At 39.7% G+C, this 72,089-nt stretch overlaps 1 long non-coding RNA gene across 1 annotated transcript; it reads right to left on the bottom strand.

The window, feature by feature from the left end:
* Positions 1 to 19,439: 19,439 nt before the first annotated feature.
* On the bottom strand, positions 19,440 to 47,987 carry LOC134477568 (uncharacterized). Its single transcript, XR_010049580.1, has 3 exons — positions 47,830 to 47,987; positions 30,436 to 30,525; positions 19,440 to 20,288 (listed from the first exon to the last, which is right to left on the bottom strand). It is a non-coding gene; the product is annotated as an uncharacterized LOC134477568 (long non-coding RNA).
* Positions 47,988 to 72,089: the final 24,102 nt, after the last annotated feature.

The following is a 72,089-nucleotide window of genomic DNA, read 5'->3' on the forward strand; positions in this document are numbered from 1 at the left end:
TTTTCTCTATTTTGTTGTCATCTGGACTTTCTCTGGATGGGCTGAAGGTCTGAGATTTCATCTTGCTTCTGCATCTTGTCATTTTCTAGTTCAAAAAATTTTTATTTTGTTTTCTGCGTTGATCCTTGTAAATTTTTGTAGTAGATAGCTTTATCACTAGTATCAAGTCCTCTCTAGGAAAATCTGTTCCTTAGGGATGACTTCTGTGTGTAGGTGGTTCTTGGCTTGTGTCTGTTCCAAGATTCTACCTTTCAAGTTAATTAAGAGTGAGATATCGGTATCTGTTTGGCTCAGTCCCCAGTTCTTCGGTGCTGGGCTATGGTGAGGTTATTTCCCCAGAGCTTCTCAGTATTGTTACAACAAGGAAAATTACCAATTACAGCAGATATAACATCCTATCTGAAGTAGCATAATAGCAATAACTATAGCCTTAAATAGTCTAGAAACTGACAATCTGTGGTAGTTATTAATTTTATATCTTAAACCATAGGAGCAAAATATGCAATTGTATAATAGATAATTTGGAACTTGTATTCAGAGTGTTTCCCCTTGGAGAGTGGTTTTGCACTGTGGTGGGGAGATTTAAGAAGTGGATAAAAGAAAGATAACTGAAAATAAAGTAAAAGCAAGGCTGAAGGATAAAGGATGAGCATGCAAATTGTGGGAAACTAGAGGAGAGGACAGAAGAGAAAGAATGAAAGTGTAAGTTAGGGATTATCTGAACTTGGTTTCTGGGTTTCGGGGTTGGGGCAATATTCTGTGGCTGGAGTTCTCCACAGCTGTTTATAAAAGAGGAAAAAAGATACGAAAGAAAAGAGAAAAGAAAAAGATGAAAAGGAGAGTTTATTGATATGACTACAAAGGGTCATTTGAACAATATGTATTTATCTTTTAGTTCAGTTGCTGTGAATATAGAATCCAGACGTTGATAAATGGATCCTCTGCTCAAGGTCTTACAAGTTTGTAATCAAGGTGTCAGATGGGCTACATAAGAAATGCAGGGTGCTCTTTCAAGCTCATTTGGCAGTTCCTTACCATGTGGTCCTCATGGGCTATAGACTGTCTCCAGGTTTACAGGAGCCTGTTTCAATCCAGTCTGCTAATATCATCTTATATAATATAATGATGTCATCATCAAAGTAACATCTGTCACTTGGCATACATTGCATAGAAGCAAGCCACAAGTCTTTCTTGCACTCTAGGGGACATTACACAAATGCGTGACTTACTGTGAATCATCTTAGAGTGTGTCTGTCATAGTGAGCTTTATTTCTTTTCATGAATTTTATGCTTGTATCTGCTAACTGCCCTATTTGTACAGTGTACAAATGCCAAAATTGCTTGATGAAACAAAACAAATGAAACAGCCAATCTGCACTTCAGAAGAGAAAATAAGTACAAATTAATGCCATGTACTCTAAAACTTGGGAGTAAGTGTCCTCTGTCTTATGGTATCTTCTCTTATGTGATGGAATGGATCCTGGGCTAGAAATCAGAGGTCCTGATATTAACTTCTGTTCAATAATCTGCAATTTCTGTAACACTAGGTAAGTCATTCAGTCCTTGAGATGCTCTCTTCCTCCTCCTCCTCCTCCTCCTCCTCCTTTTTCTTCTTTTGCTTCTTCATTTATTAAATGTGGTTGGATAGCACAATGTATACAAAAGGTATTATAAACAATAAAATTTACAATTTTCTGTAAGTTCAAACACTAAGCAAACTTAAAGACAAAATTAGCCCTTTTCTCTCTTTCCTTCCTTCCTTTTTTTCTTAGCACAAAACAATTAATGGCAGTCCTGTCATAGGGTGGTATAGGAAGGCAGAAAGAGGTGAAACACAAAAAGCTTGGGCAAATTCCCCTCCAGAAATCCAGGATGTGCAGTGGGTACAGGGAGTATACAGAGAGAAGTTCAGCAGGCTTAGGAGGTTGTCTGCATTAGGCTAATGAGTAAATAGAAGACCTGTACCTATACTACAATCATGAGAAGCAACTTTCTCACTTTTGGAGATGGTACTGTGTTAGTTACTTTTCTCTCATTGCTGAGACAAAATAATTAATATCCAGAGTTAAAGGGGGAGATGTTTTTTTAGCTCACAGTTTTTCGAGGTTTTAGTTCATAGTTGGCTGCATGTTGGCACATGACAGAAAGGCAACAATTCATGGAGGTTAAAGACAGAAAAAGCCACAAAGGAGCATTACAGTGTCTTTCAACTCCTATATCTCATCCATACTGCTGGTATTAGGGTGGTGCCAAACCAATCAGTGGAATAATCACATACCCTTAATCCCAGTACCACACAGTCTAGATGCAACCATTTTGAAAAAACCCTATGACTGCATGAGGTTTTGAGGGGGCATCAAGACACAAATCATAACAGGGACTAACACTGGAAAACAGAAAGGCTAGAAAGAATTCTAAAAGGATGTATTAGAATTTGAGGAATCCATATGAACTCATGGTTTCTACATGCAAATATACAAATAGTGCATTGTGTAGTTGTATATACATACATATGTGCATACATGCAGTGTTTCCCCCCAAAAAGACCTGGCAAAAAAAACCAATCAGCCTTCAGAACTAGAGATCAAAGCAAGATAATGGTGGTGGCAGGTAAGGCAAGGATAGGCTGATTGGGGCCCTTTTGATCTCTAGTTTTCAAGGCTGATTATATTTTTTGGCTAGGTCTTCTTTTTCGAGAAAGGGGGTGTGTTTCTTACCTATGTTTACAGAACAGGCCTAAAAGCAGTCGTATCATAGTATGAGTGAACATACCTAGGCTCAGATTTTGGTGTTTAAATATAATCACCGATTAAAAAGAACCAGTGCTTTTAGAGAAAACATTGATCCGAGGCTGACACATGGAAAATGCACTATAGTCATGGAGCCATTAAGTAAAGAGATGCTTCAATATGATGGGTCTGCATCAAAAAAGCACAGGAGCCCTTGAAGGGGATCTCACTGACTAAACCTGGGATACTTTGAGCATCAAAACATATAATGGCAGTAACAGATACCACTCAGTGAATAAAAGAGAAATCCGTACTCTACAGTGTTAGAAATCAATAAATATGATGTCCAATAAATGAAGAGGGGATCATAGAAATAGAAAATCACTATTTAGCATCCATTATAATGGTTTCTGATTCAGAAAGGAGCGTCTTGAAGGATGTAAGGCTTGTATCCTTTAAAATTGTAATGTTATGGTTTAGATGTAAAATGTTGCCCAAAGCATTTTGGAAGGTGACTGGATTGTGGGAGTAGTGTAATTAATATATTACATGGATTATATATTGGATTAATCCAATATATAATATATATTGGATATATTATATATAATATATATATTGGATTAATATATCAACATATGGATTAATATATTGATGAGTTCATAGCTGGAAGTGATGTTAGGAAGTGGGGCTTTATCTGTGGGAATGTGACCTGGAAGGCTGTATTCTTTTCTTCAGCTCCTCCCTTCTCTCTCTGATTCCTGGTCATCACACGTTGAACACTTTTCCTAGCCATGTTCTTCTTCCATGCGGATTCTGCCTTGAAGTCAGATAATCATGGACTGAACCCTCTGAAACTATGGACCAAAATAAACCTCTCCTCCTTTAAGTTTTGGGTGTCAGGTGTTGTACCCCACAACAGAAAAGTGAAATGAAACATGAAGATATGAAAGATGAAAACAATGGGAACTCTTCCAAATAGAGGCATCTAAAGAAGTCAACAGCCAAACATAATGCATCCTTGAGGAAGTATATGTATTGGGTGATGGTTGTTATGGTTTGAATGTGCTTTGAGTATAACCTTCAAGGATTCATATGTTGACATTTAGTCTGTATTGTATTAAAAGAATGGAAACTTCATCTGACCATGGAACATGATGGGTAGAGGTGGGACCTCTGAGAGAAGATTAGGATTAAGGTCAGCATAATAAAGCTCTCATGATTGATTATTGCTACCTGTGGAAGAGAAATATTGGAGGATATATACACACACAAGGCTCCTTACCTCTACAATATGATTCACTATGTGAACTTTGAACTCTGCCAGTAAGGGCACCACCAGATGCTTCCTCTAGAATTTCAACGAGAACAGAGGGCCAACTCTGTATTATGCTATAGCTAATGTAATAATGGACTAATACAGTGGTATTGTGTGATTCTTGACTTTCTTTTTAAAATTGGGGCATATTAATTATACAGAATAATGGGTTTCATTTTTACATATTTGTACATGTATGTAACATATTTTTATCATTTCTGCCACAATTACCTCTCAGACTCTATCTTCCCTCTCCTCCTGATTCTCTTCTTTAATAGTCTCCCTTGTATTTTTATGTTAACCCCAAGATTTCACATATGAGAGAAAATATGTGATATGTGACTCTCTGATTTGGAGGTATAGCTCAGTGATAGAGTGCTTCTTTTCCCCACATGGTAAGGACTTAGATTTGATTCTCAGCACTAGAAAAGCAAAACAAAGTCCAGTGTGGACTTCCTGACTGGTAGAGTTGTCAGGTGGTTGTATGGAGGTGGCCCCTGCTCCAGGGAAACACACGGGGATATCAGGAGTGACAGAACCTCATATATACAGCTCATAAGGCTGTCATCGTGGGTACAGACAAACATAGGTGAGTAAATCAGCACATATGCAAATACATAACAAAACCACACACAATGCAGCAAACTACACACAATGAGCCCTCTTAGGTGGAGGGGTATGGAATTCTTATGAATTTTCAGTATTTTGAAATTCTTTTCAAAGCAAATTATTTTTTAAATGCATGGAAAAACATTAATCTAATCAGGAGGTTTCAGCTGTTTGAGAATAAGGCTTTGCTTTATACTCTGATTATTTTCCTGACACAGCACAAGCCACATGGAGAGTCCTTGACAAACATACCAGCAGGCAGACTGTGGCATACATGTATAGTGTTCACCCCTGAAGAATTTAGGGTCTTCATGCTGCAAATGTGCATGGACTTAATTGGATGTCAACACAATTGGTCAATTAGGGATTAAAATTTCCACAGACCACTATTGGTTTTACTTCACTGCTACTGAGAGCAATCATCTTGGGTGAGGGAAGGAATTGGTGGTGAGCAGTGCGGAATTGCATAGCTGTCCTATCTCACCAGCTGGCTTCTCAGGCCTTGCAAATATTTGCTGACCATCTGTGGCTGGGAACCAAACTGCCATTTACTTTCATGGTCTAGATAAAATCTTGTTGATCTGGATCTGGTCATATATGTTGTTCAGTATTCAGTGACATTTCAGTTTGGTGTTGTCAGTTTTGATCAATCAGTGTGTTATTTTTGGCTTTGAGTAACAAAACACACTCTTTGAACTATAAAATCACTTACTCTTGAAATTTCTGCATAAATAATTCCATTCTACAAGTTTGAAGTTCTCTGATTTATCCTTTTGTTCCTCAGAAATAATTGTTTATGCATACAATTGTTTGATCTTTCCTTTCTAAAAGGTATAGTGCTAGAATATTCTGGAATCTCAGACTCTTGGATTTGGCAGGGGACCTAAGGGTTGTCTAGTGCACAGTGTCTTATCTAGGCTGTGGACTGACCCTGTACTATGGTTGAGGGGTGGAGTTATGAGGAAGATTGGGCAGAAGGAGGACTCAAGCCATAGGCACCTCTTCCCTGAAAGGAAGGAGACATGAAGCAGAAATATTTATTTATTCTCATCAGTAACTTGACCTAGAAAATTCTGGTCCACCCAAAACTTCCAGTCCATGAAAAAATTCTCGGCTTCCACAACAGCCCTTCCAATGATGGGGATTTCCGTGTTCCCCAAAAACTCTTAATGAAGCTCTCTAATCTAAGCCTGAAGAACTGCTGTTTGTTCCTCCTCTCCCTTGTACCTTGATCTATTTTCTGTTTCTCTGTAGATCTACCCTAGGCATACCTGCTCTGAGACACATTTTTGAGGCAGCTCCATGGGGTGGGCAGGTCCCCAACTGAGCCCCAAAGGGTGCTGAGGCTGTCACTTTTCTGCAGACTCTTTGATGGCTTTGTGTCCTGTGCTATAAATAAATGATTTTGAATGCTTATCTACTTCCCTCTGTTTGCTTTTCAAGTTATTTTGGGTGACAGGCCTCTTCTGTATTAGGTGGGGGCCTACATTATTGAAGACCATGTGTGCCTTGTCAAAGGGAAATAAGGTCAGTGTGCGTGGTGAAGCCTAAGGTGGGTGGGTGGTGAGTTGAGATTTAGAACAGTGTTTGTGTCCTTCTGCCAATGGGGCTCAGACAAAGCATGGGACCCCAGTCAGTGCAATAACCCTTACAGATAGTCCTCATTTTACATCCATAGGGACTGCTCTCTCAAAACAAGCAATCAGGACTGTACAAAGGACACTAGACAAAGGTTGGGAGCCTTGGGCTTCTACACAAGGCTGAAACTTCTTACAAAGGTATCCTTGAGTAAGTCCATTCTCTGTGTCCCAGGTTGCTTGTTTGTTTGTAGTACTGGAGATTGAATCCAGGGTCTTTGCACAGGGCTACATCCTCAGCCATTTGCTTTTTAATTTTGAGAAGAGGAGTCTCTACATCACTGAGTTGCCCAGGCTGGACTTGAACATGCAATCCTCCTGTCTCAGCTTTCCAGAGTGCTGGGATTACAGGCACTTGCCAGCATTTTCCCCTGTGTCTCAGATACTTTTATCTGTAAAATGGGACTCTGGTTAGAGGACTAGCAGGTGAGCTTTTCTCTCACCCTACTTTGGGCAACTCTGGGTGCTGAGGGCCCATCATAAGGTCGAGGCTCAAACCATTCCTTCCTACCCTCTCCCTAGGAGGCCCTTAGTGGCCAGCATCCAGGCTGTAAGGATATTCCTAGCTTGGCAAACTAAGTTGTATTCTTTTGATCTCAAGTGTCCATGCAAGAAACTCTAAGAGGAAACCCCTGAGATACTAGGGGCTCACTTAAGATAAAAAAAAACACAGACAGCTTAAGACCACTGCTCCTCCTGAGAGGAACATCCTCTTCCAATCCCTGCCCTGCCATCTGGAAGCCCCAATACCCTGCTTCCCTACCCCTGCTTGTTAACTTTCCTCATTCTTTATGTTTGTCTCCAGAGACCCTTCCTGAGACACTCATGCCACTGTCCCCTCAACTCCCCTGCCTGAGCATCTCTGTCAAATCCCCACATCTCTTCCTTCATGTTTTTCAGGCCTCTTGTGCTTCTAGCCAGTTTTTTACCCTGGAGAAATCTGGACTGCTAGCCACTGCTCTGAGGAAACATCCGTATTTATTATGGCTTTCTGAGTCTAATGAGACAAAAGAATTGATTTACCCACTAAAACAATTTTGGAAAGCAGGCTACCAAGATGTTCTGCTGCGTTAGGGAACTGCCCCTTGGCCTTTGGAATCATCCCTCTGTATTTTGGGGAGCTTATGTCATCTTCACATCGTATTCCTCACAGAACTTAGTTTGAGCTTCAGCTCTAGACCACTGGGGTTAACTTCAGGACCCTGGACATGTCTCCCCATAGGGTCCTTTGCGCCAGTTGTCCCTGTGGAGTGGCTGCCAGACTCCCTGGCAGGATTCCACAGCTCCTTGTCAGTCTGCCGCCAGCCTTGCCCTACCTTCCCCTACCCCTCCACTCTGACTGTTCCCCACTCTTCATTATCCAGCCCTTTCCATCCCTTTCACTCTTCACTGATTTACAGCAGGCTCCAATTAATAATTTTAAACGGTCACCAATTTTCCTTGAGCCTCAGGCAATAATGGAGATTTAGGTCTAAATTAAAATTTGCTAATTTAAAAGCATTTGCCCACTAATCGCTGCTGAAGCACCATCACTTGGCAGGCTTGCATCCAGCGCTTCCTCTCAGGCTTTTTTTCCCTGCGTTTCACCTGTTCTCAACACAGGTGATTTTGCTTCTCAGAGGACATTAAACAATGTCTGGAGATGCTTTTGCTTGTTACTACCTGGGAAAGACAGTACTGCTGCTGTTAGTGGGCACAGGACAGGGATCCTGGTAATCATCCTACAATATGCAGAACAGTCTCTCACAACAGAAAGTCAGGGGCCCCAGATGTCAGTAGTGCTGTAGTAAAGAATTTTCGTATGTGCAAAATTCCAAGGAAACTTTCTTGCACAGCCTTACAGGTGTTTTCTAGAATAAGTCTTGATGATTTTGTTTCTACAAAGCTATCTCCTTAGCTATTCTAGATCTATTTTCTTTGGTCCACATAGCATTCATTTTAATTGCAATATTTATTAACTTGCTTATTTATTTATGCCATGCTGGAGACTGAACTCAGGGCCTCGGACACATCAGACAAGTGCTTTACTATTGAGCAACATCCCCAGTTCTTAGGTACAATATTTAAAGAGATTTTGCAAGAAAATCTGTGTTTGCAGCTTGTTCTAGAAGACCTGTTAACACTGGTGTCCCACTCACAGGTGGTAATATTTGTTGGGAGATGAGTAGCAGTTTCCCATACTCCTTTGTGTGTGGTGTGATTTATGCCATCCACCTCAGTCCCCACCATTCCCTACTGTTCTCTGACCTTGAGTATCAGTTGCTATTCACAGTCATGTTTGTACTGCTTCTTTCCCAGGACAGAGAAAGACTTCTGTGCCACATCTCAATCGGATGTAAGTAAAAAAGAGACTGGAATATTCCCAGAGCCTTGAGTCATTTTTACTATCCCCTTTTTGCGCTATAGGTATTTCACTGTGTAACCCCTACTCCAAATTGGCCTTCAGGGGCCAGTGGCTGCATTTTAACCCTCAGACAGTCCTTCCTAAGTCAGCCCCAGAGATTCCAGCATGCTAGAAAATGAGTGGGAAGGAACTCTTATGCTCTTTTTCCTGCTAGGAAATGGGCACCATGAGGGCCGGGGTTCTCAGGGGGTTGTCCCTCACCACCTGCCACTGCTGCCACCACCAATGACCTAAGAGAACCTTGCCCACCCCCAGTTTCTAACAGTTCTAACATAGGGTCCTAAAGCATGTCCTTGGCTAGCATAGGTTTGCTAACTGCTTTATAAATTAGATTGATTGAATACACAGATTTCCCTCCTCCCTCATTTTTTGCCAATAGTCTGTGCCTTCTTCCTTTGTATGTGTCAGAGTTAAGCATGAAAACTAAAATATTTACTGCTAGGGTTTTCACAGAGAATTTGTAGACCCCTGTTCTAAGACATTCATATATACTTTGCAATTGCTCTTCCTAACAATCCCATGATATGGAATGTGCAAGGTTTAAAAAGGTACAAAAACTTTTGGGTATCAGCTGAGTGTGCATGTTGAGCTCTAGTTTTCCACATGAAATTTCTCAAAGCAGCCTTGTGAAGTGATTATTTTAACTTACAGATGCTCAGAGAGCTTAATGATTGGCAAATGTCTGCAGTTCGTCCAGCTCCAAGGCAGGCATCGCTGTTCTCTTGCTGCCCTGAGGCAGCAGTCTTGACTCTGCTTCATGATGGTGACTCAGAATGGACTCAGCCTGGCACAACTGCGGGAGCTACCGCTCTCATGTACCCTGACTGTCACATCACCCAGTAAATGAGTGATCAAAAGACTGTTTCATCAGGGGCCAGCACACTGTGGTTCATTCTGGCCCCCTTCCCTCATATTGCCAGAGGTGTGGTTAGCCATTGGGTTCCTGGGAAAATATCCTGTACCTGATGGTCACCTACTTTGAACCAGCCCTGCCCAGTGAAAATAGAGATGCTGTAAATGCCAACCCTTGCTCCTTCCTAACCTTGACTGCTGGTAATGACAGAATGAGAAAGCCAGGGACCTGGGGGAAGAGACTAGAAAAGAGGACAAAGGGAGGGGTATGAGAGTGAGGAACACAGCCTGAATGGCCATGGTAGGGATGAGGGCCAACTCACCAAGGCAAACAAAAGCAACCATGTGTCTCATTGCAAGCTGTCCAATGGTCTGTGAAGGGTAATAGATTCAAAGCTTAGAGGAGATGTAATCCTGCCCAAAGGACAGGCCACATGGACTCTACATACTTCCATGAAGTAATATATGCTACATTAACTGTGTGCACTTTGCTCTGTATGTGCAGTCATGTGTTTCTTGGCATCTGTGTTTTGGGAGAGAGGTAGGGCTAGCCCAACCCATGAGATCAGAGAAGATTTCCTGCCTGGGAAATAATGTGAGGTACCAGGAAGAAGCATTGACCCCAAAACATCTCTCTTAAAGGCCTGACACAAAGCCTTATGTCCTTCTATTTCAGAGACATAAGTGTTCATTGTGAACTTGATACTTACTCTTTCAGTTAGGTATGAAATTTTATAGCAATTTGCATTCACATTCTATGAGATGTAAAGTCAACTATAAATGCTATCTTTTTCACTATCATTATCAACATATTCAGTAAAAATTGAATGTCTACTGTGTCAATTATTTTTCTCTTAAAATGTAGGAATAGGTGGCAGAAGAGAACAGGAAACAGGCCAAGTTGATAAGTACAATAGCCTCAACTGCAGGGTGGAGAAATATAAGTCTGGTGAGATAAGGTGGAGGCCATGGAAAGGAGGACTTGAAAGGAAAGGAGTCCAAAATCCTGGGGATTTTTGGACTTAACAAGTACTCAGAGGGAGCTGTGGCTACAAAATTGGGTGCTGGGTAGGCTGATGAGGCATTGCCACTATGAGTCTATAAATATCTTTGGGAGTCGCATTGCCAGTATTTAACCCTTCCCTATTACTAACCAAGGACTCCCTACAAAACATTTGGGAACTTTTATCTTATGGAATCCTCCCAGAAACCTTTGTGATAAATCATTCTGCCTCTATGTTTTGCATAAGGAATCCTGAACTCAGAGTTGGAGAGGTGCTATGGAGGGGTAGCAGGCTGGGAGGGGCAATGATGCTTGAGACGGCTTGGTGACAAGATACACATGAGATAAGGTAGAGGTTGGTTGCACAGGTTGCACAGGTGCAGCACTAGAGCAGGGAAAATGAAAGAAGGGTGGGGCTGGGCCCTAAGCTCTGGGCCTGGGAGTCCCTTACTGAAAGATTATCAAGGCCACTTCCCTTCTGTAGTGAAAGGGTTCAACCTCCCTGAATCCACAATGGCTTTGATGATTGAGTCAGGGCATCAGAAGGGAAACTATCTGAAGAAAGGTTATGATTTTGAGATAAGAGAATAAACTTTGCCACTGCTTTTATTTTTCCTCTCTTTTCATCCAGTTCTTTGTTTGAGATGAAAAGAACTATAACCGAACTCCAGAGGGAGAGGTGAGGAACCCAGGACCTAGTAATGGTTAACTAGTGAACCACTTTTAGAAGCAGGGTATCTGATAACAATTTCATGACAAAGCAAGTCATCTCCTGTCTTGCTGATTGGTGCACAAGGCCTTGGATTGCTCTTCAGCCAGAGAGTGTCTTTACCTGCTGAAAATCTTATAAAGGCATTTCTTTTTCCTTATTTCCTCCCTCATATTTCTTATTACAGCTTTTTATATTTTGTGATAATAATGCCCAGGTATAGTGAGAAGTCTCCTTTGTTTCCAGAGAACAGTGGTCTCTTAATTTCTGTCTCTGTCTCTCTGTGTCTTTCTGTCTCATTGTCTCTCTCTGTCTCTGTCTCTGTTTCTGTCTCTCTCTCTCTCTCCTGCCCCTTTTCTTTCTCTCTCATTCTCTGGCAAGATGCCATCCTTTTACTCATCAGGCCTTGGGAGCCTGACATGATATAAACCAAAATAAAATGAAACAGCTTCATTATCTGCCAGAGAAAAATGATTAAACTGGTCTACTTTGTGTTTTGATGAGCTGTCTCTGCACTATGTGTCCACAATCACTTTTTGTCTGAATTAGAACAACAATAGTATGAACTGTCTGTGGGTTAATTAGTTTCTTAGGAAGTTTATTCATTTCTTTTTCTCCCTATTCTGAAGGCATAGATAGAGCAATCTATAGAGTCAAATATTCAACTTCTATTCCAAATGTTCAGAGCATAACAAGCATCAGCTTGAGGTTCTAGCACAGCCACTGAGTAGTTCGGTGAGGTCCTTTCTCCTTCAGCCTTCTCACTATCACTGGTAATGGAGTCTCCACTAGGCGAAGGCCAGAGACAGCTAAGGGCACTGATCTGTGGCTGCTTCTTTGGCTTCTGGGGAAGGCTGGAGTGAGTTCTCTTTGTCCTTCTTGGACTTCTTAGACTTCAAGTGGTCCAAATCAAGCAATGTCTTTAAGGGTTTGATAGAACTTTTACTACTCCCAGGAAATCACCTGAATTAGTGCACATTGTTCAGAAAACAAAGTTGATGTAAACCCTCTGTCCTTGTCTCAATTCTAACCATAGGCTTTTTATAGTTATGAGGCTTAGGGATGGAGGGGATGATGCCTTTTTGATTTTGGAGATCAAAGATGCTTATATGTGTGTAGAATTTCTTCCTTTCAGCTTGTTTGTTTGTTATGATGATCTGTTTTCATTATTTTTGAGCCATTTTGCAGGTGTGCATCTCCTGCCCCAATTGTATCACAAATTCGTTTGAAGCAAGATCACATCTAATTATCTTCTGCTTCCAATGCCACATAGCATATTTAGTGCACAGCTGATTAGGCAGGTACTCAAAAGTGTTTGCCCCTCACTAGTTTCACAGTACTGCATGCAGGGAGGTATAGGGCAGGTCTTGGAAGGAAGATGATGGAGCAAATCCTGGCCCCGCTACTCACTTAGCAGTGGGAAGCAGTAAGTCAGTTTCACATCTGTGTGCCTCCTGGTTCATATGAGTAGAACAGGGATACTAATGCTGCTTTCATTGTCTCCTTATGCGAGTCACATGGGTTAAGACAAAAAATAAGTACATAAAAGGACCTAGAATAAAGCCTGACGTGCTGTAAAGGCTTCATGCACACTACTGACACTTTGCAATCTTGCAGCTACACGGTACCATGCCATCCTCATCTTTGACCCCTTTCTTCTTTTGGATAGCCCATATCTAACTTGGCCAAGGAAGTATCAAGGTGGAGAGGACCAAAGTAGGTCACCTTGGCTGGGCCTTTACTTCCTTCCAGGATGGAAGAAGAACTCACAGACTCAGCAATAGGCCCCAAGAGCACTTGGGTCGCTCACTTATTCCCAGACTCCTGGCAAGCCCTACCGTCTCCTGCCTATCGCTGCTGTTTCTCTTCCTCTGCTTCTCCCCAAAGTCCGACCCTGCTGGTGCCTATGAGAGCTTCATTAATGGAAAAGAAAAGAAACATGACTCAGCAACATGGCCTTGGAACCTGACTGAAATTCCTGACAGATATTTATTGCAAAAATATTTCTCTTTATGTAACAATTTAATCAGGCCAAGGGGTGATAAGCAGCAAGGTAGCCATTAAACAAGGCTGTAAATGCAACAGAATCATCTCCTACTGACGGATGCAGTGTAGGAATAACTGTTCTTTAGAAATTAAAGCGGAACCGAAATCCATTTGCTGCCTGGTGACATGGAGTGCTGTTGTTACGGCTTAACACAGCCGTTTCCTGGGCACTGTGAAGCTGACATATGTAAAGCGGCCTCCTGCCCCTGCACCAGCTGTAATTCAGAGGAAATATCACTTTAATATGCTTTCCCCACAGCCATGGACAATTGACCTTAGAAACACTTGATTTTCCTGCAGCCACAGGTTGGAGGCAGCAGGAGGAAGGGGAGAGGAAGCAGATCAGGACGATAAAGACAAGCCTTTTCTGGGGATCAAAGAAAAGACTATGTCTTTGAAAAGAATGCTAGCTCTTCTCACCCTCTGTGCTTTGAATAACTTCCCACTTAATAATGCCACAGTTGTCTTCTCTCCTTCCTCAAATTCTCTAATACTTCTTGTGTCACTGTTATCATAAAGGCTAAAGGATATCAACAAGACAGAAAGCACAGTTTGGTGAGATTTCAGGAGCAGACACTACTAGGTCAGCAGCTTAGTAATGTGCCATACCAGGCCAGAGAATGAAGTGGTCAAGCTTGCAGGCAGGGTCCTTGTCTGTGCCTGATCTACACATAGGTATCCTAGGACTCAGTCTATTGAGCCCTAAGCACATGGTCTGCCCCCAAAAATCATATCAGATGGATTATTTGTCTTTGTATTATTAGTCACCGGAATAATGCTGAGCACATAGTAGGTTTATTTTGTAATGAAGTTAACAAATGCATGAATCAAGCAGACTTTTCAGGCTTGGTTATTTTCTCCCCATAAGATTTCTCATTCTTCTTAGCATCACCCTAGGGTTCTCTAAAACACTCTGCCTCTGATACATTTAAAATCCAATTTGATTGAACTTACTCATATTTCTCCCTGAACACAATCAGATTTATATGCAACATTTTAAAGCAGCCTATTTCATAAAGTAATAGGTTCCTGTACTTAAGTTCTTGATGGAATGTCCACAGTTAGAAGCACAGACAGCAGATTGCAATCTGCACCTTTAGACTGTTACTGCAAGACAGAGGAGGGGAGTGGATTTTTCTAACATTCCTTCCAATCTAAAAGGCCCATACTTGCTGGAGGGCAGACTTTTCCAACAATTACCCAATTCCAGATTCTTAAAAACTTCCTCAGCTTTGGTACAGGGCCAAGAAGCCTCTAGGAGCAAAAGAAAAAAGGAAAGTTGTCATCGTTATCCTCCTTGTCGAAGAATCAAATGTCCATCATAAGAATCTATTAAAACCCACTTATTAAACTGGAGACAATTGTATCATTTACAAACAACAATAATTCATTAATCTAAATGAATCTGACTGTCATTTCCACCCCAGGACTCATCAGGCAATTAATTACAGCACAAAGCTGCAAGAAAAAATTATAGCTCCAAAGACCAAATAGCATTCTCATTCACGATATTCAAATGTTCTCCAGGTTTCAGAAATTTAGAATGTGGATCAATGTCAGCAGGTATAGAGTCACAAAATTCTTGCAGGGAGATTTTGTGTAACAGGATTTGCCTGCCTGCCTATCTTCCTTTCTGCTGTGAGCTCCACCAAAAGAGGGACAGTGCAAAACCTTGAATAAAGGGCTAGCTGTAGCTCTGGGTTTCCAGGAGCAAAGAGTTGAGAAAGGCCAATCATGTGGAGCTGGGCCCAAGACTGAGAGGGCCCTGTATCACGTGAGGAGTAGGTAAAGTGGGTTGAAGACAGCCTGGAGTACTTTGAACTGCAAGATCAAGGAGACTTGGAGGAGGAGATGATCTGCCAGTGGGTTTTAAACATCTGTCATCAGTCTTTATCTCCACACTTCCTGGCTGATCCCCATGAAATGGCTACATAACTGCTAACTTCATGTCCAGGGGACTGTTTCAGGCTCCCCAAGCCCCACTGCTGTAGCTTCACCCCAAGTCTACTATCTCTGACTTCCTTTCCAGAAAAGCGTACTTCTCACCTATCTCCATCTTTTGACCACTTTTAGACTCGGTCTCAATTCGCTCCAGATCATAAAAATAGGTTCGTCTGAGGGACTAACAGTGTCTATCAATTTACACAATGTAGTTGTATGATAGTTTCTACAATGCATGTACACATATCAAATTATTTTATTACCTATGGCACATTATGTTACATCTTAAATACCTTGCCTTACAGCACAAAAGTATGTTTGGTTTGTTTTTATTTTGGGTTTTTACAATGTTTTGTGTGCTGTAAGAATGAACATTTCTCTGTTTAAAAAATATCATTAATAGTTAAAGGCAGGTGATTGTGTACCTACTAGATACATTTTCTTGCGCTGAATATGGGTCGTGTTTGAGACCCCTACAAATGTACTAGACAACATTATCTCTGGGCTATACCAGGAAGAACACTTCACCAGGCACATCTGCTGAAGTGTGAGGTCAGGCACGTGTAAAGATGGGAGATGTAGAAACACAGAACATGACAAGCAAATGGTCATGAAGATGTGTTTCAGCCTGGGTCCTCCAAGATTAAGTGTGATGGGATTTTATTAGGGAACATGCTAGGTAAAAGGAAATGATGATGATGATACCAGGGATGAGTTATGAAGTCTTGGGATTCTGTTAGACCATGCTGTAAATCTGACCCTGCAGAAATGAGAAAGAAGGAAAAAGATTGGGTGGAAGCATCCTAGACTGCCTATCAATCTTAGAAAGGTTTGAAAAAGCCACTGAGAAGTCCCTGAACCAGAGTCAGCTGATGAAGGAGCCCAGTCCACTCAGCATCTGTGCTGCACTCAGCCTAAGGGCAGGAGCAATGGAAAACTTGGCCACTGTGTATATGTGGTGGTAGACTTCAGTGTGCAGAGGCTGGGACCATGGTCACTTTCCCTTCCTGTAGCAGACACACTCTATCATTTCCATCAAGTAGGAGCTGTACGGACACTGGGGGTCAGGGTGCGGCGGGGGCTACTGACTGGGGCAGGGCACCTCACAAGTCCCTTTCAGGCTGTAGTGGGAATCACAAGGAAGAGGCTGGGCACAATTGTCCCAACTTGTTTATTTTACCCAAGGTAACTCTTGCTCTTTACCATTTGGCAGCTTCATGCACCATTACCAGCATGGAATTCAGGTTGCCAGGATCCTAGTAGGAAGAAGGAGACATAGTATAAAGGCAGTGGCTTTTTTTTTCTGAGGGCCCAGAATGTCTTGTTTCTCACTGATGTTCAGGCTTAAGGGGAATTTATTGGGCACCACATAGATGAACCTCAAGAGACTTAGAACCCTGAAAAAGGAAAAGGAAACTGACATGAAGTGGGCATCTAGTCTGTACCATGTTCTCTATATGCATTTATTCATTTCACATTCAGAGCTGGCTTGTGCAGTACTCATAGTGTCCCTGTTTTCCAGTGAGCCATTCATGATCACAAGGTTTGCTTCTGGTCCCAAACAGCAAAGCCAAGGCACAAGTGCTAGGAGAGTCTGAGCCTAAAGCCTTGCTGCTACCTAGTGTTGGGCTGCATTCAAGAGGAAAGCCTTCTCTTCCCAGGGGTGAAGTGGGGGAGATAACACAGGGGAAATAATCTTCCTGTCTCAGGCAGTCCATGGGAAAGGTAATGCCTAGTAGCAAGAGATGATTCTGTATGGACTCCATGTCTCATTCACCATTAGAATTGGCAAGGTGGGATGTGAGGGCTGTGACTTTCACAGTCTGTTATTTCCAAGCTAAGCTGATGCTTGCTGTTTTGGAAGTGGGTCAGTGACTCCTCAACCAGATGAAGAATTGACTCTCCATATGATTAATCATTTGGCCCTGCCGTAAGAAAGAGGGCTGAGGTGTACTTGGGCTTGGACTAGAGAATCAGGCCCTAACACCTGGACCTGCTTCTGTATGATTCTCTAACAGCACCTTATGCATCATTCTCCACATGTTACTATCCCTCCTTCCCACCCCACCATTTGCCCAAGCTTGAAGTATGCTGCAACTCCAGAACCTTCTCAGTTCAAGGAAAGATTCTCCATCAAATATTTCCCATTCTACCGCTCTCTCTATCCTTTACACAAATGTGGAAGTAACAGGAGCCTGGGACTTTACCTATGTGGCATGTTCCTGGCTGCATCCCTGGCACCTGTCCTACCATCAGCATTGTAGTTGTCCTATTTGTCACCACTTTTGTCATCACCAACATTTGGCTCTGAGCTTGCCTGTGTACTAGGAACATCTTGAGCACTTTACATGTATTTAATTGTTGAATTACTCTCACATAATCAATACTACCTTCAGTATTCAAATGAAAGGACTGAGATACGAAGACATTGAGTTGTCTGTTGTCACTCAGCTAGTGGAATAAGGTGCTGGAAGTGAATCACAGGTAGTATGAGCTCACAATTCTGATCACTGCTCAATAAATACTTGCTGAGCAAAAGATGAAAGAGATGGTGAGAGAGTAGAGAATTGCCTGAAACGTCTCCAGAACTCTATGTATGTTTTTATTACTGTGTCTCTCCATCCTGTTCTGCGACCTCCATTTGGGCCCTTGTCTTATTTTCTTATATAGTTTCACAAAGGGAAAGTCTCACGGTTGATTTGTCTCTGTATCCCACAGTGCCTGACATGACAGTGCTCAATACATGTCTGTGGAGTGAAGTGAGCGGGCTAGACTCAGGAAAATCAGAATGGAGAGTCCTGTGAAGATGGAGGAGAGACTGAGTCAAGTACTTCCCTCTGTCTGTGGAGCCCACTTCTTGCCCAGTGTCTCCCATGAGCCCCGGGAATATCCCCATGGAATATAGACAACTTTCCACAAATGCTCTGAAAGCTCATCAATTTTTACACAAGTTCTTGAGTGGATCATGTGGTTCCATCAGGGCTACTCAAAATTAGAATCATTTTAAGCTTCTTTTAGTCTGGGCCCCCTGTTGACAAGAGGAGTACTTCACCAAGTGAGTGCTGCTTTACAGGACTCTGAACTCATCTCAAGTCACATGTAGCTGCTAAGTTGCATTCTGGCCATGAACAAGAATAAAAAGCATAAAAATAAAATAAGAGGTAAAGCCTGTCTTAAACACTTCTGAGAATCTGATCTGTGTGACCTTCACCCCTAAACCTCCCTTTAAACCTTCTCCCTCATGAAGATACATGCCCTTCATCTCCAGGCTTACCTCAGGGCCTCCTCTAACATCCCACCCTACTCAGATTTTCACTGTACCGAGTGCCCCTCTGCCTAGCCTCCAAAAGTCCTCAAGCTCTCCCTGAAGAAACTAGATGCATAAATTTAACAATCAAGCAGCTCACTTTGCTAAAAGGAAAGGGCTTCAAGGGTATCCTAGGATGCAACAGAAAGACCACCAGATTTTTTCATGGGATCCAGGTTACACAACTCTGCCTGAGGAAGTCTATTAATTGCATTGTATACTTAGCTCTCTAAGATACAGGTCCTGATGCAATGTTTATATTGTATTGAATGAATTCTGAGGACCACTGGGATGGGTCTCCTTGGAAGGAGACCATTTATCTCCATTTTGGCTAAACCTGGCCCTAATTCCATGTATTGACATGTACAGGGCTGGCTAGGATAATACTCTGCTCCCTCAATTGGCTATAAGCAATGCAAATGGGTCTAGCTGAGGCGCTGATGTGTAGCCTTTGAAGCCATGCTACAGGTCAATGATTCTCTGCCTATTACTACTAAATGTGAGCTAGGTTTAGAGACATCATGCTGTTGGCTGGGACTGAGCCTCAAGAAAGAGTCCAAGACATCCCAGGGCAGGAAGACCAGTTAACAAAGCTAAGGCAACCAACCAAAAACACAATATACCTCCTCAAACTGTGTTATGTAGATTCTTCCAAACTCAGAGGATACCTGTTACCAGAATTTGGTATTCTTTCTCCATTCCTCTATCTGCATATTGCAGAGGTGCTATTGAGTCTCCTACCTAGACCAGCTCACAGTACTGATACTTTCCATCATTCTCACAGTCAGTCAACCCCCAGCCCTACTTCTCTTCACAAATTAATGAAAACTGGGTTCAATCTTGGGTTGTGGACTTTGTTCCAGTGAGCCATTTTTTTTAATTGGACGTAGAATCCCTTTGACACCCACAATTGCAGCTATGTGTTTGTCTCTTTATTCCCTCTGTTGTAGTCAGGGGTTGTACACAGAGAACAACAAGGATTAGGACATGAAGTTCATAATATTTTTATAATGGTCACCAGAATTTAACATAAGAAAATGCAGGAAATCTATCCGCAACACCAAAGACATAGATCAAGAGCCTAAACCCTATGGCAATGTTCCACATGAGTCCAGATAAAAACCCAGAGCTCAGAACAATACCTCCCACGAGTCCAACTGGAGGTCCAGAGCCCACAAGAAGGACTCACACCAGTCTCTTTTATGGATCCGTACCAGGAAGACCCAAGGGTCAGTGGTGGAAGCCAGAAAGTCTATGCCAGCAGGATGAAGGAGCTGTGCTAGTGGGATGAGGGTTCTACACTGGAGCCGGGAAGTCACACTCACAACAAAGATCATGGATATCCTGAAAGGCACCACTGCTGTCCTCAGCGACACGGAGGCCCCGAGCTCCTCCGACGACAAGAACAGTCGGGTACGTGCCAGGAAGCAGTGTGACGAGTTCATCCTGGAGACCAAGCAGAACATGTCTTCCCCTCCAGAGCCAGGAAGCGATGCTTGATGTGAAGACCAGAGCTTCTCCAGGAGAACCAACAGCTCAGACAGCAACTCGTAAGAGAACCCACAATGCCTCCTATTTAATGCCTCAATCCCTCCCAACACCTCTCTTCTTCTCCACCTATTTATCCTGGCAACCCTCCTCAGGTGGAGCATCTTCTCTCAATGCAAGCTGATGTAATCCAGCTGGCGTTAAGTTGACCACCAGTTCTCAAGCCATAACATCCTCCTTGAGTTGCACTGAAAGTAAGAGATTGGAATTTACTAGGATTTTAATAACTTTTCTCTGGAACTACAAATATAACCCCTCCAGACTGTGATGAGGCCGGAATGGGCTCGCTATAAATGACCACAAGGAATCTCATATTTAGAGTAGAGAAAGACAGGCAAGGAGTGATACCAATAGGACCAAGGCAATTTCCCATCCGGAAAGGACTTAGTAAATCACATCATGTTATACGCATTCTAGGCCCTAAAACACCTATTGCAGTATTTGAGAGACTGTGCCCTTTCCTAGGTGAGGACGACCTATTCCCACATCTGCATTTTTCTCAGACTGTCATCTGCCTGTCTCCCTATGCCTCTCCCTTTTGCCTTAAGACTTCTAACAGGATTCAGACATTTGTGTCTCCAGCTCAGACCTTATCCCTGAACTCAGACTCCCATTTCAGGTCACAGGACAGCCTCTTTTAGATGCTTCAAAGCCATCTCAAAGCATGCATGTTTGGGCTGAACTCATTGCCTTTCTCCACAAACCTATTCCCTCTGTTTCCAGAGTGACATTATTAAGTAATGGCTTCACCACCCCTTACACATCTCAAAGACTTGGGCATCATCCTTAATCCACTGCATTCCTTTTCTTTTCTTTCTTTCTTTCTTTTTGTCTTTTTGAGACAGGGTCTAATTATGCAGTTCAGGTTGGCCTTAGGCTCACTTCACAGCCTAGGCTGCTCAAGAACTTACCGTGATCCTCCTGCCTCAGCTTCCCATCCACTCCATTTCTTATTCCCCGTGTTCAAATTATCACTATGTACTGTCCATTGTGCCTCCAAAATGCTTCCCAGTTTTCTCTGCTGTTCATTCCTAATAATAATCTGGACAGTGGTGCCAGCCTCCTCACTGGTCCTTCAGCTTAAATCTCAACAGTTTCTCCAGCACGTGAAGAGATTCTCTATCAAATTCCCTGAAATCAGGATCACACTTCTGAATCAAAAATACCTTTATTAGCTTCCTAATGCTCTCACCATAAAATCTAACATTTTCAGTGTGACACACAAGACTTCTCTGGTTTGATCCCTCCTATTGCTCTAATATCATCTCTCAACATTCCTCCTCATTCTCTAGGCTCCAACCATACCATCCTCTTGTTCACCCCACTGTGCCATCCCAGCAAATGTTGTTTCCCTGCTGGTCTCTGTAAGCTAAAGACATAGACTGAATATCTGTCCACTAAGTGCCTAACAAAACACTCCACTGCATAATAAGTGCTCAATACACATTTATTGGATAAATGTGATTAAACATGAGGCTGAATCTTCAAGTAGAATCAGAGACTTCTGGGAGCTTTCATTTCCAGCACTATGATCTGCTGAATAACCGTACCACAAAAATGGTATCAGGATAGATACTGGGAATTAGAAGGAACATGTCCAATGGGAAGAAGAACAGAGGTGAGAAGGGGGAAAGGAAGGGAAATGGATTTAAAACAACATAATGGAAGGAAAATGATGGAAACAAAGATTTTGTAAATGTGGAGGGGATGAATTGAAAGGAGGGGAGGGGAATGGGGAAAAATAATTAATATATATTATGTACAGGTGCAAATTCCCAACAAATGTGATCATTGTGTATGGCAAACATGTACCAATATAAATAAAATGCTGAAAGAAAAAAGAACAATATCAGAAGCTGAGTGAGTTATTTATGAACACTGTCCTCTGTGAACTATAGAACTAATAAGAAAATAAGGAAGGCAGAGGCCAGACCAAAGTGAAAGCCAAGACCTTGGCACAGAAGAAGCTCCTCCATCAACTTTTGCCCTTGTTACATCTGTCAAATCCTGAAGACTTAGAACTTCTAACTTAATGGCTGTTGAAAATGAGAAGCCAGGAGACAAGGCCTTACACATACACGCAGTGTGCAAACCAACATACAGACTGCAAAACGCTGAGATAACAAGGGCTATATCCTCTGTGGAAGAATGACGGAAAATGCAGCTGCTCTGCGGCCTTCTTCTCCCAAGGGCACTCCAGCCTAATCATGAGAAAAACATCAGACAAATTCCAGTCAAGGTATATTCTATACAGTGTTGGGTCACTACTCTCAAAGCTCTCTAGGTCATCAAAAACTAAAGCATGAGAAACTATCACAGCCAAGAAGAACCTCAGAAGATATGACGACTAAATATAGTACATCCTAAGGGAAATCTTGGGACAGAAAAAGAATATTCTGTAAAAACTAAATGAAATCTTGGGACAGAAAAAGAATTTTCTGTAAAAACTAAGAGATCAGAATAAATGATGGACCTTACTAATATAAGACTATCAATTTTGGCAAGGTAATTGTGATAAATGTACTATACAGATGAATGATTTTAATTATATAGAGAACTAAATGCAAAGTATTTGAGACTTTTCACTATTTTTGAAACTTTTCTATAAATATAAAACTACCCTAAAATAAAAATTGCATTAAAAATAAACCCACTATGCAGAAGGGAACAACAAGGAAAACTAAAAATCCTAACTTGATGTTGGAAGGTGGGAAAAATTCTTCCCTAACAGGTAAAGCCATTCATTTGAGTTTGTTTGCTAAATTCTCAGTCAAAAGGCAATTTAAGTTTCCTGAGTTGATACACCTTCCAAGTTCCTGGCAGATAGCAACTCAAATTTTCTCTGGTAGAGTCCAATCTCATCTGAGGCCTTAAAAAATTTCCTGATATGAAATTTCAAAAAAAAAAAAAAAAACAACAACAACAAGAAGGTATCAAAACTACAGAACATATAGAGAAACAAAGTACTGTAAGTAAAATCCAGCCAAAATAATAGCACAATCAGAAGCCTAAGTGTTTTAGACATGTCAGAAATAAAACATAAAATAAATATGTTTAAAATGCTTGCTGCTATGAAAAATAAGCTTGAAATGATCAAAGAAAAGGAACTGTAACAAATGACCAACTACAACAGTATGTTCATCACAACTGAAAGACGAATTACTAAACTGAAAGACAAATTCAGGATGTGAACCAGGGAAACAATGAGATAAACTGCATGTAATAAAGGATGAGACATGAAGGATATGGTAAGTTTGAAAATTTACTTGCTTGAGTAAAATGATAAAAAAAAAACAGGAAGAAGGTGATAGTGAGAAAGTTGATGACTAGAAATTTTCAGAAAGTGTGAAAAGGCATCAAAACTCAGTTCTAGGTGTGATAACAAATGCTGAGCAGGACATGAAAAATGAAGTCATCACCTAATCAAAGTAGAGCACATTTGCAAAACAGAAAAGACAGCTCAGAAAAAAGGTAGTTTACATATTGGCAAAACTCATCTATGAAGATAGATACGAAGATAGTACTTAGCCAGTTGTGGTGGTGCACATCTGTAATCCCAGGACACAGGAGAATAGCTGTAGCCTGGGCTACATATTGAATTTAGGACCAGCATAGTTAGACCCTGTCTCAAACAAAACAAAACAGTACTTACCTTTAGAGACCTATATTATGACTGAGAGAGGCTTCCAGACTGCTTGCAAGGATGGATGGTTAGATGGTTGGATGGATGGATGGATGGATGGATGGATGGATGGATGGATGGACTGACTTGCAATCAGGGTTGAACCCAGGGCTTTCACACTGAGCTACATTCTTAGCACTTTTTTATTTTTTATTATTGAGACAAGGTCTTGCTGAGTTGCCCAGGCTGGGCTCAAATTATGATCCTTTTGTCTCATCTTTCCTGAGTGCTAGGGTTATAGGCATGGACCCCCAAGCCCAGCAGAGGTTTTATTTTTATTTTTTAAAATGTAGCTGATGATTAAGTGGATGTATTTACTTGGTAAAAATTCAAGAGACTTTACATTTGTGATTCATAAATTATAAAAAAGTATTTATACTTTCATTTTCTGAAAATCAGGGGAAAGACAGATACGGTAATTACCTTCAAAGGCACGGTAATTAAACCAATGACTGACTTTGCAGTAGCACTGGTAAAGTCAGAAAATAGTTGAATAATATTTTCAACATGTTACAAGAATGATTTCAAGTTCATCCCTAGTGAAATCAACCTTTGAGAATGAGGCTGAAGTAAGTAAATGACTCCCACTATCAAGGTCTAAGAATGTACATTAGGCAGAAGGAAAATTATCTCAGATGAAATGTCTAAGATAAAGAAGAAACAATGAGATTAAATACTGTAAATACAGAGACAAATCTAAATAAACACACATTGGCTGAATAAAGCAACAATAATCACATTGTGAGGTTACAAAAGCTATAGCTCAAAATACGAGACAAAAATAGTAAACTACCTAAAAGAGAGGCAATGAGAGTTAAAGCATTGTAAGGTTCTTAAATTGTTTGGAGGATAAAGATACTGATTAATTTTAGACATTGTTAAATTAAGTCTGCATGTTATAATAACCAAGATAACCACTAAGAAAATAAACATAAAATGATTTTCAACCTAGCAAAGGAGAACTGAAAACATAATAATATTAAAAATACGTCAATCAACTCAACTCAAAATCATCAACAGAGTGAAAAGACAAACCAGGAAGTGGGAAAAAATTACAGCCACTTATCCCACAGACAAAAGACTTATACATAGTGCATAACAGAATTGAAAAAAATCAGACCCCTTCCAAATTCAAAGACCCAATCCATAAATGGGCATCTGAAATGAATATGCACTTTTCAGATGAAGAAATACAAATGGCAAATAAATACATGAAAGAATGTTCAGCATCACTGGTCATTAGAGAGATGAAATTAAGACAACACTGAATTTCATCTCACTCCGAAAAGAATGGCTATCATAAAAAAATCAACTGATAACAAATGCTGGAGGGGTTGCAGGGGGAAAGGAACCCTTCTCCACTGTTGCTGGAAATGTAGACTTGTGCAGCCACTGTGGAAATCAGTATGGAAATTCCTTAAAATCTAGGATTAGAGGTCTCATTCAAAGCAGCTTCTAGGTATCTTTCTAGAAGGATTAAAAATGTCATACAACATCAATATATGTGCACCTATGTTTAGAGCCACACAATTTGTAGTGCTAAATCTTGGAAACAACCTAGAAGCCCAACAATCAAGGCTTTAAAAAAAGATGTGATTTTATTTATTTAATGGAGTACTACTCAGCCATAAAAAGGTAAACTTGAAACTTTTAGAGGTAATGGGTGCAACTTGAGACCACACATATAAGTGAAATCAATCAGACCAATATATATAAACATTGTATTGTCTCACTAGTGTGAAAAAATTAACAAGTAAATAGGATGTAAGTGTACAGTAGATACTGTGAACTGGGAAGAAACTACTCAAAAGAAAAGACAAACTGTGATGGGGGAAAGAGGAAAGGAAGAAAGGAAAAAGGAAAAAAATGTATGTATACACAAGATAGATAAGATAGTTATACAGTTAACTTTTTAAAGTTTCTTGAAAAGAATATTTTGTGCTAATATCATTAGGACAAGATATAATGCCTATATTTTACACTCTAAAGAAAATACATAATGCATCAACTATTGTAATGACTCAACTAACCTGTTTTGAAGCTCAATTTCATTGTTATATATATATATATATATATATATATATATATATATATATATCTTACTTTTTTCACTTTACTTCTTTAAAATAAAATTATATATATATATATATATATATATACATATCTTACTTTTTTCACTTTCCTTTACTTCTTTAAAATAAAATTTTAAAAATTCATTTGACAACCACCCCTTCCCCCAAAACCAACAACAACATGCAAGAAATAGACAAAGTGTTATAAATAGGAAGTGCAAAATGAAACAGTAGATATAAATCTAAAATGATGAGTAACTATAGCTCTAAAATCATAGCTGTGCAGTTTGTGCATTCCTGTAATCCCAGCTATTCATGAGGTTGAGACAAAATGATTGGTACATTCAAAGCCAGTCTGGGCAATACAACAAACCCTGTCAAAAACAAACAACCAAAATTTAAAAGCAGTATTTGTAGAATATATCAGAAATCACAATACATTGATAAACTCTCCAATGAAAATGAAGAGATTGAGCAGCACATCACCAGTATGAGGTTGTGAGTTCAATTATCAGTATAGAAGAAGAAGAAGAAGGAGGAGGAGGAGGAGAATCAAAAAGTTGCTAACCATATGTTAACTAAAAGGTTTTAATAACGCAAGAACATAAAAACTGAGAGTAAAAAATATACCGAACAAAAACTATTAAAGGGTAGTGAAGCCATATTAATATCAGCTTATGTACATTATAAGGTAAAACATTAACTAATAAAAATTACCTCACAAATATAAGAACTTCAAATCTTTAGAAAGATACAGTAATTCTAAATTTCTATACATTTAATAACATAGCTTCAAAATCTATAAAGTTTATTGAAGTTATTGGACATTAAGAAGCCCATCATCAAATGTGAGATTGTGTCATAATCTTCTGGATAAATAAATCCAGTAAGCAAAATAATTTACAGCATTAAAAGACTAATAAACATACACACCTGTAGAATACTGCATCTACTAAATGGGGAATGCATTTTTTCCCCAAAAAACAGTGAAATATTTAGGAAAAACTGAATAGCTGCTAGGTCTCAAAGCAAGTCTCAGGAAATATTCATTTTATGAGGTCACACTGTCTGACTGGTAATTCAGTTAGGTCTGAGGGACAAAAAGAGAAGTAGCATAAGACCAAAAGAAAATGAAAACATACTTCTAAAATGGATGGGTCAGATAAAAATCACAGTAAAAATTAAAATTTAGAAATGATTGATAAACAAAAACATCATATTTCAAAACTTGTAGGATACATCTAACTTAGTCATTAATGGCTGTTCACAGCTTTGGAACTTATGATGGAAAAGAAAAAAAGATAGAAAACAGATTAGCTTCTGCCTCCAGTTTAAGAAATACAAAAAGAGAGTTGGATTAGCTGTCCTACCACAATCATCACTACCACAAAGTAGGTGGAAAGACATAAAACATAGAACTGAGTAATGATCAGTGAGGAAGGCTTTAGGACTTGGACTAATGAGGAGAGCCTTTTGTGTATCTGGTGATACAATTGCTCTGTGGTGTCTGATTGTTGGATCCTGTTTCTTAGCTGTACAAGCTGGCTGGCCTGATGCCAGGCATAAATCCTAGCATTCTGTGAAGTTGAGACAGGAGGATTGCCACGTTTGAGCCCAGCTTGGGTAACTTAGTGGCTTAGTGATATGGTATCTCAAAGTTCCAAAAAAATGTAAAAAGGACCAGGGATGTAGCCCGGTGAGTGTGGAGGCCCTGTTGTTTAATCTCTAGTTCTAGTATGATGTGTGCATGGGGTGTATGTGTTTAGGTGTTGTGGTGGAAGTTATTAAACCTGGTTGATCCTCTGGTACCATGAAGTATCTAATGCACCCTCTGGCAGCTGGGCCAGTGCAAGAGGGGGCTGGGGTGGGGGGTGGAAGAGAGGAGAGGGAGGGAAGGAGAGAAAGAGAGAGGGAGAGAGGAATCCTCTTTCTTCACCTAATGGGCTTATTTCCTTGAAAACCCTGTACCAGGAAAGATGAAGGCAAGCAGAAGTATTCGCCATATTAAGTGGGTGAGTGCAGACCACACAGAAACTCTCCTTGGAGACCTAAGGTCAATAATGATGCATTTGAAATCTCTGGAGATCACTGTCAGGGGTAGGAAAGCAATTCTTCCCAAACAAAACTAAAATTGAAACCAAAACTCCAAGACCAGGAGGCCTGTGGGTTATACTGGCTGGAGACAAGTCTCCCAAGAGGCAGCCCCAGCGACTGACAGTGGGATTAGCTGGGCCCTTCCCCCAGGCTCAGGGGTTCTTTGCCCCTCTTGCACACATTGCAACTATGAACCTCTGCAGAATTCATTGAAGTATTTTAAAACCAGAGGAGAAAAATCAGCCCATATGTTTAGCCTAGCCATGCACTCACAGCCGAAAAATAAATAAATTAGATAAAAATAAGGGGGAGTAGAGAACAAACAACAAAATTAACTAAGCTTTGAGAGTGTCTAATAAACTTGACATTTTTAAGAGTCACGTTGAAATTTCCCCCATGTACTGATGACAATGATAATAATTGAATGCATACGGGAGAAAAATCTATTAAAAGTAGTGACAACCACCAAAGCTGTTGAGCTTTTTAAATCCAGAATTCTGTTTTAAATTCAAGGTCGATGGCCTCTCTTCACTGTTACTGCAGCCTTGCCTCTGGAAAAGCTACAAAGGAAGCTCTGAGTCCCTGAGGAAAGAGCCTACCATTTTTCTCTCCTGGGAGATATGGCATGCAGGGGCAACAGGAGTTAGGATTTCTCAGGGGTGTCCTCTTGGCTGTAGGGTGCCCTTTCTGTAGCAGTCATCAGAATCACTCACACAGAACTTGCTGTGGCCGGCGGATGCTGTCCCTTTTCCTCCCCTCGCATAGTCAATCTGAAGAGCTTAAAACTACTACTTTTTAAAAGCGTGAATATCATGAAACAGACATCTATATTAAGTTCCATAATGTCTTTTGTCACCTCAAAAGTGAACAATTTACCAGTTAAATTGTCTCTCCTCTTTGCTTCTGCCTCCACCCTTGCAAACGTCAATATGCTTTCTGATTCTATGGATTTACCTATTTTGGATATTTCATATACATGAAATCTTGCAATGTGTGAACTTTCTTGTCTGGCTCCTTTAACTTACACAGTGTTTTTCTGTATTAGTATTTTATTTATTTTATGCCTCAGTTATATTTCACCGTTACTTATTTATTCACTGGTAGAATATCATTTGGGAAGTAGCTTTAGTTTGGTCCAAGCAGCAGGTTCACTGGACACTTGAAGGTTATAACTGCCTGGGTTTGCCAGCTCTGTGTACTACCAGCTCTCTGAGCCTGGGATTTTTCATCTTTTAATTGGAATAGTCTCATTTGTCTTCTGTAGCTGGAGAACTATGTGCAAACAGCTGCCATAACATTGGGCACACAGAGTTGCTTAAGAAATACGCATTTTTTTCTCACAGTTAATTGCAGCTCTAACAGTCTGTTTCCAGGAAAGTGGTTCCTTTGAGGCAGTCAGGTGTCTCCTGGGTGCCAGAGGGTGGTGATGAGAGTCACAGCAGGGAGACATACGAAAAGGCAGGGGAAATGGTATATGCTGAGGTTTGCAGCAAGAATATTCTTCCCACTCTTACTATGAACCTGCTTACTGAGGGAATCAGCATGTGACCTTCTGCTATTCACTTATTCCTTTGAGTAGACTTCAAGTCAATGTATTCCTTCTCCAGAAAAATGGGCTCTCTCTTGTGATTGTGCCAGAGTTTGTGCTCTGTTAAAAGATATTCAGGATTTCTTAAAAACTCCACATTCTAAAAAATGTGGTAAAAGGAGTCCTTCCCAGAGCCTCATAAGCCATAACAAGAAAGCAGATTCTTATTGCATTCATGGTCACAGCTGGTCTTGTGTATGACTTGCCTCTGATGGGTAGTGTTAGCAAGCAGAGATGGAGACTGGCATGCAGCCTGTGTATCTCTGCCTGACTCAGCAAGGGTCTTGCTACCTCACCTATCTTAACATAATAACTTTTCTCAATAGTTGACAGATGTAGGCTTCCCATAAAGACTGGATGGGCCATACATGTCATCACAGATATGGACTCCAAGATCCAGGGGCATCTTGCCTGGTATGTGGAAAAAGAATCAGACTGATCTTAAGAAGCCTTGGGTTGGTGGGCTTTGTGGCTTTGGGAAGAGTCTTTTATGTCTCTGAGTTGTTTCATCATCTCTGAAATGAGGATTGTTTGGCTAACCTTGGAAGCATCTTGTGGATTCAGAAAATCTAAGCTAGTTTGAGGGTGTTTGCTCTTGAAAATAATTCCTTAATCTTTTCAAGCTAATGATGATTAGTTATTCTCCCTCACAAATTACTACCAGTTAATTACAGTGAGAAATATGAACTCCAAGGTTAGAAAAGTTATGATGCTCACTTAATTATTAACTGAGCATCTACTGTATGCTAGATATTCTTCTAAATGTAACAAAAGTGGTAAAACCCATGCCAACATAGAGCTTACAGTCTATTGGGGAAGACTGGAAATAAACAACCAAGGCAATAGATCTGGTAGGGAAAACTGCCAAGGAGAAAGGGGAAACAAGATAAGGTACATACCCTTGCCTGGGCAGTGTCCTGGGTGGGAGGGCTCTTGAGATGGGCTAGTCAGGGAAGACCTCTCTGCCAAAGAGACACTTGAGCAGAGACCTGAAAGGACAAAGAGGGTAGATCTATAGAAAGAAACTAGGTAAAAGAGAAAAATAGAAAAATCCTAATCCTTTTAGCAAGCTGTACCACAGACAAGTAGCTTTTTTGTCTTTTTTAGGAGGCAGTGCAAGTTTTATGCCTTCTTCAAAATTCACCATACAAATACTGTTTGAAAGGAATCCTTAAAAGACCATCTTTTTAACCCCTTTCCTGCTTGCCTCATCACTTGGCTCTGGAGTCAGACTCACCTGAATTCAAGGGGGAACTCTCACCATCAATCTGTTTTTAGAAGAAGGGACTTCACCTAAATCTTAATTCTTTCAATTGTTTCATAATTTTTAAAAACAGTGCCCCCTTCATAGGCTGATGAGATAATTGAGAAAACCCATTTCAGTCTTTCAGAGTTCATTCTGCCTCTTCCCCATTTCTCAAGCAGGAATGCTTTCCTGGTCTCCAGCATCCTCAGGGAAGGTGAATCTCTTGGTTCCAGGTCCCTGGTCCCAGGCCCCAAGTTTCCTCAGTAGGGTTTGTATCCAGAGCTTTGTATATGGCAGGCAAGTGCTCTGCCATTGTCAGATACCTTCTAGCCCCTACCAGCAGGTTTCCCAAGTGATGTCTAGCCTGAAACCCTTCCCTGTCATCCAGGAACAATTGCAGCAGCAATGGACACTTCCTCAGGCTAGCAAACACTGGGCAAGGTTTCTACAAACATCTGTCTCCAGCAAAGCAACCTGTAAGCCAGGGCAGGAGAGTGCTTAGACTCACAACTGAGCTGGAACCACCTCACAGCTCAGCAGTGCTCCAAGGCTGGGGACAGATTTGGGAACTGCCTACAAATTTGATGATACAAGAAGTCATTTAAAGTTTTATTTTACAAAACAGAATAAATTAAAAATGCATTAGGAATGAGGCCCTTACTTAACTACAGGGTGTGCTAATGGGCTTGGAGCCTGCACTCCTCCTTCTTTAAGCTCTTAATGACTGAGCTTTAATGTATTTTATTTCTTGAAAAACAATCCCACAAGCGCTCAGTACAGTTGGAAAAACATTTCTAAAATCATTAGGCCGCTGCACGGTAAATATTCATCACAACTGCAGCTCCCACCTGCTTGCAATGAGGCATTGATTTTCTTCTTGCCTTGCTTTCCTCTCTCTTGCTTTCAATTTCTCTTCTATTCTCCCCTCTCTCCACTTCACTTTTCTTCTCACATCACCTCCTCCCCTTAAATGTTCAGTGGATGCTGCAGCAAGGCTCAGCCAGGGCTTTCTCTAAGAAGGTGTGTTTCCAAAGGAATCAGAAGAGTCTCTCAGTAGTAAGAGACCACACCACCTGCCAAAAGGCCTGCTGGCATTTGCATTGGACCTGAGGACCTCTACTACCCTTCAGCTGAAGTCTGTACTGTAATGTTATCATCATGCATGGTCACAAAATAAGAAAATTGCTAGCTTGGCCACTCAGAGATCTGAAATCCAATTCTGACTCAGCTAATATCACTGTGTAACCTTGAGAAAGTCACATTACTGCTCTAACCTTTAGAACTGTCATCTATAAGGTGACAAATTGTACTCTAGTTGATACTCTAAGATTTCTCTAACTAAAGAGCTTGGTTTTGCTCCTACTCTAGTTGAATACTAGATGTATAATTATGCATCAGTTGCTTACCATTTTGAGCCTCATTTTTCTTATTTTAAGCTACCTATATGCATAGCTGTGTATAAAATATGTATCTGTAAAGGGTGTGTGAAATCTTAAATATACACTTTATCTAAAGCACCAAGCATAGTGCCTCAAATATTAGGACACTACTTTCCTTCTCCCTGTGCTTGCTTCCCTGTCATCTTGCAGAACTTGCAGGAGCTGAGTTCTGTGCCAGAGGAGTCAAAGCACAGATGTTCTTGATCAGCAATGGCTCAGCCATAGAATAGGAGGAAGGTGATGAAGACAAACTCCCCACTTGGCAACTGGACCCATGTCCCCTTATCTAAAGAGAATGAGAATATCTGGGTCTCTTCAAGTGACAGTATTAACAGGTTAAAAGAATGTATCACCAGACCCCCATATTTTTAATTACACATCCTTATCACTCCCTTGTTTGACCTTCAAAGTATTGTGAGATAAAGACTTACTATATCTAATTTCAGATGAATAAATTGAAGTCAAAAGAGACTTACTCTGAGGTCATATTGAGAGTAAGGGACAGAACAAGGTCACTCATCCAGATCCACCAAATCCAAATTTCTCTTCTCTTGGAGTTCTTATGAAGCTCAATCGTGCTGTCTCACCATTGAGACAGATTCTAAGCCTTATGCCAAGTTAGGATGCATATTTTGTGTATAATACCTGCCACTGAAAAGGGTATCAAGACTATTGATAGCTTCTTAATTGCAGCTATTTTCCATTGATGAATAGAGATTAGCAATATGTATTCTCAAAGTTCAGCTGAGATTCCAATTAGTAAAAATCTTAGGGTGACAAGTACTGATTCTACTTTGAATTGTATATTTCTCTCCATGGACTATAAACATGGTCTAACATAATAATAAAAGTTGTAGAATTTATGACATAACAGGTATTATGAGAAGGATTTATTGTACATCATCTCCATTAATCTTTGAAACAACTTTGCAAGCCAGGCAACATTCACATTGTATGGATGCATGAATGTGTTTCTGTAGGTCAAGAAACATAATCAAAGTCACACAGATAATGAGGCATTTACTACTTATTTCATCCTTCCCTTCTTACTATAGAGATTAGAATAATTAAATAGTATCTTTAATACTTTTTCTCACAATATGATGTAAGTCAGTAAGATTATCAGTCAAAGTTCCTGGGTGAATCTCCTGGTACAGCTTTTTGAGGGATTTGTCTACCATTTTTCTTAATATTCTTGCCCTGAACATAAATACAAAACCTGAAGCTACAGAATTCACCTTTCAACTCAGAGGATGAAATTGCATAATGGGACATAGCTGAAAGACAAAAAGAACACTAGCCCTCAAAGACGTTCTTGAGGTACCCTAGTACTGCACTGCCTACTTCTGAACTTACTTGAGGAAAACTCAACCTCTCTATTATAGCGTAAATGTGCACATCCCCCAAAGACTATTGTATTGTAGATTTGATCCCCAATGAACAATTGGGCCAGGGAATTAGCTCAGTGGCACAAGTGCCTGCCTGGCAAGTGCGAGGTCATAAGTTCAATCCCTAGTACAAAAAAAGTGTTCAGAGGTGGGACCTAGAAAGGTGACAGAAACATGATGGCACCAATCTCATAAATGAGTCAATTCCTTGATGAATTCATAGCTTAATGGGCTACCAGGGGATGCCCAGTTTGAGGAAGTAGGTTGCTGGGATGTTCCTTTAAAGGGCATATCATTCCCCAGAGCCTTTTATTTCTCTCTGGCTCTCTCCTTCCCTTTCTCTGATTCTTGGTTGCCACGTGGTGAGCAGCTTCCTCCACCACACCCTTCCACCCTGTTGTTTCTACCTTGGAGTCAGTTATCCACAGATCCAAATCTCTGAAATCAGGAGCCCAAGTAACCATTTTTTCCTTTAACTGTGTATGTCAGATATTATATCCCAGCAACAGAAAGGTGACCAATACATTATGTTAGCCCATGAAAGCCTTGTGTTTTGCTTGAAAATTTCCTCTAATCCTAAGAGATACAATACACTGTGATTTTTACAATAATGGTTTTTTTATGATTTGTTCTTGAAGTGTCTCTGTCAAGAATACCTGTAAACTAATGCATCTGATTTCTAGGCAAGGCCTAGACTAGAAGAAAGGGTAGATGCAGATGAGTGACAGGAAAGACACAACAAAGGGGTAAAATAGAAATACATGAAACAGAGGAAAGTTATTATTCACCAGTCCCAGAGAGGTTGGAGGTGCTAACTAGGGAGCAGGATAGAAATCAGGTAGGTGCTAACTAGGGGACTGATATGGCAGGGTGTTCAACTGTAGATAAGAAGTGAAAAAAAGAGAGATAAAAGACCTGTGGACACTTTATTAAGGTTTGTGACACTATCCTCTAGGTTTCCTCATGGGATTGTGGAGTGGTGAATTTAAAGAAAACACATAGAGGTGTGAACTTGATTGCATGACTCTGTATTGAGTTGTGTCTTGTATCTTGATCAGCAGCTGTAGGATGTGTTGAGTTTTAGGTAGTGAAATGAAGAACAAGCAGGAGGTTCTGTAAGCAACTACACAAGTTCTAAGTAACAGAGTAACAAAGGTAACAGAGTATGACTGGGGCTCAAATGACTTATGTCAGGCCTAAATGCCAAGGTAGTGACTATTTTAAACAAATTTACTAGCTAAAATTCAAACCCAAGACTGTCATGCTGTAGAGCACAGTTTTCAACTGCTATAATATCTGCTTCTTATCCAAACTTTGTTATTTTCCCAATAAAATAGGACAAAGCCTTAATGTTGGATGGGTAGGAAGGAAAGAACAACACAAGCAGCTAAAAGCTATCCCATCCCCAACACCCCAATAAACAATATTAACTAGGTTTTCAGGGATGCACGTGTCATAAGGGCCTTTCCCACTGTCCCACTTTCAAGAAAGATGGGTCTCTCCACAGATGACATGACAGCTACTTCTGCAGCTACTTGTCCTTGGAGCAGGAGAAAGGAAAGGAATGCAAGAACTCAGCTCATTTCCTTAGTTAAGCAGTGATTGGAAGATGAGTTATCTGACCTGTTAATCCTTCTGAGGACTGAGTGTTGACCAATTGCATGGTTGACAATGCCTTTTTTTGTGCATGCTGAGGCTTTTTTCAGCACCTTGGAGAGGGCCCTACCTTTCAAGTATCAGGAGACAGCGCAGTGAGGGTCTTACTTTCCTTGATGCTTTTTTTTTTTTTTTCCTTTCCTGGTCATAGCCTGCACATTATACTCTATTCTTGGAAAGAAGGGAGAACTTGGAGCCTGAGAACCAGATGTTGGCAGCTGAGAGACTTGTTCAGCCTATGTAGGGAATTGTCCTACCCTCTTTCACCCAGTCACTGAGGTCACATAGCAGGTTTCAGAATTTGTGCAGAGCACCTCTACAGAGAAGATGGAGATGAAGGAGAACTCTGTTTGGCATGTGCTAGGAGCTCCAAATTATTATTTATTGAGTGACTCCGTTCTGTCTTGGGTATGTGTCACCAATAATTGTGTCTACATCCTGTGAGGATTAGTTTGTAAAGTACATGACAAAATGCCAAAATATAAAATGTGCTTAAACAACATTAGCTATAATCCTAGGAACAATCCCCAGAATGTGAACAAAGATGTTTATCATAGCATTGTTTATAATATAAACATAAAAATAACCTAATATTTAACAACATGGTAATCCATACAATAGAATAAAATAACATGAAAAAATGTTTCCAAGGTGCCTTTGTGATTGGATGATATTGGCTGAGGCTTTTACCTATGGGAATTAGTGCAGTTTAAGGCTGTCACAGAGAACTACTAAAAGCAATTAAATATTTCAGAGATCTTATGCTTAATCTTGAGACTCCCATACTGATAGACTTGACAAAAGTTAAACTAATTTAGTAACTTTTAATCATGAAGATATAAAATAAAGGCACTTTTTAGGGAAAACAGTATTTGCAATAAAGTTTATGTACATTTTTTCTCACCATGGAAGAAAATGTGGAGACAATGCAGCATATCATCATCTTCAAGCCAAAGAGAGGTGTCCCAAGAGAATGGTTTATAAATGTTGGAGGTGCATCCAAAAGGGAGAGCCAGGTTCTGCCATAGGCAGGGACAGTACACTGCAGAGGAGGTTTTGTGGTATGGCCAGGACCTCGAGTGCTATCGAGATATCTCCTGTACTCCTTGGCTACATAGTAAGGCCACAGAGGGTATATGAGCTTGGCAGAGATGGAGTAAGATTTGTGGAGTCACATACGCATCCAGACCCAATGACTAAAAGCTAGAATAGTGATAATGATCAACAGGAAGGGGAGACGATGTGTTAAGGACTGGCACATAGGGTTTTCAATTGTTTTTTTTTTAAATTTTGATCTTTTTATCCTTTGTATATCCTTATACAGAGCAATGTAGGGCTAGGGAACAGGTGAGAAGGAGCAGACCATGGTTTCTTTCCCATATTTACTTTCTACTATAATCTGCTATAATCTTTTCTACTATAATCTTAGGAGTAAGAGAAGAGCTGAGGAGACTTTTGAATCAATCTAATAGGAGATTAAAATTTTTTTTACCAGTACTGGGGATCAAAACTCATGACCACACACTTGCAAGGCAGGTGTTTATGCTGCTGAGCTAAATCCTCAGCCCCAGCAGATTAAATTTTTAACGTGAAGGACCATTAATAAACAAAACGAGACCATTTTAATAATTGAATGTGACTGAGAAGTTACAGAATTGGATTGAATTCTTGTCAGGAGTACATTTTCCCCACTGAGAGAAGGAGATTTGACATGGGACAGTAGTAGGCAACTGCTGCAAAAGTAAAGATATTCCATGTTCACACATCAATGAGTTTAAGTCACTATAAGCAAACTTGTTACATCCATGATATAATGTAAAGTATAAAATTCAAGACATAAAACTCTATATATGATATGTTTTCATTTTGAAAAATATACAAAAGACTAAAAAAAGTATACCAGAATTATATGAGTAGATAAAATGATGAGTAATTATAGTTTTATTCTTTATGCTTTTCTGTATTTCCCAAATTTCCTCAGTGGGTATATACCAATTTTATAAACAGGAAACAATAGTAAAGGAAATTTTACTTTTCTATCTGTTTATTTTCCTAAAACCTCTCTTTTTGAGGCAGTCTCCCCATCATTTGTGGCTGCTCTCTTGCTAAAGTCCCCTTCAAGGACAGGGAAAGAAGTCCTATTTTGGGGTGAAATCAAGCATTGTTCTAACCAAAATTCTATTTCAGATGCTGACTTCAGTATATCCTCGGTGTATTGACTCACAGTATCACAGAGGCCAAAGTCTGAGCTCAAAATTCCATGGCCTTTCCACTGGAGTATCTGAAAAATTTTAAAGGACCCATGTTCTCAGGGGCAACTGATTACTGTGTCAACTGCAATTGGTTTTCCTAGGGCCAGAGGAGCAAAATAGCAAGTGCTTGTAGTACATCATGAGAAGCCTGGTGGGATTTAATCCATATAAATAACCCACACAGTGTCAGATCCAATTTTTCATTCCTTGATATAGAACTATGCATGGAACAAGCTTAGAGAAACCAGATTTTTCCAAAGCACAGCGATTTGCCTCAAGATAAAAATTAAATGAAGTGCTCTACAGAAAGCCACTGGTCCAATACCTGAATGACAGATCCAAAGGTGCTCAGGTGCACTTAAAGGTCCAGAGCCAACCAATTGCCAATGGCTTTGAGAAATGGGTGGGAGAAAATCATGGTCATCAGAGTTTGGGAGTAAGCAACTAAATAAAGCCATATTGTTTGCTAACAACTTTACATATCTCCAAGTATTTATGCTATATTATATCCATGTGTACATCAACAAGGTCTTTAAAGAAGCAAGATGAGCAGGATGCCAGGAAGAGAAATTTTCAAAATTCTGGTCTGAAACTCCAGAAAACTGTCTGAGTACCCTGTTTTACTTCTAGAAGAAGCAACTGAACATTCAGAGGCACACACACACACACAGAGAGAGAGAGAGAGAGAGAGAGAGAGAGAGAGAGAGAGAGAGAGAAGACCAAAATATTTCTCATCATCATATCAAACCTCCTTTATGACTAATTTTTCCTGAAACTTGGCAAATGAAGGTCACTGGGGTCATCTACAACTGGGTGTAAACAGAGAACTTTTGGTCCCTGAGAACCTTTGCACACACTGCCAGAGCCCTTATTCTACCATCTCAAGAGTCAAACCCTTGACTACAACTAAAAGGGAAGTCTGTAACCATGTCAATTAGAGAGAAAACACAATTGCTTCCAGTTACATTAGGTGCAAGTGACTAACCTAATTTCAGATCCCATGCTGAGGTGAGTTTTCATGCTAGAAGAGGTCACATGTCTGAAGAAGAAAAGATGTATTTGCCAAGTGAAAAAAGGAAGGAAGGAAGGAGGGAGGGAGGGAGGGAAGGAAGGAAGGAAGGAAGGAAGGAAGGAAGGAAGGAAGGAAGGAAGGAAGAAAATGAAACTGCAGGGAAGGGTAGCAATGTCAATCTGACTTCACCATCTGACATGGAACTGGTTTTAAGGATGCTGTATAAACACTCTACCTCTTTGGGAGGGAAATCAATATAAATTGATAAATTGTGGTTGTGCCTAACTCATCTTTTCATATGTGATCTGGATTTGATCTGCAGATAGATGCTCCACTAGTATGGGAGAGGCACAAAGGCAGGAGATGTCTACAATAATTACCTGCTCATGAACTGTCTGGCTGCCCCGTTGGCCTATCAGATAGCATGTTTACAGCTAATTTATAAGTGACTCATGCAGAAGAATAGGAAAGAATCAAAAGATATCAGATAAGCGTATCTATCTATACAACTATACAACTGTAGTTTTATTGATTCTTTCCTTTTGAAGCACTTTCCCAATATTGGCAATGCCGCCTTCATATCACCTCCAAGTATCATCCATATGCTTTGACCACAGTATATATGGGCAAGTAGCCAGAGACTGGAAAGCTTTTATTTCCATCACAATAATGCCGAAAGGAGAAAGCAGAAAGGTGATTTCACTCAATTGTCTTATGTTTACCTCAGAAGATCAATTTCTTTTCCTTTCCTGCTTTTACAATGTTTGCTCTTACAATCCTGTCAATGGCCTTACTCTATTCTACATCCTTTGGAAGAAGGCTGTCCTTCCTGCTGTCTAGAACCACAGCTCTTTCTTGACCTGGAACTTATCCCAATCCATACCACCCTTGCAACCTCAGGGACCAAAACTTTATTCTTTCAAATTTCCCTTCATTCATGTATCTTGGCCTTTTCTTTTAATACTAGCTCCGTCCTACATTTACATAAACATGTTCAAGTATCTCATACACTACAATAAACCAAAAAAACCCTCCCTTGATTTGACTTTCTCTACTTCTCTATACAATTCAACTTTAAAAAAAAAAGAAGAAGAAGAAGAAGACTCCAAATGCCACCTCTATTTTCTTACCTCTCACTGACTTCTCAACCTGCCTCATTTTGGCTTCCACCTACTAGTTTTCCACTGTGACCATTCCCATCAATAGATTCTTATATTTCCTGAGACTCTTCCAAGCCCATAAACTTGCTTTGCTTTTCATGTTCAACTCTGATGACCATGTCTCTTCTTGAACTGTGGCTTGACTTTTTTGACTTGATGCTGTATTTGCTTTCCTTGACTATTCTGGACACTCCTCCTTGATCTCTCACACAAGCTTCTCCTTATCTTCTTGCCTTTTGAATGTTGATGGCCCCCAGTGCATGGTCTAGATCTCTGTCTTTGACCACTGTCATTCTCCTTGGAGGAGATAATCTTTTAAACTGATTCAGTTACTATTCTTGTGACAGTTTCCTTTTCTGAATCTCTTTTCTAAACCTTCTCCTTATTTCCAACCTTATGCATCTTTGTTGGATAGCTGAGTTTGGATATATCCACATATAATCAGTTTAAGTAAGAACTTCAAATTTAACACATCCAAAATTGAACTCTTCTTTTTCTCCTAGGGCCTGAAAAATGTAAAAATCTTCTTAAGAAGTTCTTATTGTCTCCCTTTAAACTTCAAGATAAGGAACAAATTCCTACTTCCCAAAGTATCTATCATCAAAAGTGTTCAATGGGAAAGAGAACATCGCAGGAAAAGGGAGGGAAGGGAGAAAATAAAGATAAAAAAAATACAAGGAAAACAATGGCTATACAATTTTATGAAGGGAGAGGGAAAGAAGAATTGAAGGGAAAGGGGATATAGGTACAAATTCCACAGGATGAATATAATCATTGTGTATGTCAAGTGTGAACCAATAAAATTAATTTTAAAATTAGTTAAACCTAAAAAAGAATAAACCTCTTAGTGTGTCTATAAGGTACTTTATGGAATTATGGTTAGTTTCTGCCTACCTCATCTGGAAATTGTCTGACCCTCCTACTGCCCATTCTGAAACATCTTCCCTCAATTCTTCCTTAACAAGACAGGACTTCTCATGGTTCTGTGACTGTTCCATGCTATTGTGGTTTTTTTGCTCCATGTATTCTCTGTCTAGAATGTCTTCTATATCATTTCTGTTTTCTGTTTTCAAAATTCTAATAAAGCATCCATCTTTGAGCACTCTGCCTTGTATTAGAGAGATGAATCTTTGTTCAGCTTCTAAATCTTAGATACACTTAGACTATTTTGCGTATTTTAGTTTGAGGTTCTAATTTTAATTACATATCTGTCTTTCTGGCTAATATGTTGGATGCTTTATGGGTTAAGTTTTACCTTATTAGTCTCCATATTTCTTGAATTTTTATCTGACTTCTAATATTCAGTAAATGCTTTCAGACTAAACTGACATTTTCCTACTTCAGAGATTGAGGACTGAAAGAGCCAAAAGTTGTGAATATTCTTTAAGAATGATAAATATCTAAAATGTTTATAATTATTGTTGAAAGTGACAACCAGTAGCGTCTTTCCATCTTAGTCTTCTTCCTTTCTAATCTTAGTTCTCCTCAACTCATGGGTAGTTCAAACTGCCAAAACATGGAAGAACTCACAGAAAGATGGAAGAATAATGCTTGGTAAAGTTCACATTTGTTAAGAATTTATTCCCAATTGAGTAAGTTTGGAAAATTAACAGCATGGTAATTCTGGAATAATAGCTCAGAGATGATGGCTCTCACTCATGCCAATCAGTATCAAGGTCATCAACATCCGTAGAGAGGCAAACAGAAGTTCCTAGTTTTGAACATTTCTGGATCAACGGACAGAAGTGTCAGATTTACTAGAAGACCACTGAACAGCTTGGAGGAATTTCTAGTGTGTAGGAAAAGTCACTATGTGAGTAACGTTTAACAAACACAGTGTGGACTGGGGATACATGTCAGTGATAAAACATTCACCTAGCATGAGCAAGGCCCTGAGTTCAATACCAGCATGAGAGAGACAGACAGAGAGAGAAACAATGTGAATGTGTGAATGGAAGCCAGAAGCTTCCCCTCTGTGGTTTAGGGTGCTGACAGAGATGTCAGGCTGACCACGGAAAGAAAAACTAAATCTTTAAACTAAAACAGAAACTTAAGACAGTGGTGCTCGTGGGTTGCATGGGCTTTTGCCTGGATAAGCAGATTCATAATACTTACGTCCTTAGTTTGTGTGGGAGATGAAACCCAAATCTTTAATGGTTTGGTGTATGCTTTGCTACCACAAACCTATGCTGCTCAGACTTCTACCAATATTCCAAACTGTACCCTGAAAACTCTTTAAGCACTTCAAACACAATGGATCCCAACTGATCTTATCAGCCATTTCTATCACCTCCCGTTTACCAAAATCTCAATTTCTTTCTATTTTCCCGTTTCTGTTATCCTAGACTCATCTTTACTTCTTCTTTCTCTGTATACAAATACCCACTGTCAGGGCCTTTGCTTAGACCATCATTGCTGAGATTTCTGCAAAGCCTACTAGCTTCCTAGCATCTCAGCTTCTCTACCCGGCATTACTTATGATCATTTTCCTCCCCACCATAAAAACTTTCAAAGGTTTCCCAACTCATGCACTATAAATCCAGTCTCTTCGTTCTCTAATATTCATGATTAATTTTTGCTTTTGCTCAAACCCGAGGCCTTGAATATGATAGGTAAGTACTCTACTATTGAGATACATTCCCAATCCTTATGATTCATTCTTTCATATACCCTCTGATAACTAAGGATTTTTTATTTGATCACAATTTACATTTCCATTTTTATTGCTTCTGATTACCCCACACAAGTTGCTTTATAAAATACCAAATATTTTTACTGCATCATTATTGTCATGCTGTCTCTTAGTTTTGAAAAACTTGTCTTCAAAATGCGCACATCCTTCATAGTCAGTCGCAAGTATAATTTGATGTTCTTCCTTGCCCCTAACCTAGACTATCATGATGTCTCTGTTGAGACCCTACTGACTTGCTCCAGTCAGTTCAATACTAGACTACAGTTACGTTGTGAGAAAATACTGCATCTTACCATATTAACATTCCCACCATCTTAAGGAAGTGTCATGCTCACAGAAGACTAAGGAAGTGAATGAGGTCCTAAAATAATAGAGTCTTGGATCTTTAAAGGGCATATCCCACCTTGGATCAAGATTCTTTCTGAAGTGCAATCTCCAGTGTCAGTCACTAGGAGCTTCACTGGTTTTCCACCTGTCTTGCCTCACCTGCAGAGACCCAGAAGTAAATTTAAATTGGGAAAAGGGCAGGATTAGATACGACCATGAAATTTTCTTAGAATAGATGAATTAGGAATGAATTGGGAAAGAAAACAAGGTCATATTTTAGTTGGGGTGGAGAAAGAAGGGAAGGCATTTAAGGAAAAGTGTGGCAGATGAGTGAATACGGAGAGCAGAAAAAGTGGTATGTTTGTGACGGAGGACAGGGAAGAGAATCTCCCTGGGATGGAAGTAAGGACCAATGAGGATGTTAAGACAGGAGTGGACAGGACTTTACACAGATGTTCTGAAGTTCTCTAATTAAACAAACCAGAAGATTCCTTCTCTTAGGCAGGTTAATAGGTTTGGGGGTGCTGGTCTTCTTCTAGAAATGATTTCTAGGTTCTACTTATCTTAAAAAAATAATTTTTGGACAAAATAAATGCAAAAGGTAGCAAGATTTTACATTTATTAAAGGTTAAAAAAGAAATATGCTCTGCAGAGCAAATATGGGTCAATTAAAAATAGGAAAAGAAGTACACTCCACAGGGTGTAGGGAGAACATGAAAGAGAGAATACAATGGCTCTGAGCTCAGTGGTGGATGTCTTTTTGTATCTCCCACTCCTCAGGCTGAGACTGAGTCTGGGCTGTCCTATCAAAAACATTCTCAAATTCTTGTAAGAACTGAAGATAGCACTCTTTCATTGGTTTCACCTGCAGGGCACTGGAAACTGTACTGCACATGTGCTCTGTAATTTTCTAATTAATATGTCATACCCACTTCCTTGGCCAGTTTGTCATGTCCTAATCTCCTGCCTCAGGTCTACCACTCATCTTAATCCCAAAGAAGGAGACTGTCAAGGTATGAGTTTGCAGTATTAACTCTATTACCTTCTATTTAAGAAGGAAGGGGGGGATTTAACCATTCTGTCTCAGTTTCTTCATCTTTAAAATATTGACAATATTAGTGCCTTTATCTATAGGGTTATTATACAATTAAATAAGCAAAGCAACCACAATTGTGTCTAAATTACACAAATTATTTTGTTATTCCATAAGAAACACCAAGACCAGGGTCCAACACACTGCATTATAAAAGTGATTGAAACAGATAAATCTCAGAACTTGGGAGACCTAGATCACTTTACACTTTTAACAAAGTTTTACAGAACAGTACCAGATCCAGGAGAATGGCAATGCTGTAGATGCTCCTAGGATTGGACAAACAGCTCCTGAGATTCTCACGTCCAATATCCAGACAAACAATGAGGCCTGATCTGAGCAGGACACTAAGGGAGGCATCTGGACCAAAGCTGTGCCCAGACAGTGGGACAAAACTCATTAGCAGAGAATGATGTCAGCTCAGGGAAAAGAAATGGGGCAGAGCTAGGGTCGTGTCTCTCCCCACCCCTCATCCACACAGGGTGCTTGGAAAGGCACTGAATTGGAGCCTCATTAGCAAAAGAAAGCTGACTTCAGAACCAGTACAACCCTATGCTACCCTAGAAATGTTTTGAGAAAGTCAATAAACAGGTATTTGGGGAGGCTTTTAAAAAATCCCTATGAATACATTCTTAGCCAAGAATATAAGTTGAGAGGAAGGAGCTGCCAACTTGTGAAAGGGGCTGAGTATTAGGAAGTGAGTATTACAGCCCCCTCTGGGAGAGACGACTGACACAGCAAAGAAACTTAATGAGACTCAATATCCTGCTTCCTCTCATTGCTCCTTTGCAGGGATTGAATCACAAATCTCCAGAGTTGGGGAGGTTATTTGATCAGGGGTAAAAAGCAAGGTGGTTCACAGCAAGTGTTTGTTAAGTTTTCTTTGAGCTTAAAAGGTCAGAAGGGGCCTTTCTTTGCAAAAACAAGAAAGAAGGGGAAAACAAAGCCCATATGGAGGTCCTACAAAGTTTTCCCTTCATTAGCTGTGCCTGAAAGCAGCCCCAGTGCTGACATAATACCATTAGCTCTTGTGAGTGTCCCTGAAAGGGGTGGGCTAGACCATCAGGGAAAAACAGGGCCAAGTTCAAGAGACAACATATCTCACTACCATGGGCTGGAAAAGAGCTGTTCTTTTTCTATTTCCAGGGAAGGGAGGGAAGCTGTGATAAAAACTTATCTAGGTAGTTTGGGGGTGAAGTGAGGCAGAGAGTAACATGATTCATCTGCCTTCTGCGTGCCAAATACCGAGGTAGGCACAATGCATAAATTATTTCTTAAGACTGCTAAGATAAGATTCTAACCTTAGCTGAATCAATACATGACTAATTGCGAAAGAATAAAGAGAGACACTGAGGGAAGATAAAGCAGAGAAGAAGGAAGGAGGGAAGGAAGGGAAGAAAGAGGGAAAGAATGAAGGAAGGAAGGAAGGAAGGAAGGATTAATATTTAGTCAAACAGTATTCATATCCCAGGTCTCAATTTCTGACAAGCTAAGACTTCAGTTTCCTCTCCTATGAAACAAGGTGGCTGCTAGGTGAATAGGAAAGTTCCTAGCATACTTTTGGTACAGCAAATGTTTATTTATTTTTAAATTGCCCCAAATGTAGCAGTGTAGAGGTGGTGAGAAAATGGATTTAGGATTTGCAGACCTGAATTCGAGTTTAACTTTGCCACTTGTAGTCACTAACTGCATGACTTTGTACAAATTATTCAGCCTCTTGGCTTAGAATAAACAATCTATCAAAAAGCATCGCTGTGAAGGTAAAATGAAATAATATCTGTAAAATGCTTTGCAAAATGCCCTGCCCTTTGAAAACTCTATGTAAATAGTAGTTATTAATACCAGCTACTTGGTGGAAGGGCTTTGGGCTTTGGGGATGGGAGGGCATAGAGAGCAGTTAGTATCCTGGGCATTCCCCGCCCCCCCCCCCCAGTACTGGGGGTCAAACTCCGACCTTGGGCTTTCCAGGCAGACATTTACATTTCTGAGCTAAATCTCCAGCTCCCCTCAGGTGTTTCAATACTTACATTTCAAAGACCTTACAGATTCCAAATATCTTAAGCTGATTTTGCATGAAAGTCCAATGATATAACTAGCCTGGCAGTTATAAAAGCAGAAGACCATCACCTACTTGAACTTTTACAGTGAAGCGGGTGGGGAAGTGAGTAAGCAAAGTGCTTCAGGGCTGCTTCTGAGGATTCTGTAGGTGTCCGCACAGGAGCCTGCTGATCTTCCCAGCTCCGGCAGAAATAGTATTTGGGGCTTTGGGAGGTCTGTTCCTACTTATGATACTGCAACTTCCAACTTGGAAAACACTGTTCACACACCACTCTCTGCAAGAAGAATATGTCAGCACTACAGAACACACACCAAATTGTTGTGCTGAATAAAGGAAAGCTGAACAGTCTCACTGTGCTGCAGACATGGTGGTATCATTGAGGAAGAACTAAAGGGAGGAGGAGACTAGGAGAAGGCAGCTGACTTTCCTGATCACCCAGGAGGACATTCTCCCGAGTCCTTGCTCTGTTTCCTTCTCTGTACTTGGAGAGCTGGAAAGTAGGGATGTTCCAAGATTTTGCAGACTTATCGTCCATCTTTAATGACAGTTTGAGTTTATTAAGTAGGTGCTGCATCTCCCCAGCAGATCTTGGAGAAGGCTGAAAGTTGATTAATGCTCCTGGGGCCAGGAGGAGCTTCTCTGTTTTGGCAACCACAATGAGAGAGAAATGAGGTTAAGTGGGCATCTGAAGGGCAGTAGAGAGGTGCAAAGTCAGCACCACAGGAACAGATTCCCATAGCCTTCTTGGTTTAAGGTCACACAAACAGAGTCAGCCAAGGGCTTTCTTGGTTTGTAGGGACTCAGCTGAATTTCATTATGTTTATTATCAATCCCTTTGATTGGCACAGTTTTGTTTTAGAAAACATCATTTGTAACAGTGAGTGGTTGTTGATTTACCTTCCAGTGATTTTTTTTTTAACTTGGATAAACTGAATTCTGAAAAGAGCTGACAGAATTTAACTCTCCCTAGGAATATCTACTGAGAGGCTAATTGAGAGTTGAATATATTTAGCATGGCTGTGAGAAGACTTGATATTGTGCTTCCATATCTCTACTTACTGTGTTGGATTTAGAAAAGTAAGTAACCTCATCTGTGCCTTGGTTTCTGTGTTTGTAAAACAGAGGAAAGGATGCCACTCAACTGGCATTCACAGATTTATTGATTGATATAACTACGTGCCAAGAATCATATTAGGTATTCTAGAAAGAATAAGATAACGTTCCTGCCCTCAAGGAGCTTCTAGTCTCATGTATTATTTGTATTGTTATAGGCAACTAAGATAGATAAAATTATTATAGACAGTCCGATAGGGCTGGACTGTTGAAGGAGCCAGTGCAGAAGACCAGATATCTTGCACTGCAGGGGAGACTCACCTCTCTGCTGTGGGCTAAACCTCAATACAAAAGGTGAAATGAATGTACCCAAATATTTCTTAAGGAGAAACATCAAGGACTGATTCTAAATACGTATGGCTCCCCTTGAGGAAGCCAGGAAGAGTAACTAACCCAACCCTCTATAGGAAAAGCCCCTGTTCTATATTCATGCTTGTTTGCTACCTGACTTGCTTCCCCATTTGATCCCAATTTAATCAATTTTACCTGAGCAATTATACTCATAATCGTATTGCTTGACCTTTTGTCCACCTCATGCCCGCCTTGCGATTTCCCATTTTTCCCCACCCTTGGACTTGACTTGTTTCATGGATTTGCTCTATAAAAATCCCTAGAAGAGGCAGGGTCCTTGGCAACCCACTTGGGACCACTTCTGTCTCTCTATAGGACAGAAACTTTCCTATAAATATATGTTCTGCTTTTAACCTCTGTTATTCATAAAATTCATTCTTTGATTTTAGGGAACACAAAGTCATACCAGACATCCAGCAGGATGGGAGTTTCTTTCCCCTATATCAGTATCAGACACTCTTAATATTACTTTAGGTCCTCTTAACCTCACTTGTCCTTATTTCACCTGTAATTATAGCTTCCACTTTTAGATGAGCTCCAACTGACCCCAGGCACAATCTGACAGTGTCTTCTCTCATTCACCGGGTGCACAGTTCTTGTCTCCCACCTCAAGGATTCCCTGTTGAAATTAAGGTGAAACTTAGGGTGAAACTTTGATCATTAAGTAATGAAATCTGTAGATAAAGTATTCCCCAGTTCTTTCCCTAGATAAATTTTGCTGAGATGCAATTTGTATGACATCTTGGAAGACTATTCTGTGAAGTCAAGTAATCAATCACACTTTGTCAGCTGACAGTTGATAACACAACCACATATTTCTCTGCTTCATCCCTTTGATCTTTCTTACTCCTGGGAGTGGCACTTCTTAATAACATTAAGTACACATGCTAAGTATTTCTCTGATGATTCCTGAATGGAATGTATGGCTATGTATCCATGTATGATCAGAGCACACCTTGATTTTTTAATAAACTGTTTACCATGGATCTGACACTGTTTGATAACAAGTTTTGACCAAGGGACATGAATTGGCATGGTTTTAGTTACTTTTCTATTGTGGCTAAATAAAATACCCAACTCCCAAAGTTAAGGAATGTTGTAGTCAGGGGTTGTTACACAGAGAACAACTCAGGTCAGGACATGGAGTTTATAATATTTTTATATTAATTAAAATTAATATAAAATTAAGTTAAGTTGACCACTAGTTATCAAACCATAACAATCCACCCCTGGTCAACTTAATAACCACACGCATTACCTTAACTATAGTCCTTAGTGGCAGATTTGTTACATTAATAAAACAATTACATATATTCACAGTTTTTTACACTTAATTCCTGCATCAAAACAAAAACATTTAAAAGGGTGACCAAGATTCAACTTTAAAACACAGTACTTTGACAAATCAACTGGGTTACAAACATATAAAACATTAAAATCACAGTAAAAGAACAATTACAATCACAGTCCTTGCTTCCCATTAACTTTAACATGGCATGGCAAGACTCAAATATAAGAATCTCCTGCAATTCAAATGTACTCTTGATTTTTCCATTATCCTATTCTTCTAAACAACCATGTTCTCTGTTTCATCTTTACAACCCACAGTTCCAATGGAGCCTTCTTCTTGGCCAAGTGTTTTAAATTACTCTACTGGCCCTTTGCTCTAAATTTCAAAATATATCTGGTCGAAAGTTCTCTAAAATAACCATCCATGCTACCATCCCAAAAGTAGACTGCACTGAAATTCTTCTGCCACCCAGGTAATATCTCTAAATACAAACAAGAAGACCAACTTTCATCTAAAGCACAATATACTACCTGGACTCCAGCAGACATTGTAGTCTTTCTCAACAGAAGCCTCCCAAGCTTCATCTTAATTGGCAGCGTTTCCATCAGTACTCCGATCTTCCAGGTTCCAACCAGAGTCTCAAAAGTATACAGCACACAGGGGCTGTCTCTTTGGCCAGTCTCTCAAATATTTTTAAATTAATTTCTAAGGCTCTCAAGTCACATGACCAGGCAACATAACAGCAATGGCCCCACTCCTCTGGTACCAATTTCTGTTGTAGTCAGGGGTTGTTACACAGAGAACAACTCAGGTCAGGACATGGAGTTTATAATATTTTTATAATGGTCACTGAAAGTTAACACAGGAGAATGCAGGAAATCTATCCGCAACACCAAAGACATAGATTGTTTAAGTCAAGAGCCTAAACCCCACGGCAATGTCCCACATGAGTCCAGATAAAAAACCCAGAGCTCAGGACAACGCCTCCACGAGTCCAACTGGAAGTCCAGGGCCCACAAGGACTCACGCCAGTCTCTTTTACGGATTCGTGCCAGAAGACCCAAGGGTCAGTGTTGGAAGCCAGAAAGTCCATGCCAGCAGGATGAAGGAGCTGTGCTAGTGGGATGAGGGTTCTACACTGGAGCTGAGAAGTCACACTCACAACAAAGAGCGGGGCTGTCCTGAAAGGAACCACAGCTGTCCTCAGCGACACGGAGGCCCCGAGCTCCTCCGACGACAAGCACAGTCGGGAACGTGCCAGGAAGCAGCGTGAGGAGTTCACCCTGGAGACCAGGCAGCACATGTCTTCCCCTCCGGAGCCAGGAAGCAATGCTCGATGTGAAGACCAAAGCTTCTCCAGGAGAACCAACAGCTCAGACAGCAACTCGTAGGAGAACTAACAATGCCTCCATAATGCCTCAATCCCTCTCCAAACCTCTCTTCTCCACCTATTTATCCTGGCAACCCTCCTCAGGTGGAGCATCTTCTCTCAATGCATGCTGATGTAATCCAGCTGGCGTTAAGTTGACCACTAGTTATCAAACTATAACAAGAGGAAAGGTTTATTTTGCTTACACTTGTGAAGGTTTTAGTTCATAATCGGCTGGCTCCAAGGCAGAGTGGCTTGACAGAAGAGAATAGTTTGTGGCAGAAGATTGTAGCAAAGCAACAAGGTGGGTAGGTGGGGAGTCGAAACTCTTTGTTTCCTACATTGTATACAGGTTACCTGCCATAGGGTAAATATAGTACCCATGCCATTAATCCTAGCCAGAACTATGCCAAACCAATCAGTGGAATAATGTACTAATCACACCCCTTAACCCCAGCATCACACATGCTAGATTCAGCCTAGTTTTATGGAGACCCTGTGGTTGACTAAAACTTGATTTTATGTTTTATAGGTGAGTCTGTTAAGAGTAGTTAGTACGTGTTCACCGTTTATCATCACTTTAAAGGAGTCACAACAGTAACTGGCAGGCTGTGCAGACAGTAGGACTGGTCTATACATTAACTGTACTGTACTCTTACCTGATCCCCTTTGACTAGCAAACTATGATCACAGGGAGATAGTATGGTGTGGGTAACAAAAAGTGGAATCTGTGATACAAAACTTGCACTCATGTCTGGAATATTATATTACTATTTATCCTGTACATAATATATTAAATTCAGTCAATTTTCCATTATGATGTATTTTTAAAATGCATCTTCTGAGATAGTTTTAGTTAAACATACTTCTAGATCCTAGAAGACTTTATAGTTTGATAAATAGTATAATACTTATGTGTAATTCATAGTTGAAATTCTCTTATAAATTTAAATTATAAAATGAATAAAAGTAATTTTTTTAAGGGAACAAAAGGAAATTTGCACTCAGATCCTGGATGTGGTGCTTACATGCTTCATGATTCTAAGCCTTGGCATCTGTGATGGCTAATTTCATATATAAATAACAAGATGACCAGTTTAAGCATTATTGTGGGGGTGTCTGTGAAGATGTTTCTGGGATTTTAACATTTGAACTGGTAGAACAAGTAAAGAAGATTGTCCTCCCCAGTGTGGGTGGGCCTCATCCATTCCATTGAAGATCTGAATAAAACAAAAGGCTATACAAAAGAGAATTCATGAAAGGTGGAATACAGAAGTTCATTCTCTACACCTTACTGTCATGGAAACTGACTCAGACTTGGACTCAGACTAGAACTTGTATCACTAGTTCTCCCAAATCTCAGGTGTTTGGAATTAAGTAAGACTCCTAAGTTCCCATCTGTGCCAACTACAGATCCTTAAATTTTCAGCCAATTCCTTAATATCTCTGTCTTTCTGTGTATATACATATATTTATATTTTTACATATATAGAACCATAAATAGAAACAATAGAAGAGGCAAAAATATATATCCAATCCACATTATATAATATAGATTTTATATATCATATGTAGTATAGATCTATTGATAATAATGTATATATGTTTTATTATCTAAAATATAAAGCATATATAAATACAGATGTTATATTATATAATGTTAATAAATAACTTATTGAAATAATATATAAATATTATATATAATATGTAAATATATAAAATATAATTATACATACATTATTCATGTTATGTAGTATGCATGATACTATATGTTATATATCACATATATTTATGACAGTGTATATTATATGCAGTGTAAAACAATATATACTATACATACACATATATTGATAATACATATTTATCTTTCTGAGAGTATTGGTTCTGTCTCTCTGAAGAGTTCAGATTAATATAATATCTTTGTGTATCAAGTGAGTATACATCAATACAGAAAGATCATTGTGAGGTACTTATAAGGGAACATCCTGAAAACAGATTTTAATTCTTATTTACTTATTTTTTAAAAAGTTTTGCTTAACTATGTTCACATATTGTACATTTCATTAATTTAAAGTGTGAAATCCAGTGGATTTTAGTTCATTCACCAAGTTGTGCAACCATCTTCACAATCATGGAAGCAGATTTTTAAACTGTGGAAACTTCATGCTCCTATCAATTGTAGTTATCGTTGCTTTCCATGTAGAGAGGGGAAAATGAAGAATGGATCCTTTTGCTTGCAGAAGGATTTGTTTTGCAACTCAGAGCACTGTGGGGACCTTTTCTGACATTTGACTTCAGGGCCAAGAGATTTGTCCTAAGTAGCTGGAATCAGCAGAAGTGAAAAGAATGTAGCAAACAAAGCTTTGGTCTAATATTTCATTTTAGCCAAAAATAACTTATATTCATAAAACATGTTAGCATTTCCAGAGTACATTTAACATAGTGCATCTCATTTTATTTTCACAACTCTGTGAGGCAAATATAGTTTCTCCCATTTTATAGGTAAAGAAACTAAGTAAAGGAGAGGTTATCATCTGGTCTGAGGCCTCACAGCATGAGAATACTGGGCATCTTAGTCCTGATTGGCATGCTTTTCTCAGTAAGACTTGCTAAGCTAAACTTGGCCTAACCCACCCTGTATTTTTTTAAAATTCCTGGATTTAGCTGCAGATATCATGGAAACAGGTTGGGAAGAAAACTGTCCTCTCAACTTTTCGCTAAGATCCTAGTGCATAGCCTGGGTGCGGTCTAACACCTTTGAGAAAATTACAAATAAATATCTGTTTCATGTCGTATTTAGGCCAAAATAGTAGTTCAGTATTTTCAGAAATAACCCTAAGTTAAAAAGAGATCAGCCAAAGTTCCAAGTCTCCTGACACCTAATATGTTGCCCATAGATACAGGATTAAGATGAACATACCCACTCCAACCCTATCGAAGTCACTGTAACCCTCATTCAGATGCAAAGATCTTTACAAGCACAAAACTTTTTGCCACTAGTTCTCTTCTTGAACTCTGACTGGGTCCTCAAAGTCACAAGAGAAAAGAGTGGTCCAATTAGAAAATTATCTCTCAGGAAAACAGACAAGGCAACATATGGAAAATGTAGCGAAATTTCTTTAGTGAGATTCTTTGGAGGGAGATGTGTAATTTACCAAATGCAGGGCAATATTTGCATCTGGCTAGTAAAGTAGGACACCATGGAGTAATTGAGACTGAATTGCAGAGACTTTGATTATGAGATTGGGTTTTCTGTAAGGCCACTCAGCTGACACAATCCACTTATATCTTTTCCAACGGGAACCAAAGTAGTTCACATTGGCTTAGATTTTCAGATGACTCTTCTTCATTAGCAGCCTCAGGATAGGATAGAATTAATAGCTAGATTTTAATGACATGTTTAGAATCATTTAATGGGACCTACACACATAATCTCCTTTCATCAGACCCAAAGAAGAATGATCAGGTCCTTTTAAAGGTCATCCATCCATCTCCCAACCCAGATTGTATTCTGTTGGTTTTCAAAGGACTGACAGGAACAGAAGAAATGCTGAATTTTCAGAGCAGTTTTACTCATTTCATTTCATTGAGGGTTAAATCATAAAGCATGGGACACGAGAGGATTGTCTTGTATGTGGCTTATCACACCAGGTCAAAATGACAATCAGTACAATCTCAAGAATGCTGCCATCTAAAGGGTTAGAGCATCCTCTGACTGCTGCTGCTTTTCTCTTGCACTGATACTAAGGTGGGCATTGCGCACAATCTCCGCTCTACGACTTAGCAGCAGGTGACTAGTGAGTCAGCCGCCCTAACTTCCAAAGCAAAACAACATTCTGTGGACTTTGTGCTCCTGGCTTTTGACTTTCTTCCATCTCTGGGCTGGATAGATAGATGATAGAAAGGTAGCTAAATAGATAGACAGTTTGCTGTGAGGCTGTTATTAATTGATCACTAAAAATATATATTTTTGCATGCTTTATCTCAATCCTCAAAATACTGCAGGATGAAGTGTAGTACTTTCATTTAACCAATAAGGGAGCTGAGACACATAGAGATTAAGAAATTTATCCAAGGTCATACAAACAGAAAACATAGTGGATCCAGAACTTCAGTCCACATCTGATGAACTCCAAATGCTTCCCCTTGTTTACCTGCCTTAATGTACAAAGGCAGCTGCTGCTAGAGTTCCATCTTCCTAGGGAAAGTTCAGTTTTTTTCTCATAAAACCTTTAGCTGATTGGATGAGGTTCATTCACATTGTGAATTACCCATGTAATCTGCTTTACTCATTTAATCTGCTGATTTAAATGTTAATCTTATCTAACAAAATAGCACCACCGAAACATCTAGAAAGTGTTTGGTCAAATATCAAATATCAAATATCTGGGTACTGTGATCTACCATTGTTGATGTATAAAATCAACCATCATTCCCAGCACTGGCCCGCAGTTTAAATGTTCTCACTGTTTCCCTCAGAGATTTCAGGGTGAGCATCAGGATCTTCTTCATCTAAGCAGAGATGAATAAATAATCCCAGCATCTTAGTTCAGTTGGAGTCAGAAAGAAGGGAGAAGAGGGGTATGGGCTGGCTTTAAAGACACAGTGATTTGTATTTTCATGTCTCTTCCTTGCTTAGGGCTCCTTTTCTCTTCGTAGCCCTTTAACAGTGTCGTGAATAATGTGAAGCAAACCAAAAAACTAAGGTAGGAGGAAGCTATGGGCAACTGAATTACAAAACGGATGGCTATTATATAAGCCTTGGTCAACTAGTAACCAAGTGTATTACTGTAGTTACTTTCATGTTTTTGGGGAAAAAATACCCAATACCTGCAACTTAAAAGAGGAAAGTTTATTCCGGCTCATGGCTTCAGAAGTTTCAGTCTATGATTGACTTCAAGGTAGAAAGACATGGTAGAGGGCCTGGCTGAAGAAAGCTGTTGAATCCACAGCAGCCAAGAAACAGAGAGAGAAGGGAGGAGTTAGGGATAAGAATATACCTTTCTGGTCACACTGTCAGTGACCTGTCTCCTCTCTCAGTGACCAGGCCTCACCTCTGAACACATGAGACTTCTGAGGGAAATTTTATATCTAAGCTGTAACATTTTGCTGCTGTCTCTAGAAAGCCTCATGTCCCTCTCATTATATAAACTACATTTAGTCCATTTCTAAGTCTCCAAAGTCTTCACAGGGTCAGCATTATTGAAAATTCCAAGTCCAAAGTCTCCTCTGAGATCCTTAAGGCAAACTCTTAGGTATGAGCCCTTAAAAAAAAATTAAATACTTTCAACATACAATGGCACAGGGTAAATCTTCCCATTCTAAAAGGGAGGAATACAGAGATAGAACGAAATCAAGTCAAATAAAGTCTAAATCTCAGGAAGGCAACCATTAAATCTTGTAGCTTCATGTCCTGCACCTGGGGCAGGTTGTGGTGAGATGTGAGTTCCAAAGGGCTTTTGCAACCCAATCCCTATGGCCTTGTCACTTAGAGCCCACGTGGACTCTTCATTGGGCTGATTCTGGTTACCACCTACAGCTTGCCTAAGTAACAGTTCCACATTCCTGGTGTTTCTCATCTACTTGGGGTCTCCATTGCATCTTTAGCTTTACTCTCATCGATTCATTCACTTGCATCTCAGGGGCTCCTTGCCTGGACTCCTAGGTTTTTCTTTGAAATTTGGGTGAAAGAGTCCATGACCCCACAACTACTGTCATTTTTTTCTTTTTTTTTTTTCTTTTGAGGTAGGGTCTCGCTATGCAGTTCAGGCTGGCCTTGAGCTCATATGTAACCCAGGCCGGTCTGAACTCACAGTAATCTTCATGCCTCAGCTTCCCGAGTGCTGAGACTACAGGCATGTGCCACCACATCTGGCTGAATTCTTTCTTAAAAATTAATTTTATTGGTAAGTTTTTGATATACATAATGTTCACATTCATCATAGAGAACTTGTACTGATACATATTTGATTGTTTTCTCCATTCCCAACCCTTCCTTTCAAGTCTTCTCCTCTTCTTATTTACAAAAGCTTTATTTGCATTTCCCCCTCTATTCCCTTTTTATTTTCCTTTTCTGATTTTATTTTATTATTACTTTTTAAATTGCACATCACTTCTTTATTAAGCTGATCTGGAAAAAGACTTAACTGCTTACAGTTATGCTCAAAGTGACTGCTGGCCACAAATGGCAGGACCAAGCCAACTGGAACATGATTCAGAAGTCAGACATAGTGAAACACACTTAGACAGGTTCAAGAGGCATTTACACTGCCACCAAAACAAGGCAGAGGGATTCTAAGATATACAGCAGGCTGGACTCCTACCCATAGAGGCCAGAGTCTCTCCTGTACTGGTATGAGGAATGGCGTATTTTCTGGTGACCACGTATGGACCTATTCAACCACCACTAGAAGCCCCAGAAGGGGTTGTGTTTACACACACAATTTTTCTTTCATAGAAAAATTTAATACATAAACTTAATTCAGGATTAATCCCAACTTTCTGGAGTCGGCTGCTTCAGGGTAAGAGAGGAAACTGTTCTTGTAATCACCATCCAGATAACATTCATCTTCCCCTGGAATGACGAGGACTTGCTGATGGTGACCCAACTATAGAAGAGTGCAGAGCTGGCTCCTGCAAGCACAGTGTGCTCTCTGGCCTCCCCTCATTGGTCATGTTGTGATATGACTCATATCACAACAGTGCAGAAGCACTAGGAAAAAACAGAGTTACTACCTCTCAACTCCCCTGAATAAAGTTTAGCCTGAGAACTTGTGTCCTAAAGGTACTATTCTGACTAGATTCTATCAAGGGAGTGGATGCAGGATCTAGAATGTTAAAATGAAAACGGGAGCCCCTGGTCTCCATCTGCAGCTACAACAGAGATGCCTACAGACATGGTTAGTATAACAGGTGCTGGGGAGAGGTACAGAGGAATGGATGATGGGGGTAGTAGGCTGACTGGTAGTCTTCATTTCTTGGCCTTGCCCTAGGAAGCCTTTGCTTCCACGGCTTACACATGGTCTCTTTATCCTCTAGGAACTTCACGGGCTTGATGGACTTTAAGTTCTTATCCAATTCGAAGACAATAAGAATCTCAGCCGGCAGGTTCATCTCCATGATGACTTCTTCAGAGACCCTCCAGATGCTTGAATGTATCCCAGAGATTGTTGCCATGAACTGCAATCAGGACCCTTTTCCCCTGCTTGATCTGGGGAACAATTTCTCCATTCCAGAAGGGCTGAGCTCTGGCAATAGTGTCTTTCAGACTCTCATAGAAAGGCAGCCGACATTCAGTGAGATCTGCTTACCTACGATCCTTGCCAGTGTTCTGTAGAAGGGATTCATGGGAGATGCTGGGACATCATAGGAGCGCCTCCAGACCTTCACCTGAACTTCACCTTGCTTGGCAGCATTTCCACTTTATCAAGACCAGTCACATCCCCATAGTGCTGCTCGTTGAGACACTAAGTTCTCACCACTGGCAGCCACATCTGGTCAGTGGCATCCGTTACTTTCCAGAGGGTCTGTATTGATCTTTTCTGCACTACAGTGAAGCAAGTTCAAATTCATAGCCAGCATCTTGCAGCTACTGTTTGCTTTGCTTCTCCTATTTGTGGCCTGCGGGACTCAGGTTGGCATTGTACCAGCCACTGAAGCAGTCCTCCAGGTTCCAGACACTTGCAGTACCAGATCACTAGCGGCATATAGGTGGCCATGGTAATAGGATAGGGATGCAGGGTAGACTCCTTTCTCTGGTTTTGAAGGCTTAGGAGGAAAAAACAGAAATAAAAGAAGAGAGAGAAGCAAGGATGAAGGACAAAGGAAGATTACCCAAGCTTGAGAAACTCGTGAAGAAGACAGGAAAGAAAAAAAAAGGAAAAAACAAAAATAATAACTAAACATGACAAAAAAAACTTGAAAACAATGCTCACACTTATTAAAATGTAAAAACAAGCAATCAGGAAAAAAGAAAGAGAGGAGAGAAAGAGAGAGAGAGGGAGTTCTTTGTGATTTTAAGCCTGTGGGTATCTGGGGTCTACAGTTTTGTGGTAGCATCCAATTCAAACTGTGTCTCTGGTAGACTATAACTGGTAGACAAGGGAGGCAGTCAGAGCCCAGATCCATGCTGGATGATCCAAAAAGACCTGCAGTAAGATTAGGGTGGCATGCTGGATAATCACAGCAAGCCTGCAATAGGAATAGGGCAGGGTGCTGATTCTGACGCTTTCAGCTCCACAGAAGTTCAGACTGATCTTGGACTCTAGCTGTGGGGTTAAAGCCCAAATTGTTCAGTATACTATACTCTGGGTGCCTCTTGCTAGCCTGATCTTGGTTCCCTGATCCTGGATTCTCCCAGGGTTGTCTCTGATCCAGCCACTGCAAGCCATGAGATGAAGCCAACCCATGGCTGTACTGATTCCTAAACTCAGTTAATTCCTCCCTAAAATGGCATCTGGTCAAGCACCCTCTCCAGGGGATTGTTGGACTGAGTCATTCATCAGTTATTGTAGTTCACAGCATCCACTGCTCCATTCCACAGGTGTGTTTCTCCCTGTAGTCCTCTCCAGTGCCCTGCCCTCACTGTGTCTCTGTAGATTTAAGCCTTCTCTCTCAGGCTGTGAGCTGGGAGTCAGGGGAAAAGTACACTTTTCTACCACCTTTTTCTGAAGTTTGCCACCACTTTTTTTTTTTTGAGGTCTGTCTGTTCATTGTCCCTTTGGATTCCAATTCTCCCTTCAAATCCTACCTGGATCCCAAGTATCTGTCTCCCTCATTCCTTTCTCTCCCAAGTTGCTATATTCCAATGCCTGGATTCCAAATCTTAGAGAAATTGATGTGCTGCTATTTACCACTCCATCATCTTCCTGGAAATCAACTCTTGCCTTCTGCATGCCTGAAAAGTCAGCACCACATGGACGATGCCAAGGTCTGCAACCAGTTCAAGCATTAGTCTGGCCCCCTTGGAACATGACAGAGCCACTTCTCAGTACCTGGATGGCTACACTCTGAATGACTGAATTCTGAAAAACACTGCCCTAGGCCACCATGACTATGCAGAATGCTCTCTTCACAAAGCAGTCCTCCAAAGCAGTTTACCCTTTTATACCATTGATCCTATGAAGGGCAGGTTCTGGTTAATTCCAGAACCTGGAAAATGACTTGTCTTCAAGTCATCTTTCTTATTGTCTTGATACAAAGTACTTCGTTTATTTTTAATGCTAATCTTTTCAGCAACAGTGTTCTCTGGGCCCTGGCTTTGCTGGTATTTCCATTCTGGTGAAACTCCAAACTTCCTAAATCATTTAGATCTTTTTTTTTTCTTTCATGATTCTCAATACGGTTCTGACTAAAAGCAGATAGCAGTACTCAGCCATAGCCATAATAGTTGAGTAGTCTTGAGATTTTCTCTACCAGAATAATTAGTACATCACCCTTATCTTAATCTTATGGAAAGCCTTGAGACATGAATAAAATGTATATAAAATTTCTCCCAGAGTAAAATGAAAAATAGTCTCTAGTCCAAATATCAGTGGAGTCTTTGTTCCAAATTAAAACCTTCTAAGCCTGACTTTTCCTGTCCACATTACTATCTGTATTCTGGTCTTCTGCGCTCCAGCCAGAATCACCCATCCAGCTGTTTATAGCATCCTAGATCTTTATCCAGCATCTCCAAGTCTTTTCAAACTCCTTCCATAAACTAGTTCCAAGTTTTTAATCAACATGCTCAGGAATAGTCACAACAATGACTGTACTTCTCTGATATGAATTTTCTGCATTAGTTACTTTCTCCTCAGTGGGACAAAATACCTGACACCTGTAACTTAATTTTGGCTTGTGATTTAAGGTTTCAAATAATGTTGAACTGAAATATTAAGTAAAATAAATGGCATAATTATATGGAGAATCTTGATAAAATAGGCAATTTGGAAAAAAGACAAGTACATAAAGATTTGAGTATTATAATCAAATAATATTATGCTCACAACAATGTGTACACAATCTGAGGTTTATGGTATGCTTAGTAAAACCAGTAATGTACTAGAACCTAAATAATATATCAGTATATTTCAAAAAGAAAACTTTTATAAGATATCAACTCTGATCACATACAATAAAATTGAAATCAAGTACAAAATATAAAAAATATGAACATTTTCTCACTCCTTTGAAATGAAAAAGAAATTTGAATAACTATTAGATCAATGGTGAAACCAAAACCACAATTGCCAATTGTTTAGAATATGATAATAGGAATATCACATACCAACATTTATGAAATATAGTCAAATTATGCTCAAAGAAAAACTCATGGAGTTAAATACTTCAATTATAAAAACAAAAATCAAAGTTAGCATTCAACTCAAGAAGGTGCAAGAACAAAAAAGTAAATGTAAGTAAAATGTGAAGATGAACTTAAAGTCAAATTCAGAAAAGAATAACAATTGTTAAATAAACTTTAGAGATAATTTATTGGAAATATCCACAAACTTATGGGAAATGCAATCAGTAAGAAAATATAGATACATATAAAAAGTATGAGAGATTGAAAATGATCACTGGTATGAAGGGAACCAACTGAGAAAGGAGTGTATTACCAAAGTTGAGAATTTAAGTTACATGAAAAATATTCTTAGAAAATATAAATGTGGATACAAAGTAGAAAACCTGACCAGAAGGTTGCAATGGCAAAATTTATAAAATTTTCTCAGAAAAGTTTTATATGTAGAAACTTTTATTTCTTTCAAACATTTAAAGAAGGGAAATTTTCCATATAAGTCAACTTGTTTCATAGCCTAGAAGAAAATTATGAACTCCTAAATGTACATTATGAATCCAAAGATGTTAGTCAACATCATATCACTATAATGAAATGCCTGAGCTAATTAACTTATAAAGAGAAAAGATTTATTTTTCATCCTGGTTTTGGAGATTGCAGTTCACGAGCCATTGGTTCCATGGCTCTGGGCCTGTGGTGAAGTGGTAGATCATGACCAGAGTATGTGGCAGAGCAAAGCTGTGCACCTCCTCACCAAGAAACCAGAGGAAAAGAAGGGCACAGAGATGTCACTGTTCCTTTTGAGGGCACAGGGCTGTGTCCTCTGCCTAAGGCCTCTCCTTAAGGTTTCACAATCTCTCAGTCATGCTACCTTAAGGTCTAAGTCTTAACACATGGGCATTTGGGAGATATTCAAAATGTAAACTATAACACCTACATGTCCCAAAGCTAAAACATAAAGTGGGGCACAAAGGAATGCTTAGCCAAATACCTTTTAATATGTCAGTTAAATATCTATGACTACATTAATTAAAATCCTAAACATAGGCAAACAAATCCCAAAATCAGATTATGCATTTAAATATACTATGTTTATTTTAAAGATGCAAGGAAAGGAAGATTGATTGAAGGGGTCCAGCATTGGGAATAAAAGAGGAATCAGAGTATATCATGTATGGGTATAAGTTTCCTATGATGAATATTATCATTATGTATATTTAAAATATACCAATAACCCACTGTTAAAACATGCAAAGAGAATTCAGTACCAGAAAATATATGAATATAATTTACAGAATAAAAGGTCATCAATAGATCAAAAGGGAGATACTATGTTTTTCTGAATAGGTACCGAGAAACCAAATAAAATTCAAGATCTCTTTTTGATTATATATTTTTAAAACCTCTTAGGAAACTATGAACTATGTACAGATATTTCCTTAATAAATAAACTTTTGTATGAGACTAACATCCTTCTTGATTGTAATGCCTTAGACACAGCCCCATTAAGTTCCAAAATGATGTAATGATGCCTAATGTCATCAGTTTCAGTCACCGCTATTCTGAAAGCCCTAGATAATTAAATAAGGAAAGCTGTACAAATAATAAATGAAATGACTTAAATTTTATTGTATGCTTACTGTATTCCAGGCACCACTCCAAGCACTTTCTAGTTTTCCTTTAACACAATAACTCTATGAGATGGTATCATTATCATACTCATTTTACAGACAAGAAAATATGGGTGGTTAAATAACTTGTTAAAGTAGTAAATATTGAAAAGCAAAAATAAAATTACCACACTTTATAGATGTTATTGTTTATTTTAAGAAATACTACAAATTAGCAACTGCTTTTTTAAATGTAATTTGATAACAAAACACCCACCCCTCTCAATCTTGTCTAGGATCTACAAGACTACTAGGCAAAGCAGATGTTTAATCTAGTCCTGGAAACAGGGTAAGTTGTTGGTCTTCCATTTACTTATCCTAATCCTTAATTGCCACCTGTCCTCCCCAAGCAGTCTGTCTCATTTACTTTCCTCCTACTAGCAATCAAGGGTTGAGCCCCAAAGACATCTGGAGTCTTAAAATGCAATAACGATTAGCAGAAAATTAAAAAAAAAAAAAAACTTTAGAAATCTCTGACCACAGAGGGTGTGCTTCTTCATGGCCTTGAAAATTCCAGTTGCCAGAGTTCATAACAGCAGAGGAACTAAGATTGGTAAAAGTGTATTCCTTTTAATACCCAGACTCCAATTTTGCTATTACTTGTGAGTGCCGGTCAACAAAGCCTTGGACCTAAGCGCCGGCATCTTTGAGACCCTGACAGCCAGGTCCAGGGACCAGTGGGCTGTTTGAGAGGGAGGCCTGCAGGAGCGACTTAGCATGGATTTGAGGCAAACTGAGGCATCACAAAGATCCTGTACCTCTGTGGAAGTACTAGCAGTAGATAAGGAGAAAAAGGAACAAAGGGATAAACAAAACAAAGCCAGCTCTATCAAAGTAAAACTCTCCATGCTAAAAACCTTCAGCCTTGGCTGCTATACAGTGCCTGGTCATTCAGGAAATAACACGACCAAGCGGAAAAAATACTGTACCAACACCAAAAGACCTGTATTCATTCCCTCACCAGGCCACTGTGTCTTTGTTGAACTCTTTATATTTCACATCCTATATGTTATATCAACTAATTGGTTGTGGGAAGCATTACAGAAAGCTGTAGTTGAGACTGATCAGAAAAATGTGCCAAATCTATTTCTAACTCTTCATTTCAATAGAATGGGAAACCTTTCTTCAAGATATGAGGTGCCAGCACTAGTATGAAGCCTTGGGCTTTGGTTCAGTGAGCCACTGTTGTAGATTCATGCTACCCATTCTGTGAAGAACATCTAACATGGAGATTCCTAGGTGGAGAAAATATTCCTCTGCATTCAGTACAGTGGACATTCAAGAAATGCATAATTTAATCTGTAACATGGAAATGGTTTCTATTTCTATGTTTCACAGGATTGTCGTGAGTACAGGGGAGATAAAATAATATAGGAAAGTGCTTTGTAGAAACACTTTCACAAAGGTGAAAGACTTACTTTCATTAGACTGATGTATGTTAAAATCACCTCTCATTCCTCCCTACTAAGTTATTCATAAAATGAGCATAACTACACCTTTCTCAAATGTCCAGGTGAAAAGGGAAACAACATGTATAAGGCACATGTAACATGCCTGGCTAATCAAGATTAGATAAAACCACTAATGTGGTTCCAGGAGCTCAGACTCCACTGCTCCCTGCCCACAGATGCCCCTCACTCGTCCTAGTAGCCTGGTCACTTGTAAGTTGACCAGGTCTGATCCTGGGACCTGAAAGCAGGGTCAGTCACACATTTGTCTTATCCCTGGGAATATTTCCTCATCATGAGCCACAATTGGACCTCCACTTCTAGATTTTCTCACCATTTACAAAATTTTAGTGAATGAATTTCATTCATAACCTATAATCCAAAGAATCAAAGCCCTGGAGAGGCTGGTAGTAACACTTAGCAGAGACAGTGAGGCAGGAAAAGTAACAAGAGGAGAGAAGACATGAAAAACAAAAAAACAAGATGGAAGATTCTGTCCTTAATCATAAAATCACACTACATCATGGGTCCCTTGGGCCATGTTCTAAAATGAATGTAGTGAAGGACAAGGGAAATTCCAGCCCTAGGCAGCCCCATGAAACGGGAATGCTAGCTCTGAAAGGGTTGGATTTTTCAAGAACTCTGGATGGGTTTGGGGCCTTCTGAGGTCCTGAACAGAAAGCTTCTGCAACTTCCAGATTGTCAGGAGCGAGGGTGAGGAGAGCAATTGGCAAAAGGCAGTCAGAAATAGGAGGAAAGCAGGAGTAGGCAGACAGTGCCTGGTAGCTAGCAGAAAGGATGGGGAACAAGACAAAGACTGAGTTCAGGGAGCTCACTCTCTCCAATGCCTCTGTGGGCATTGCCAAAATGATAGGTAAGTTACCAGAACTGTCTCCTGCTGGGAGAAATTCAGCATACACGATGTGGAGATTAACAGTTGAGTTATGACATGAAGGTGACTCACCTCTCAAGAGTCTGGAAAACTAGGCAGTCTTTGAGATTTGTGGATGTAGAGAGTAGAGAAAATAGGGGAAGCTATGTTCAAGCAATCTGTCTTCACTGAACAGCCACTCCCTGAAGTGCTTTTGCTGGCCTGAAGATACAGGGTAATACCCTTTGCTGGCCTGAAGATACAGGGGTAATACCCTTATCAGATTCCCTTGGTTTTGAACGACTGACATTGTTTTCTCCTGTGCTCATTTCACTTTGTTCTTTCTTCAGACTCCATTTTTGCCTGGGACACTTCAAATAGGGCTGAGCATTTGAACACTCTTGGTCTGGGGCCCATAGGCCCAGAACTCTGGTTTCCTGTCTGAAGGTGATGTCCAGCTGCTCCAAGGTAGTCTTCCATTCTTTAGAACATTATAAACATCTGGCAAGCAGGACTAAAACTGCTTCCAGTCTTACCATGCAAAAGAACTGAGCTCAAAGCATACCTTGAAGATTCAACAGCTACTTCATAAGTATTCTGTCTGGGTAAGTGATTTTCAGCATCGAGGTTCCATAGGGGGCCAATTTATTTGTGTTCAGCATCCTTATAAGGTCTGCAGTGTAGTCTAGGTTAAAAAAGTTTGAGGTTTTGTCTACAGCCCATCTCTCTTGCACATCTATTAGATGATGGTTACAACCTTTTAACTTTTATTCTCCAAGGCCATATTCCAAGACTTATCCCCTCCCTATCAGTCCCCCAATATGTTCTCTAACTTTTAGACCTAGAATTAGGCCTTTAGACCTTAAGACCTAGAATTTTCCTCAGGTTGGACTGGTCCTAACTGGAGAAGGCAGTTACCTATGCTGTCAGGTTTAACAGTCACTAAAATTTCCATTTTCTGGTAGTATGTCTTATACCAGTTACCATAGTATCTGAAACCTTACCGGTAAAGATGTATGCCAATGGGGGTAAAGTGCTCCCAGAAGTTCTCCATTAGGTGAAAATGTCCTTGCCAGAAATAAGCTCCCTGACCTGTCATTTATCTTCCAGTGTAATTCACCTCCTCTTTCCAAAATAGTGCCTGAGCATTCCCAGGTGAGCCAGGGTCAGGAACACAAGCAGTTCTGAAAATTAAAGAACTAGGTCACAGAAAATAGTTTTCCCTTGTGGTGGGAAGTATAGGCTAAGAGTTATAGTCAGACTCTAGTCCTAAATGAGAAAGCTTAGGCAAGTACTCAACCTCAACTCAAGGAAATCATCAGAATTCTGTAGTAATTTTGTGAGAATCTTCATGTGCACATGCACACACACACACACACACACATACACACACACACACACACACACACACACACACACACACACACACTAACAATCATTTACTCTATAACTACCATATACCAGTCCTAAGATAGGAACTGAAAAATTTTAGATGTCTTGAACTTGGCCCTTCTACCTTGGGTCTAGTAGGTTGTAAAATTGCTAAAAATGCACTAAATGCAACAATACTAGATAATGCACAGGAATCTAGAGAGCCCAGAGGACCACCTAACCAGGTCGCTGATGCAGTATAGGCAAAGGAAAGGACTAACCTGGAACACTAAGACAAGGTGAAGGAGGCTGGGAGAGGGAAAGCATCCCTGTAGAAGGAATGATTTGAGTGAAAGTTTGGCAATGGAATATCAAGACATATCTAGGCAAATATGATCAATTAGGGTTTCTAGAACTTTAATTATGAAGACTAAAGTGTTACAAAATAGGCTGAGAAATATGCAGGAGCTAAATCATGGAGGTACTTTGATATTAAATTAAGCAGTTTAGACTTCGTATTTCAGATAACCTTTTCCAGGAATGACTTTGTAAGTGATTGCCATAGTCGGTTTAATTATTGATCCCCCTGGGAGTAGTGTATCAAGGGAATTAGGTAAATACAGAGAGTAGAAAATGAGATACAAGTTGATGGTGATGGGAGACTACATGTCCAGCCCCAATGACCCATATTGAAGTAGGATGCTGAATGGGCACTACCATTCTTAGAAGTCAAGGATGCCTGGTCCCATAAGTGTTGGGACCCTTAAAGAAAATTCAATAAATGCCTACAGATATTTCCCTCATAATTTTTTTTTGTCTTTTTCCTTTTTATCGGTACCAGGGATCGAACTCACGACTGCCTGCTTGCAAGGCAGGCACTTATGCCGCTGAGCTAAATCCCCAGCCCCTTCCCTCATAATTTTTAAACTTTCAGCTATCCTAGGCACAAAACAACATCCTAAAGAAATGTTTTGATTGGGCTAAATAAGCCCCTTTCTAGCACCATCCTGGTCAACGTATTTGTCAATAAAATTAATAAATTACTTTAAATTAATAATTAATAAATTAAACAAGACACCAGATACTTAAGTGACATGAAATTGAACATAATAGCTCATGTGTTATTATATGATATAATAAATAAGACTAAAAATATTCTGATGAGCAGGACCAATTGTTAAAACCAACTAGGTAAATAAATAAATGTTAAATCCTGCTTTAGATTTCTTCAAAGTAAATTGCCTCAGGACAAAATTTGGGACACATGGTTTGAAGACAGAAACAATTATTTGTTCATCAAATGCTTACTGAGAATCTGCTATATGCCAAACTCACAGCTCCCTGTGCTTACTTCAATCTCCATATATAGCACATTTTATTAAAACTAGGTCAGTTTTCCTTTTTATTACTATGAGCTTTTCTTGGTAAGGAACTAAACCTCTTCTTTATATCCCAGAAGGCTAGGGTCAAATACAGGGAAAGACAAAAATTTCTTGAATGACAATAAATGCAAAGATTTCAATTCACAGCCTGTTTAACTCTGATAACAGTTCTATCACATTCATTTTATAGATGAGAAAGTTAAGGCTTAAAGAATATAACTAAGTTTTCTGTGGTTTTGTTGCTAGTAGATTTCTAAGCTGACATTTAAACCCACAACCAACTGGTTCCAAAGTTGATTCTCTCCTCAACACCACATTTATCACCTTTGCATAAAGTCCCAGTAATAAAGCCTATGAATGTTGAAGTATCACTAGAGTTGTGCAAACTGAGCCTTTCCTCAAGATCCAGTGGCTGAGTAGGTTTGTTTTACCTGAAGGAAGAAGAAGAAATATGGAGGAGAGAGCTAGATTTGGCAACCAACTTCATGCATGTCTCCAGCTAGATATAGCTGCTCAGAAATTAATGGTGGCTGAGGTCGCTCTGATAGGATTATTTGATGGACTCATCCATTCTATATTCTGCTTAGATTATTTCCAGACTAATGGTTCAATTCTAGCTACTTTTGGAAGGAAAACTGCCAACTAGAGATTTGTCAGCGAAGAAAAATCTACTGACATGATAAAGGTCTAGAAAACATATCACATGAAGAATGATTGTGAAAAGGGAGAAGGTCTTAATAGACAATATTTAATAGGGGGAGAGGAGGCTTAATAGACAATTATTATTTTCTAATATTTGAAGATGCAATTACATAGCTCTCCTGTTAAGTGTGTAGCCAATTACTAGTATTTATGTGTTGTGATCACTAAGTATTGGAGAGGTTACAGAAAAGAGAACACACACTGATTAAGTTTATTGCTATGGGTCAGGCATTTCATGTACATCTACTCTAATTCTTATAATAGTCCTGCCAAGTCCTCTATAGATAATGAAGTGTCTAAGATTGTGCCCAATATGATAGTTGGCAAATAGCAAAGCCAAGACTTGCACAGAAGTTTGTTTGCTATTGCTTTTTGCCTGTATGCCTTGTCTTGTCTATACATTCATACCTTTCCTGTGGTTGTGTCTGTTTAAAGAGGAAAGCTGTGATAAACGGGCATCTTAACATCCATTTCCCTACATTAAGAAGGGGACTTGAAAATTCAGGAAGAATACCTCTACTAATTATGCCAACTACCTATAGTCTGCTGTCCACAAGCCAGAGCTGAGTCAAGAAGCTCGAAGCCTCTAGTGAGGGTGACACACATGGGTACAACTCCTTACCAAGACCTTCAAGGTCCTTTATAATCAAGTCCCTGTGTACCTTCACATTCTCCTATTGGCTTTTTCCTTCCTCCCCACTCCTTCACACTCTCCACAACCCCTTTACTCACTTTCTCATCTAGGCTTTGATTGATTTGTTTGACATTTGTCATAGCCCCTTGCCTTCAGAGTGGAATTCGTACGTTGACAGGTGCCAGCATCCTTCTGATATGTATGTACTAATCCTGTGTCTCTATATGTCCTAGCACTTTTCTCATTGTTGGAGCTCTTCTGGGACCCTTTGAAAGCATAGCAATGGTGTGATTGTTTTGCATCTTTATGGCACAGTACAGTGCCTATTTAGTATGCAGTGTTTTGAATGAATGAATGAACATGAACATGAACCTGAGGTCAGTCAGATATATGCTTGAAGACAGGATCTTTCCTTCACAAAGTGGGCTAAAACTTTAGGCAGTTTACTTAATTTCAGAGTCTCAGGGTCCTGGTCTGTTGAGAATAATAATAATACCTATTTTATAGGAATTATTGGATTTTTTTAGTTTTTTTTATTTTACTTAAGGAGAAAAAGAAAAAAAAAGCAGACAAAGGGTACAAGTTACACAGATTTACAGAAAAAAATAAACAGTAGGAAATCACTAGTTAATGGATTACATTTTGTCATCTCAGAAACAATTGTTCAAGTTACAAAATTAAAGCTTATAAAGTGGACATTCCAACAGTGAGACTGTTGGAACAGTTCTGTTCAATGATCCAACAAAACTCAGTAATATCATTATCTATCTTATACACTTAAATATACATGCAGTTATATCATTTAGAGCACTTTCTTTTCCTCTCTTTTGTACAATGACAATTACACATTTTGGGTTTTGTTGCTCCCACAGTTCCTATTACTTTTTTGGAAGAGAGTAGAACCAAATGTGACATAACAGAACAGTCAGTCAAATCAAAAGGGTGGACGTAATAGATAATGTAAAAGCATAATACTAGATGATCAACAATGGTTACCATAATGCCTGCCGCTATCTCTAATAGAATTGCCTACATCATTAGTTATAATAAAATTGAACAAAACAGTAAAGAACAAAACCAACAAAACCAAAACATTGGAGACATTATAGGTCTTCAAAAGTAGATAATAGTCAACCAGAATGGGCGTCATAATGAATCCTACTATCTTCACAGTTGTTGCCTAAACTTTCAAACCTGGTACTATCAAGCAAAACAGAATAGAGGAACATCAGTCAAAACAAGATGGTGAGAGCAATACAGGGCTTTAAATCAAGATAATGGAAAGTCAAAGTGGGTTACTATAATATATCCTGCTATTTTTTAATTTATTTTTCCCTTAATTAAAAGGATAAAAAAAGTAAATAATAAAATGGAGATTGAGATAAAAGAGGGCATAACAGCAAATCAGCGCAGATCAAAACATAACCATTTAAGCAAAATAGTGTTTCACCACAAGATTATCCCGACATAAAAATAGTTACCACATTGTCTCTTTCCTTGAAATCTTTGAGCATAACTTCGTATACTGTAGCATCAAATATATCAAAACAATGTAAAACCATTCAAGAGAATGACAGTGTTACAGGGTATTTAGAATCAACTAACAGAAAATAAACAATGGTTTCTGTATAATCTCCTTGTCTATAAAAGGTTTTGCTTATAGTATCATATATAATAAAATCCAATAAGATACCACTTGTTTAGACCAATGGAGACAGAAGAACAAAAGCTTGATGAGACTTCAAAACAAGATGATACTAAATCAGTATTACCTCTTAAGATGTCAGTTTCTCCAAAATAGCTGTTCCTATCATCCAATCTTCTCTGCCTCATTTCTGTTGAGCTCTTTTTCTGTCATTAGTTGTCAGTTTGTCTTCTTCATTTTGTTTTCTGCTCCATTTATTGTGGCCTCTCTGCCGCTACTTCTGGATTCTTCGTATTTTTCTTTTTTAGAATATTTTGCAGTATTCTCTGTAGAGTTGAATTGGTGGTTGCATATTCCCCTAGTTCCTCTTTATCCTGGAAGCACCTTGTTTTTCCATCAGTTTCCAGGGATACTTGTGCAGGATATATCAATCTTGGCTGGAGATTATTATCTTTCAAAGCTTGAATTATTTCCCCCCCACGCTCTTCATGATTTGATGGTTTGTGCCGAGAAGTCTGCTGTAATTCTGATGGGTGTTCCTTTGTAAGTGATCTGTTTCTTGTCTCTAGTGGCTTTTAGTATTCTGTTCTTGTATTGGATTTCTGGAATTTTAATTATTATATGCCTGGGTGTTGCTCTGTTTGGGTTGTAGGTGGCTGGGGTCCTGTATGCTTCCACAACTGAGTATCTTTACCTTTTGCTAAATTAGGAAAATTCTCCTGGATTATTTCTGTGAGTAGCTTTTGTAGTTCATTTGTTTGTGTCCCTACTTCTTCTTTTATGTTCTTAATTCTTAAGTTATAGACCCTCTTATCATCTTCTAGTCTTTGTATTATTGCTGTTTGTTTCTTTGTTATTTTTAAGAAGTTTTTCATTTCATGCTCCCATATTACAAATCTGCCCTCCAGTTCAGATAATCTGTCCTTAGTTTCTTTCAAGCTGTTATGCCAATTTTCGATAGACTTTTTAGTTTCCTGGTAATCTCTTTGAACCTGCTTCACATATTCTATGCTTTCTCTATTTTCTCCATTAAACAATTCTCCCCTCTTTTTCTGTTCTTCCATTCTACTATCTGTTTTTTCTTGGGTGGTGCTTAGCGTTTCTCTAATTATTCTGCTTATGTCTAGCTTCAGGTCATTAATAAGTTCATTCCTGAACTTGTCTATGAAGCTCTCGAGATAGCGCTTTATATCTATTGGTGATGTGTCTGCTGTTGCCTCTTTCTCAGGATTGGGGGCCGAGGACCCTTTCTTTTTTTTTTTTTTTTTATTTAAGAGGAAAAAGAGAAAAACACAAAACAAAACAAAGCGGTGTAAGGGTACACGTAATACAGAACTACAAAAAAAAAAAACATAACAGTAAGAAATCACCTGTTAGTAGATTACATATTATCATCTTGAAAATAGTTGCTCAAATCACAGTATCAAAGAATACAAGGTGGACATTCAAACAGGGAGACTGCAAACAGCTGTGTTCAATGATCCAAAAACATTGATATAGTCAGCTATTCAACACCCCTAAACACACTTGCTGTTATATCTGTTAGAGCTCTTTTTCTCTTTTTTTTCTTTTTTTCCCCTCTCTTTTTTACAACAAAATTTACACATTTTGGATTTTATTACTCCTTAGTGCTTATTACTTTTTTGGGGGGGGGAGAGAATACAGTCAAATATGGCAAAACAAAGCTGTCAGTCAAAACCAAGGATAGACATAGCACATGGTGTTGTTGCTGCCTCTTCCCATATTCTTTGTTCCTTTTATATATGCAAGCGTATATAGGAAGCCCAGCTTCCTTCCCTGTCAGCCACAGTCTGATTGAATTGTGCCGGCTAGGTGTTCCCACCCACCGCAGTGCACCAGGAAGTTGCAGACCAGGCAGCCTATGTGGGCCTGCTCCTCCAGGTCAATCTACCTTCAGGAGCTGAGACCTGGGCTGTGCTAGCCTACTGGGTCTCAGCCAGCAGCATCACATGGGGTAGGCACTGCTCACCAATCCCTCTTGAGAGGGGGATTGGTGACTGAAGTCACTGCAGCACCCTGTTCCCGCAAGTCTGCCCGGTCCCAGAATGTCTTCTGTTGGAGTCTCCTAGACCGTGGAAGAGT

This window comes from Cavia porcellus, unplaced genomic scaffold (genome assembly GCF_034190915.1).
Source record: "Cavia porcellus strain 051 isolate PalLab524CR breed Dunkin Hartley unplaced genomic scaffold, mCavPor4.1 scaffold_1, whole genome shotgun sequence".
In the NCBI taxonomy this organism is placed as follows: Eukaryota; Metazoa; Chordata; class Mammalia; order Rodentia; family Caviidae; genus Cavia; species Cavia porcellus.